Below are 72,089 nucleotides of genomic sequence, written 5' to 3'. Positions count from 1 at the left end.
AAACTGCTCCGAAGGACGCTTCTGAGAACCACGGGGGGCCCACGGCACAGATGGTAGCGCAGAAGACAAGTCCATAGGGGTACTCGTTTCGTCATGCACAACAACTGGAGCCCCATTCCCGATCGGTGTCTGGGAAGCCATCGCCGGGCTCTGCCCTGAGGGCAGATCACTCACGGTCTGATGTGCATTTTGGGAAGGCGATGGGTGGGCTGGGGTAGCCGAAGGACTTGGAGCAGGAACCAGGAGCTGGGATCCAGGCTCAGGTGTCAATTGTGCGGCCGGTAACGCCGTCGTGACGAGCGGCGCCGGCGAAACTACCGCCGCCAGCGCGTCACCGGAGGCACTAGGCCTAGTCCCGGTGTACAATTCAGCTGCAGGGCCGATGGAGTGACATTCGCTGAATGTAAAAAAACCAGACTGCGCATGAGCGTCCGGAGCGTCCGCAGATGTCTTGGGGTCCAATCTCTTGATGTATGGAACGTATTTACGCGGAAGGCGAGATTTTTCACAGGAGCGGTGAGCAGCCACCTTAGCATTGGTAAATGATCGTTGTTTCCCCCCCGCGGATTTGCTTTTTACTGTTCGGCGTCTGCGCCATCTTCCTTTGACGTTTTGATGCGACCGCGCCTGTACGCGATCGATTCCTTGACTTTATTGGCGCGTTCTTTCCTTAGCGCACCAAGGAAGCCGAGTTACAACTTCACATAGATGGGCTCGACCAGAAACCGGATATGATCGCGTTACAAGAGACACACGGCAGACCCAGACTCCCGGGTTACGTGACCTACACGGATCCGACGGAAGGCGGGACGGCGTTACTGGTGCGCACCAACATAGCAGCCACCCAGCACCTCACGGCGCAAAAGGGCTGCGAACACACGCTGGTCGAGGTTCACACAAGGACTATTGGCAGTGCCGGAAACCTGTTTGTGATGAGCGCATACTGCAGGCCGTCACAAAGGCAGTACGACTTTGAAACAACAGTGAGCCAGGCGAAGAGGTTGGCGGGGAACAGGCCGCTCCTGGTCCTAGGCGACTTCAACGCCCCTCACACTACATGGGGTTACAAATACCAATCTAAACGAGGCAAGGCTCTAGCAAAGGCAATGGAGGACCAAGAAATGGCGCTCCTTAATGAACCGGGCGTCGTCACCCGAAAGGGAAACAGCGTCAACAGGGACACCACCCCGGACCTGTCGTGGATGGCGGGCTCCCTAGAAGTGGCCTGGCGGAACGAAGACGTAGACCTGGGCTCCGACCACAGCATCATAAGTGTAACGATCAAGGGACCAAGGTACCGGGCAGCCCTCGGCAAAGCCCGGATCACCGACTGGGACCGAATGCGCAAGCACACGGACGAAGAAAACCAGACCTCCGGAGAAAACGCGGAGGATGGCAGACATCAAACGTACGCAGAATGGGCGCGAGAACAAAAGATCGCGCTCGACAGATTTACTCAAGAAGTGGTGACAACGATGCAGACGCCCTTCGTCGACGCCAAACTAGCACACATGTGGGAGGCGCGGCACTCGCTCACGCGAAGATGGAAGCGTCAACAACGAAACAAGAAGCTCGTCAAACGCATCGCGCTCCTTAACAAACAGATCGCTGAATACGCAACCAAGTTGTGCCGAGAGAACTGGTTGAGTACGTGCGACGGGCTGCAGGGAAAGCTGTCGGCGCGCAAGACCTGGTGCCTGCTCAGACACCTGATCGACCCGTTGAGCAGCAAGACCGCAACCAACCGCAACCTCACCAAAGTGCTGAACGCGTACGATGGCAATGACCAAAGGCTCATTGAAGACCTCAAGGCGATCTACCTCAAGACGGAGAGAGGGCGATTTCCGATACCGGAGGAGTACGGGAGACCGGAAAATCCGGCATTGGATGAACCGTTCACCATCACGGAGTTATTAACAGCCATAGACGAAAGTAATAAGACGAGCGCACCCGGAACGGACGCCATTACATACAAGCTGCTCAATAACATGAGTGATGCGGCGGCACGCGGGCTCCTGGGTCACATCAACAGAACCTGGGAAAGCTCGAAGTTGCCCGCAGAATGGAAAGAGGCCGAGGTACGGTTCATACCTAAACCCGGCAAACCTCTGACCATCGAGAACATGCGCCCCATCTCGCTCACGTCCTGTGTGGCCAAGGTCATGGAACGCATGGTTCTCAGAAGACTTCAAGCACACCTGGACGAGACAAATCAGATGCCGGCGACCATGTATGGATTCCGCCAGCACCTGAGCACCCAGGACGTCCTGATCCAATTACACGAACTAGTGATTAAAAGAGCAACGAGGCACGCGCCCCGGGGTATACTGGCTTTGGACCTCAAAGGGGCCTTCGACAACGTGTCCCACGGCAGCGTGCTCGAGAACCTGCGCAAGACGGGGTGTGGCCGCAAGACCTACGGCTATATTAAAGATTTCCTAACCAATAGAACAGCAACTATCCGGACAGGAAATGAACGGTCAGAGCCTGTGGAGCTCGGAGACAGGAGTACCCCAATGGGGGTCTGTCCTGTCGCCTCTGCTTTTCAACCTAGCACTCCTGCCCCTGCCCGAACTACTCAATCAGATCGAGGGCGTGGACCACGCGTTCTATGCCGACGATATAACGGTGTGGACGAACCGCGCGGGGTCCGATGCCTGGGCGGAGGAAGCCCTGCAGAGAGCGGCAACGACAGTCCACGAGTATGCCAGGACCTGCGGCCTGAGCTGCGCTCCACAGAAATCGGAGCTGCTCATGGTACAGCCCGGCAGACCAAAGCAAGAGCCGCCGCCGAACATAATCATCACCATCGACGGCACAGAGATCAAACCAACGCAGCAGATCCGGATACTGGGCCTGCTGTTGCGCAGCGACGGCAAGGCGCACGCAGCCGTCAACAAAATCAAGACCACATCCGAGCAAGTCCTGAGCATGATCCGGAGAGTCACCAACCGGAACAGAGGAATCAAAGAAGAAGACGCACTGCGCCTGGTGCAGGCATTCGTCGTGTCACGCGTAACGTACTCCGCCCCGTACCTCCAACTTCCGAAGGTGAACCGCGAGACGCTGAACACGACGATAAGGAAGGCAGTCAAACTCGCCATGGGCATCCCAGTCTACTCGTCAACGCAGAAGCTGCTGGAAATGGGTGCCCACAACACGGTGGAAGAGCTGGTGGAAGCACACCTATCCCAGCAGAGAGTAAGGCTGAGCCGGACAGAGCACGGTCGGGCCGTCCTACGCAAGATAGGATGGCAAATTGAACAGCTACCGACAACAGAGCCGCTCCCCACAACGTGGAGAGACATTATTAAAACCAAGCCCCTCCCCCGGAACATGCAGCCGGGGAGGAACAACGAGAGACGCACTGCGCGGGCCAAGGCACTGGCTCGACAGCTGGAAGAGGACCCCGAGGTCCTCTACGCGGACGCCTTGCTTCCCAAGCACGGAACCAGAGCAACGGCGGTCGTCACCACCATTGATAAACTGGTCACAGGCGCGTCGATACGGACGACGAATACAGCCGAAGCAGAAGAAGTGGCCGTGGCCCTCGCACTCGCACCACCGGGAGTGAGGACCGTGGTCACAGACTCCCGGACGGCTTACGCAAGCTACCGCAAGGGGAACATCTCTCCCGCGGCACTAGCGATCCTCACCAAATGCAAATCACCGGGACGGGCCGTTGAGCTCGTGTGGGTCCCGGCTCACTCGCAAGTGGAAGGCAACGCACTCGCCGACCACTATGCCCGAGAACTTTCAATCCGGGCCGAGGACGAGCCAGAGCTACCGCACCCCGTGACAAGCTACAAAGAAATCACGCAAATGTACAGAAGTGGCAGATGTAGGCTTCCCCGTCCGCATCCGCAACTCAACCGAATGCAGCAAACGATCTTGCGACGCACGCAAGCGGGGTCGCTAGCGCATCCCGTGCTCTTGCACAAGATGTTCCCAACAGAGCATGACACTTCATGCCCTTTTTGCAGACGGTCAAAAGGCACTCTAGCACACATCCTTGCAGAGTGCACTAAGCTCAAGAACTACCCACCATCCCTACCCCCCACCCTCCCCAGCCCCAACACCCCGAGCGATGGGAGACCTTGTTGTCCAGCCCCGACCTACCGACCCAGCTCGCGCTGGCGGCTAGGGGCCAGGAACTGCTGGACGCATATGGGACCTGAGAAGAAGGTTCCACCCCATCTGGTGCCAGCGCGCACCAACCGTCAATAAGGGCTCAGCACAAAAGTTGATTCTCTCTCTCTCTCACCTTAGCAGGAAAACTTCGTCGTCGTCGTCCCTCGAAAGATTACTTTGGGTTGGCTGCCGTCGATCGCCCAGGCACTGGCTACTCGCACCTTCCGGAGAGCATGGGTTTATTTGCCTACACTAAAACTTCTTGCGTGGTCGCGTAACGTTTTCGAGCGCTTTTGGCACGTTTACGACCTCGCTCTGCCAAATCTGCTGAGGATCCGTTTTAGCGGCATTTTCAACCTTCTTTTGCATGCCGCCGCGGTTTTCGACCATCCACCGCAAGCTAAGTAAGGGAAAGCGGACCAATCGCAGAAGCCGGCACCACCCTACTCATCCTGTTATCGATTTTCAGTGCACTGACTCGGCGTGCACTTCAGCGTGCTCCTCGCCTCTTGTCAGCCAATTAGAGATCACAAGCTGCGCACTGTATAGGCAATGTTATTAGTTTTTAAAGCAAACAAAAGTGACCTCCTATAATTAAGGAGAGCGTTTGATCGGTCTGTTCAGACAACCCTGCATGCGGGTCACCGCCCGATGCATGCTTGCGTCAGCGGTTACCCAAATTTGACGTCAGGAGATTAGAAAAAAAAACATACTGGAATAGTTTTACGTTATAGGACCATAGCTTGACATCTCTTGCTTTTCGTCGTCGTATCGCCACGCTCTATATTTATGCCAAATTCTTTTACAGCTCGCTAAGTCGCCCAACTTACATCACGCCATCATCTTCACGCATGTCACAGCGCACCAGCCGTCAACTCCAAGTTGCTCGTCCTCGCACACGAACTGTCACATTTCAAGCTTCGTTTTTTCCTCGGGCTGCCAGAAACTGGAACGACGTACCCTTCAATGTCGCTGCCATCACATGTCATTCAGAACTTTTGGAAGCTGTTCAAACTTGTATTTCACCGTAACACCTGCCTTCTCTTTTGTATACATGTTAACCACCCCTTATTTAATATACCCCGCATGCGGTCCTTAATGTAGCAAAATGAAATGAAGTACAAAGATTACACGAACAGGCAGCCCCTAAGTCAAATGAACGTATGCAGTGAGTCTCCTGTTTACTAGGCCAACTACGATTTTTTCTTCGTGGAGTTCGGCTTCAACACATCTTGACAGATGTTTGCACAGCGTTTCTTTGTGGCGGTGAAATGGCTGTTTCGCTGATTTACCCTACAGTTAATCCTTCTTTAAAGCACGTGTCTGGGGAACCTCATCGCGTCATGTCCTTAAGTTAATTTAACTACGTTCACGTTCCAAGATATGTTTCAATAGGCCGTGAGCACATAATTGGCTAGAATTGGCGCGTGAAAAGTTACGTATGCATAGCGTTATCGCGCAATACATCTTCTCCGGAAATATTGGAAGATCCTGTCCATAAAATTATTCATCGCTAGCTTATAGTACATTCCTGCACCAGGTGCGTGTTTTGCCTGCCCTTACCGAGCACACAGTGACCTTACGCATAACACATGTGGCGGCGGCTCATACGGTGTCAAACGGCGCGCTTTCGATCACGATCGAGCCCGATCGGTCACGATTGGCGCCTTTGCGCAAGCTGCAGAAGGGAACCAATCGGGGTCGGGAATTTATATATCCGAATCGAGCTCGATTGCGATCGAAAGAGGTCGTAATACTAGTGTAACACAATCTGACGTCACTGCCGCATATTTGTATGATGTACGACATCATGATTCTGTTTGCAGCTTGCACTGTGCCTTTCCTTTTATTTATATTTTTAAAGTGCAGATTTCTTTGCGAACCTCCGTGCGCCTCTCTTACTGACCATGGCTGCCTGCTGCAGCTGCTGCTCGTGCGTTCTGGCCGAATAGCGCACACACAGCTACGAGACAGCGGCGCCAATTAGGGACGATGGCTCTACTTCGCCCGCAGCAGTGGAAGGCAGAGGGAGGAAACCAGCTTGCGCATTGGGGTCGTTGACCGCTGGTCGAGAGGGCGAAGGGGGTCGCGACGCGGAGAACCGCGATGAGACGGGAGGGCACTGGAGATGGGCTCATGTTGCGCATGCGTTGCGTCGCCTGCAACGCCCTGGATGGATGTTATGAGCGTCCCCTTTGGAACGGGGCGGTGGGCTGGGCCACCAAGCTCTTGCTACTATACTGCCTAATGTCCTACCTAGGTTAAACAATGAAAAAAGAAAAAAAAAGAACACTATGAACTACCGCGCCCAAATTTTCTGATCCCCTATTGCGAACTGTGCTTTTGTATGTCTCCGTCTTTTGTCGTTTCCCTACTTTTCTTCCACCAATCCTCCAATCGCCTCTTACTAATGTCTATTGCAGACATGTTTGCTTTACCACTGCTCCCGCTGAACCGAAGGGCTTCAAGGACGCCAGTGGTGCCTAAATCGACCGCTGGGTAGACGTCTTCACATTCTACTAAAACATGCTCCGTCGTTTCCCCTGTACGATGCCCTGTACGGTCCCTTTACAGATGCCCTGTACGGTCGCATCTGCGCCTCCAAGCGGAGGTCGGGTACCCGATACCAATGGCGCAGAAAGCCAGCTTCTGTCTTTCAACTATTACAACGCTGGTTGCATTCAAAGATGTATTGTATTATTCGATAACATGAATAAAGCCTTCGGTTTCATTCCGCACTGAGATTGAATAAGCACAAACACTTGCTTCAGCACTCCCTATGCATTTACGGAAAGCTTCGCTGTATATATATTTCAACAGGGCCCGTTGGATCTGTTTTTTGTATTTGCGATGATGACGAGAAATAACAAAGACTTAAAAAGCGTGCGTTTCGAATAATAAATAATTCTAAGCACGTTTCCGCTATTCATATACGCCACGTATTTTTCGGTTATATACGATACCCATGTGACATGACGCATTCAGTGGCGTAGCAACAGGGGGGGGGGGGGGGAAGGGGGGTCCGTGGGCCCCGGGTGCACGGGGCCAGTAGGGGGGGGGGGGGTCATATACGTCTGAAGACACCCGAAAATTGTCGATATCCGTGCTTTCCTCGACTACACCCGGGGGGAAGGAGGTGACAGAAGAACTAAGGGCCCCGGGTGCCAGACGACCTAGCTACGCCACTGGACGCATTGACTTTTTTTTTTCTCGTCGTGGATGCCGTTTCAGTGTGCAGGCAGCTCAAATAACCAACGTTGAGACGGTTCTTTTACAGCACACAATGACGTTAAAGCGACAGCCGTCGTTCTCACGCCGAAGCTGTGGCTCTCGAACAGGTACAATAAATGTTTCAGTTTGCCCTGTTACTGTTTCACATATTTTAAAAGGGCCCTGAACCACTTTTTATCGAAGTGGAAAAAGGCATTTGAACTGAAAATAGGCTATTTCAGAAATACTTTGCCGCAAGAAGTACTTCAATGCGTCCAGCAGAAGCGGAGTTACTGACAAACACGGCCTCCTCTGTGCTCCCGTTCCTTCTTACGCGTTGAACCGTCAAAAAAGTGCTTGTATGAAATTATATATATATATAATTATATATATATATATATATATATATATATATATATATATATATATATATATATATATATATATATAATATATATATATATATAATTATATATATATATATATATAATATATATATATATATAATTATATATATATATATATATATATATATATATATATATATATATACATATATATATATATATAAACTCGCCGCATAGAACACGCGTAAACATACCAAGAGTAAAAAGTATCGGCTTCCGTGGCTTCCCAAGTGCAATGCTCAAAAGTTATGAAGGAAAGCGAGACAATTATTTGGGCGAACGCCGAGTCGCAGGCACAACACTTTAAAAATATATGGTTTAAAGATAATGCGAACGCGAAAAAAACAACAACACTGCACCTTGACGCGAAAAGATAGAAAAAAGTTTGCCACATGTTTTACACGCGCTAAATGTACAGTGCACTGTGATGAATTTAACAGAGTCAAGCTTGCAAAAATTATAAAAATCTTGGTGCAACTTTGCCTACAAGTATTGACAGAAGTACAGCGCTTGCCTCGAAAAAACAAAACAAAAAAACGACGTGTTTCGAAGGTGTGAAATCCTTTCTCCCGATGTGTTTTCGCCGCACGACGTCCCGTTTTCCGCTGAGGATTGCAACAACGCTAGTCATTTTTCCCGCGTATAGCTGCATTGAAAAGCACAGCATCCAGGCGTTCTTCCGGCAAACAAAGCTCGCCTAACTTGCAAAACGCATGTGCGCCGTGGCCGCATGACCAACACGTGGCGAATGGCGGCCGGGCAAAAAAAAAAAAAAAGCTAAACCAAGTTTCATGACGTCTTCTTGACGTTAGGGTTCGCGCGCTGCAGCCAATCAGCGCGAGGGAAGCGCACGCGCGGCGACAGCGAGGAGAAATGAGAGGAGTTCAGCGGCGTGGGTGAGGGTGCGGCGGCAAATAAGAGTGTCACTACTTTCCAGAATAAAAGGGGTTTTAGACGCCACGACTTCCGCCTTTGGTGCCTACGACGCGCTAAACATAAGCCAAACGCGGTTGTCTTCAGCGAGCCGCAGTGCGCTTCCAGTGGACTCGTGGCGGCATTCCGCGGCGGTCGCGGTATTTACACCATAGGTCTCCTCGATTTGGCTGCACTTTCTGCACTAGTTCAGGGAGTGCAGCACTCTAGCACTCGATTTGCCAGTGCAGCTAGCGCCACCTGCACTTCGGTACTCGATTTGACGTCGTGCTGCACGAGTTCATGTACACTTCGGCACTAGATTCTCCGCAAGTTCTTTTCTCGTGCACGTAGTGCAAGGCTTTTGATAGCAGACGACACATGCGCCTCCGTGGCCATGCGGGTGTTGGTAGAAGGCATCGACGGCGCCTGTTATTAGTAACGCAGCACGGACGCCAGTTTTCTTCAGGATGTGTACGCAGCATCTTGTTAAGAGCGCTTTCCGGCTTCAGCTGCTGCTAAGTGCACTGAAGGCCGGGATTTTCCCTCAAGTCACAGTCGTTTGTATTAATTTTCACGAGCTTACCGCTACCTCGACGTTAAAAACCACATCGGTCAGTCGTTTGAAACGTTGTGCCATATGATTCAGAAATGTGTGGAAACCGCGCTCGGTCATGCTTTCTGAATAATGATGCCGAAGTTGACCTAATTTCTAGGTACTAATACATAAATTCTTTCCACAGGACCAAAAAGGCCATTGCGCACACGTTTAAGCTCGCGGCACACACCAACAAAAGAAAAGCCACAGCCGCCCAGTCGCAGCAGACGAAGGCCTGTACGTTCTTGCACTTTTGTCCTCGATTTGACCGCTGCACTGAGAGCGCTAGTGCCGCGCTACACTTACACTTGAAGAAATGGCGCTGCACTGGCACGACACTTTTCTGAACTAGTGCAAAAAGTGCAGCCAAATCGAGGAGACCTCATGTAGCCGACCGCAGCTTGATGTCAGCTATCCACCAATAGCAGCCGTCTACGGGAATGACGAAATAGTGCGTCTGATGACGAAATAAAGCGTCCAAAAAGCGAGGATAGGGCCTGCTGTTGAAAAGAGAGCGTTTGAGAGAAAAATGACTTCGCGATCCGCCTGCGAGCTCCACGCATCGCGTACCACAGCAAAACTTCGCTCAGGTGTTCACAGCAGCGTACGCTACCCGCGGACTAGGTTATTTCACAAAGCCGGAGGGTTGGTTCAGGGCCTCTTTAAAGAGTTGCCCGCATATGACTTCCGTTTGAAACTTTGCCCGCATCTAATGCTTTCGAGCAGTTATTGTTGGGAATTTAGAAAAAGCCAGTAATTCGTCAACTAACATGTTACTTCGCCATAACAGTTACCATAGTGTCCTTTTACCTCCATGCCCCCTCCCTACCCCTCAATTTCTCATAGATTTGATATTGGTAGAGCCACAGTTCTCCGAGGGCAGCGAGATAAATTCTGCTTTGTTCGTAAAAACAGATTCACAAAGCCCCTGATCGCTTGTACGCATAATTCTCTGCAAATCTCATGTTTAGTCCCCTGTCTTTGTAGTTAACCTACATACAGCTTATAACGCGCCCTGTATTTTCGCCAAATATATACAAAGTGTCTTGTTTATTTCACTGAGGACATCGCTGAAACCAAGTAGGAACGTTTTATTACGCATGAAAAAAGGGGGCAGAAATTCGACGGCTCACAAATTCTTTGCAAGGCTTCTAACTGGACCAGGAACGTAAACGTTTTTATCGCATATTGCACTTAGCATCAGCCCCCTACCCGTTCCACGAAATATAAACCTGTTGTAACCTACAGCTACGTCAGGACACTGGGAAGCATATGTGATAGCTGCCATATCACATACTCTAACACTTGAATAAAGAAATTTTTATGGCGATAGCAATTGCGTACAAAGTACAAGTGCTTGCTTTACACTGCCGCGCGCCCCGTATCTTGAAAGTGACCTGCAGACGGCTCATACCTTAGTGCGCGCTACGTTCTCGCCGCTTAGTTCGCGTAGACCGCGAGAACGCCACTTCGCTCGCTGCTGCTGCCGCGCTTGCTCACACGAGCGTTTTGACAGAGAGTGTCCGCGCTCATTGAGTGTGATGTGTTCATGTTTGCTCGTGCGCGCTGACACGATATGCTTGTTAATTCAGTTAGTAAGCGAATGTTTCCAAGTTTATACGGCCGATAAAACTACTATCCTTACTTCGTATAGCTGTGCACTAATTTGCTATCGCAATCGATGCTTCGCCTTGCAGGCGAGACTGCGATTATTTTACAAACGCTGTGTTTGATCCGACCGCATTTAACTTTGAGCAGAGTATCCATAGAGTATCAGTAATTCTTGCTAAATTCGGTCTTGGTGGCTTTTCTAGTTGTGCCTGGTCAGCGCGCTCAATTCTTCCCCGCTCGTTAGATGCATTCATAACATTCTATCTAACACCCATCTATTTTGAACTTTACATACACATCACCCAACACCTATCTAACACCCATCTATTTGGAACTTTACATACGCATCACCCATTACCTTGTCCTTAGAGTCACCAAACATAACGAAGCTGTCTCGTTTAGTCAGAGAGGACACCAGGCGAACCTGATATATCAAGCATGAAAAAAAGTGAGGGTCCAATAATTCTTCATAAGACTTCTAAATAGGCCAGAAAGGTTAAATCTACGCGACACATTGCACTTAAAATGCTGCCTATTTCTTCAAAGTATAAAATGTCTGAAACGCAAAGCTCTCTTGGGACACTGGGAAGCCTATAGCTAATAACAACAGCGTGATACCTTCGAGTACTTGCTTACAATTTTTTTTTTAAATCTGTATTTTATCAACACGCATTTACCATCACATATAAACTTTGCGTGTTGTTCCCCCTATGTTCGCAAAATTTGACCCCAGTTGTAGTTATCATTAGGCCAGCGCAGCCGTCTAATTTTTTGCACCGCTCGTAAAACAGACTAATAACTCTATGGACTACTTGCATATACATTCTACAGAAAAATGCGCATTTAACCCACCCATTTGGAACATTGCCTGCACATACACATATACCATGCTCCTAATTTTCCCCTGATGTAAAAAAAGGTGCCTTGTTTAGCTCGCCGAGGACACCAGAAAAACAAACTACGAATTTCCTCAGATGCACGAAAATGCATGGAAAAACGAGTGTTTAGTAATTATCTGCGACACATGCTTTAAAGCAGGAAAGTGAAAGTTTCGCAGCGCATTGAGCTTAAAATTTTCCCCATTTGCACGGAATTTCAAGTCCGTATCTGGTGCTGCTGCTTCAGGAGTCTGGGAAACACGTCGACTAGCGCAGTATGACACCTTAGAATGGTTCTACAAGTAACTTTCTACGTACAAAGGCTGTAGTGAGCCTACACAGAATAAACATTTATCGCTTTTCACCCAGAACATTGCTTCGTACTTCGAATATAAGCAAACAAATAAACGCAGTGTATAACGCATAATAACTGGGAGAAACCGAGTATTCAGCAACTGTTTTCAGAGCATATAAGCTACCTACACAGTTGAAATTTTCGGTACACGTCACCAAAAAGGTGGCCATTTCTTCAAAATATGAAATATCTCCTGTTTTCGCTCCTGCCGGGAACAAGTAGCAGTGTAGCTTTTATTTATAGAAACAGCCTGAAAATGCAATCCACAAAGTCAGAAGTGACCTTAGAAAAAAATCGAGTCAGTGTTCTATTGGTATTGAAATGGCTCTGCACAATCGATCAAGCCCATTCTCACAAACATATTTACGATAAGTCGTTATTACACAATGAAATTTAACAGTTATACCTAAAAGCGGTTTGATTAGAATTCTGATGTTGATAAGATACGGAGACTGCCATGCTATGTAGGCTACCTCTCGACGGAGATTCAATAGTTCCAGCATTTGACAATCTAAGGATTTCATGCCGTAAGGCACACCAGCTGTTGGGCGAGGCTGATTATAATACTTTATCCGGACCTACACTCACCGCCTCCCCCCCTGCCGCCCAGGTTAAATATGGCAAGCTGACTGTGTTTCCAAATACGGATATAGTGGTCCCAAAAAACTGGGCATGGTGCAAATATGTCGCAAGCTGACATTTGTTAGGGCGGGAACTGCCCAGTGCCAGGCCTTCTCCGCAAGGCGAGCGTGTATGACAAATCCCGCGCGTCGTCCGCTACAGCGCATCCCGAAGAGGCACAAGACTCCTTGGTGCCCAAGCAGGGGACACGTAGCATTACGTGGCCACTCTAGTAAGAAGGCAAATTTAGCTTCAGCTGTAGTTTTGTTGGGCTTCGCAACGTGCGGCCGAAAGTGCCCGCTTTCAAAAGTGTGTGTGGGGAGAGGGGGGAGCAAATGGCAAATTTTGTCACCCCCACCCTTTTGACAACAGGGGAGGGGCAAGTGCCCCCCTCCCCCAGTTAAATACGTATGTGCTTGCTTGCATCTTCAATTTAATTGCCTACATTGTTGACCTGTATATTATAATGTACATGGCCATATATATGAGTGAATTATATCTTTTCCCCCCTTACTTTTATAAATTAAATTCATTCTACTTTGTCGCCAACTTGGTATTCGCCCATCAAATGGTTATTTTTCTTCTACTGATTTCAACAGAGCTTCCCTAGTTTTTGGTCTTAGTTCAATAATAAGCCTAACGGGAACCTCGTCTAACCCTATATGGCTATGAGCTTAGAAATATTCTCTCCGAATTTTTTCCAGGTGAAATTTCTCAGCACTCCTTTTCCATTTGGTTGTCGTTCATGCTCTTTTCTTTATTCTCAATATCCACCTCGTCATTGCCTTGAATTAATTCGGCTGTTATTTTTCGGTTGTAATTTAATGCCCGTGTCTTCTTCCAGTTTGTAATCTCCGTTTAGGATATGTTGCTGCATTTTTCAACACTTCCTGCCTAATAAGTTAATGAGGTTCCAAAATATAGGTACGGCCATAGGCGGGAAGTTCTTTTATCCAGATGATGCAGTAAGCTTTTAGCCACAGTAACATTCTGTGTGAAAAGGTAGAGGCAACCCAAAAGAAACCTCAAATGATGTGGGTAACAGCACTCTGGTAATGCCGGGGGAGTAGGCTACAGCACCACCAGGGGGGGGGGGGGGCGGAAACTTCGGAGGAGACTAAGACGCGTTTCTAAGCGTTCGCACGCACCGGCGCGCCATGCATTTCGGAGACCTCGCGCAGGCTTCCCGGCGGCGGTGGTAGATGGCGCCGAGTGATCTTAGGGAAGCACGAAAGAGCAGTCCCGCCTGCAGTACACGCGTTATACACAACTTGTTTCGACGGTGGCAATACGCTGTGTCGCCATAGTGACTCAATGCCAAACGCATTACCGTCGACAGTCACCGTGAGAAGGGTTCTGTCCAGCTTTTACCGAAAGCAGATTATGATTATACGTATTAAATGCATTGTCTTTTATTTATGCCATAAGTGCTAGCGCAGCACTTGCTGTCGGCATGTCCTTTTTTTTGTTTGCTTTTATCATGTAGTTGTTCAATACCGTCGAACTGTACATAGGGGGACCGGGCTTTGTGATGCTGTTCCTACGCAGCTTTAACCCGAATCCCCCTTCCTTCCTTGGTGATGAAATAAAGATTGATTTGATCTAGTACTTCTGTTTCCGATTCTCTTGTACTTTTACTGAATGTCGCACCGTGTTGGTAATAAAGCTCGCGACAACGAGTGTCTGTACATGCTCAAGCTGCATGACATTGCAATCGCTGTACTAAATCGTTTTGAGAGATGTTGAAAAAAAAGCACACAAAGTTATGAGGTAGCTGGTCACTTTCATAGTTTATGTAAATAGGTGCTTGAAAAGGCAGTTTGAACTTATTTTTCCAAAATCTGCTGCATATGTATTTGACTGAACAGCGTGTATACGAGTATGCGATGAAAAGCCTGCGAGAATGAACCTAAAAAAAATATAACCTGTGCTTGCGTGCCAACCGATAACATTTGTGATAACTCTGTTCAGTGGAGTTTAGCTAATACATGCATAATATATTTTGCACTTGTATGTAAATGGAACTGAAAACTTTTTAAAAGCATTAACAAAGAAAAAAAATGATAAGATGGTAAAGTCTTCAGTGCAATTTAAAATGCACGGTTAATCTAGGAACACTTCATTTACTGCCAGCTGCCTATATTTCTAGTGCTACAGGAAGGTTATTGTGAGGAAAGTCGTGCTGTAAGGCAATGCAGGCTTGATTCCACCGATTACGAGTCTGAGAGGCTTGCATAAACGTTATCCATGTAGTCACTGGCATGAATCTCCAATTTTTATGCCTGTCGGTTTAGTTGCCGTGATATCCAAGCGCTGTGTCATTTGGTCGAGACATTTTTTTTAACAGGTGTGCGCTACATTTTAGTCCTTTGTTCGTACAAGAACACAAGCTTTAATGCACGCATAAGTACTAAAATTTAGTAGTCACCGAAATTTGAACGTTGCTTTTGCGTAAAAAGTCACAGTTACGCCCGAAAGAAGCATTGATTGCGATAGCAAATTATTAGACAGCGATACGAAGGAAGGTTAGTAGTTTTAGCGTCCGTATGAACTGCTACAAACATGCGCTTACTAATAAATTAACAAGCACGGTGTCACACGCGCACAGGCAAACATGAACGCATCTCGCTCGATGACCGCAGACCCTCGCTGTGTGAATGCTAGCGTGATGAAGAGCGGCACCAGCGGCGAAAGAAATGGATCAGCGAAACTAGAACAGCGAAAGAAACGGATCACAGCTGTGAGGGGAGTTAAGTCAGCTTCTGTCATATTTGTGAGAAGGGTATTGAATCTTGCAGTTGAAAGCGGGAGTTGGCCAATGTTGAGGAGGATTTTGAGATGAAACTGAAGGGTTATTTACATTATTTACAGTAATAACACAAAGTAATTAACAGTCATGAAGTCATTGACGGCCGGCAGCAAATCGTACGCTGCGGCCCGTGGCAAGAAAAAAAATGAATGAATGAATGCATCTCTCTGTTCCCTGTCTCTCGCTTTTAACCCCTTCGGTGTCTCGGGGTCACGTCATTTTCGGCCAATCGTCGAGCCCCCTCAGGTGTCGTCATTTTCCGCCAATGATAGGCGTCCGTGCAAGTGCCGTCACATTCGGCAGATCGGGTTGCTCCAAGGGCTCCACTGTCGCACGGGTGACTTGCCACCGGCGTTGCCTCCTGTGTGCAAGCGCTCATCTGTAGGAGACCGGTTGTTATTCGAACGACATTCCAGAGCTGCAAAACAGCTTCGCTGGGGACCAAGATCAACCACTTGGAACCGTGGCAGACCAAAGCCGCGCTGGCCAGACCAGACTCCCGTTGCACTTTCGGGAAGAGTCAAGTAGGGGTGGAGACAATAGCTCGACGTGCAGCGCACGAAGGGGGGGCCCCAACTTGTCTGACAGGCCCGGGAACGTGTTTTAGACGCGCTCCTGCGCACCATAATTGCAATGCGACGGCGACTGGTTGTAGTCGGGGAACTCGAGTGATACCAGGAAAAGTGTCCATATCTAACAAGGGTTTGTTTTGTAAATCGTGCTACACGTGCGTATTTCGCACCATGTGCAACGCCAGCGATAATGACCGAGTCAGCTGCTCAACATTTAGAAGACGTACATTTGTCACGACTGTGCCGTTTTGAAGACTTCTAGTGTAGTCTTAGCATTTGGTATGATGAGGATAACACTGGCGTGTGATGAGCGATATTTTATGCCGAAGAAGCTTATTTTATGTTGGCGAGCGCTAATTCATAGGCGATACTCGTTTCGGCTGCTGGCGTCAGAGGCGCAGTTTCACATGGTGCGATTTTTCTTGCGGTTTTACATTTGCGAAATCGCCTTGCAAACGCAAAGCGAATATGCAAGCAAACTAATTTGCAAGCGAAATCAGACCTTGTGAAAAGGGCATAATGAACCTCGAACATTGTACATGATGAAAAACGAATACTCGCGTCATATAAATTCTGATCTCGTGGTTAATAAATCTCCTTTTTCAGCTGCAGATTGCTCCGAATGTGTTCCAAACGAAACAAGCATGACATGCTCTAATTTCGTCAAAGGCGAAAAAAGCACAATCGAAAGTCATCCCGACGTCAACTCGACGTTTCTTTCGGACCTCGGTATTCCGACCAGCACCAGCAACGAGAAGCTGGGGCACCTGGGCATGCACAACACTCAGGAAGAAATTGCCGAAGCCCAGTAGCGCGCCCAGCTTGCTAGGCTTTCGACGACGCCTCCGGGGCGCACGATCCTAGGGAAGCTAGGCTTTGCTCAAGGAAACATAGAAAAAGGCTTTGCGGACCTCCCACGGGACATCCGCGCCAAGATCACGGTCCGCCCTATACCCAGAAACGTACACCCCGAAAACAACAGGGGCAGACGACAAGCGAGAGGACATTTCCTTCTTAACCAAGCCTTGGCGAACCGTGAACGCTCAGCTTTTGTGGACGCGGCGGCACACACGGGAAACAAAGCTTTCGCAGTGGCGGTTGTGGACGGCCGTGGATCCACAAGATATGCAGCCACGGTAATTGCAAGGAAGCCTGAACAGGCCGAACAGGTTGCGATCGCTGTTGCGCTCACCGACGACAATCTTTCCCATATCTACAGCGACTCCATAGCCGCTATCAGCGTTCCAAAAGGGCACGGTCTGCGCACAGGCTCTCAGAATTGTCACAAAGAAAGATATTAAGAACCACGTCATATACTGGTTCCCGGCACACTTAGGACCAAAGATCGGCGACGTACCCAACCTTAACGAGGCGGCACACGAGGCAGCGCGCACGCTTACAGACCGCGCGGCTTCACCCGACCACTCGGAAATCAAGGACGCCCCGCTAGATACAATTACATCACTGTAACCACTACTACCTACAACGTAGAGGGTATAGCACGCCACACCGCACGCTCACTCGAGCTCAAGCGGTTACACTCGGAATGCTACAGACAGACACATACCCCACACAAAGCAGACTACACCATTACATGCCTGAGCTCTATGACAAGCCTTATTGCACCAATTGCAATACATCCCTTAACGTCTATCATTTACTCTGGCCGTGCTCGCAAGCTGACAAACTGCGAACCGGACAAGCGCAAGCTTGAAAAAGCAATCCAGAGCGAAGAACTCTCTCCCCAACTCTGGGCCGTCCAGCAGGTCCACAACGCCGCCACGAAACTCAACCTCCCGGTTCCGTCGTGGGACACGCCCACTCCACGAGAGCCCAAAGCTCTCGTGGCCTGCAGGACCTTGAATAAAGTTGATTTCCTTCCTTCCTTTCCACGTTTACAAAGTGAGGCCAACTGACGAGAATAATTTGAGGAATAAAAAGACCTGATAAATAAGGGCTCGTTTTCCTCACTAGCCGCATGAAGGGACTTGTAGTTGTGCCGATTATGTCGCCAAGTAGGTTCCGGTTCTGTGTTCAGCAGTGAGCCATGACAGACTGCTTACAACTGCTTCAAAACCACAAAAGCTTTCGTTTGCGCCGTGCCAGATGACGAAGATGCCAGACCACTTTCAATCAAGATCGCGCACAACCGGATCAAATTTCTCAATTTCGATCAAGCATGGTCACTGCTACATGGTCGAACAATTCGAATCGAGTTAACCTCAATCGGCATGACGGTACTGACGACAGCCTACGATCGCGATCGTGAAACTCGAACTCGATGTGCGGTTCGCGATGGACTGAACGCATATCGAGCAAAATCGCGATCCAATGTGATGGTGCAGCTGCACCCGGTCCAGATCGAGCTGTATGGCGATCTAAAGGTTCAATCTGACATGGGCATCAAATGATAGGCAGCGGTTTACAATGCACCAGAGCGCAATGAGGCATGCATCGCCAACAGCGAGACGTCAATTAAAAATCGGTAAACCTATTAGAAGCACAACATTATCAGGGTGCCAGTATAGCGAGTTCAGTGTTAGTGTTACAGTAGGCTTTACTTGCGTGCAGGATGGCCTCGTACAGTTGTTTTCTCTGCTGCGCACGGCACTTCACGCGAACGTCAAGGGTGGCTAGTTCTTTCGCGGAGAGAACATGCGAAGTAGCTTACAGCTTGTCTCCGCTGGTTAACGCAGCACCGTGAAAGCCACGAAAGTACTCTCCTATTTCTTTAATATGCCTAAACCCGCAAAAAGTATTGCCGACATCACTGAGGACCACGCTTGCACCTTCATGTAAAACAACAACAACAAAAAAACCATGCGCGCAAAGTTTAAATTTCGCGGTCTTCCCACCTTCCGAGTATTGCGGCGCTAAGCAGCGCGGCACCACCTGTGGTGCCAAATGACCCGTCCAAATTTGAACGCTGAACAAATAACAAATATAATCACAAGAGTCTATAATCACAAGGAAGAACTTGGCAAATGGTCAAGTAAAGAGTGGGAAAATAGTGAGCTTCTAAGTGCAATAACAACATAATTAATGAAGGGAAAATGAGACATCCACCCAATAGTAGCAACTGCTACAACCAAAACCCATATGGGTTCCTTGAAACAAAAGCCTCGCAGTTGCAGAAAAATTTGTCCTGGTCCGGGACTTGAACCAGGGACCTACCGGGGCAGCCGCTCTACCAACTGAGCTAACCAGGCGACTAGGAGATGGCAGGGCGAAGTCAAATTCACCAACAACTAGAAGCAAAGGCAAGAGTTTGGTGCAATAGTTCTGCAGAAACCCGCAAAGTGGAGAGAAATAATTAATAAAGAGAAAATGAGACATCCACTTAATCGTAGCAATTGCTACAATCGAATGTAGACGTCTCATTTTCCCTTTATTAGTTACTTCTCTACACCTTGTGGGTTACCACAGAACTATTATGCCAATACCGACAGAAATACAGAAAGAGAAACATGTTCGTTGGAAAGAAAAAAAAACTGAAAAGCTGGTGGAAGAGGAAGATACGAGAAGCAATCGCCGAATAACAGAAAGCATCCAGAGTGCACAGGCAGGCAAAGAAGGTACAGTTGCCGCAGGATGAAGTAGCCAATAAATTGCAAATATACCGGGAGAAAAAGTCTTTGGTTCAAATACTGGTGCAAGCAAAGATAAAAGGTGAAAGTGAACGTTGGTTGTCAGAAATACGTGAGAAAAGGAAGGCTGCACCTAGAATATTTTGGAACCACATGAAACTATTAGGCAGGAAGTCAACAACAATACAACAACTTATCCTAGACGAAGATGGGAACAAACTGAAAGGGGAAGCTGCATTAAACTGCATTCCGAAAAATAACAGCTGAATCTTTCCAAAGCAATGACGAGGCTGTATTTGAAGAAAAGAAGAGCATAAAAGAGAACCAGATGGAAAAGGAACTGGTGCTGACAAATTTCAACTGGAAGAAAGCTGAAGAGAAAATTTCTAAGCGAACAGTCACAGGGTTAGACGAGGTTCCCATTAGACTGATTAATGAACTAGGACCAAAAAGTAAGGAAGCACTGGTGAAAGCAGCGGAAAAAAACTTAAAAAGATAGACGAAAAGCAGACAGTTGGTGACAAAGTAGAATGAATTGAATTTATAAAGATTAGGGGGGCAAAGATAGAATTCGCTCGTATAGACCGTTGACCATTACATCGGTAATATACCAGTTAGAAATGCAGGCAATCAAAGTAAAGCTGCAAGCATGGGCAGACAATAATGGCATTTTGGGAGAACTTCAGAATGGCTTCAGAATAAGTAGGCGTTTGGATGATAACTTATTTGTTCTTACTCAGTGTATTGAAATATCAAGTGTAGAAAGCAGACCGTTATATGTGGCCTTTTTAGACATTACAGGAGTGTATGACAACGTAGACCGCAACATTTTGTGGGATATTCTGGAAGGGGAAGGCTTAGGTGACGATTATCTACAGCTTTTGAGAGAGATTACCCAGAACATACCGTTTGCCTTGAACGGCAAGGGATGAAGAGCGAGGAGAAAGTTGATATCAACGAAGCACTGAGGCAGGGGTGCCATTTATCCCTACTGCTGTTTATGATGCACATGGTAAGTATGGAGAGGGCGCTAAAAGGAAGCAATATCGAATTTAATGTCTCATAGAAACAGGCGGGTACAGTAGTAGAACAGCAGCTTCCAGGTTTATTTTATGCGGATGACATTGCGTTGCTAGCTAAGAAGCAAAGTGATTTGCAACGTCAGGCTAATATCTGTGGAAAGGAAGGTGAGAATTTAGGTTTGAAATTTGGCTTTAAGAAATCAGGTGTTACGGTATTCAATGAAAACAGTGAACAGACAGTGGCAATACAGGGCCAGCAAATACCTTGGGTAAAAGAATATAAATACCTTGGTATATGGATAAACGAAGGCAATATATATATGGAAACAGGAAAAAACAATAACAGTAAAGGGGAGGAGAAATGCAGCAAAATGAAGCACAGAGCGCTATCAGGATACAATAGGTACGAGGTGCTCCAGTGTGTGTGGAAAGGTGTAATGGTTCCAAAACTCACTTTTGGAAATGCAGTTGTTAGCTTGAAATCAGGGATACAATCAGGACTCGACGGGAACCAAGGGTCAGTGGGATGCCTCGTGTTGGGCGCTCATGGGAAGACTACAAATGAAGCTCTGTAGGGTGATATGGGCTGGAAAAGTTTTTAAGTGAGGGAAACTCACAGTAAAATTGATTATGAAGAATGACTGAGGAATATGAAAGAAAGTAAATGGGCTGGGAGAGTGTTGAGGTATCTGCACAAAAAAACTAACAAAAAAACACACATTGATTCACAGTGGAGGAAAAGAACTAGGAAGCTTATCAGCCAGTACGCGGCCTGTAGGGTGAGCAATACAGCAACAAAGAACGTCAAGTGGAAAGTCGGAGAGGCTGAAATAATATCATGGGTGGCGGCAATGGAAAAGAAACCTGCCATGAGTAACTACTTAAGTGGAAAAAATGAAATCAGGAAAGAAAGAACTGATGGTAACTTAAAGGGATGCTCATTACTTTTTGAAGCGAGATCAGGATGCCTTAGAACAAGCACCTATAAAGCGAGACATAAGAATGAAGAAGAAGCGTGTGCTTGCTGCGGTAAAGCTAGGGAAATGACAGAGCATGTTTAATTAGAATGTGAAGATATCTGCCCAGCAGTCGATTTAGGCACCACTGGCCTCTCCTTCAAGCCTTTGGGTTCAGCGAGAACAGGGGGAAAGTAAACATTTCCGCAATAGAGATTAGGAAGAGGAGATTTGGAGATTGGTGGAAGAAAAGTAAAGAAACGACAAAAGACAGATACGCACAAAAACAACATTCAGAATAGGGGCTCAGAAAGTTTGGTTATGGGAATTCATTGTGGGTTTTTAAAGTTTTTTTTTTCTTTTTGTAACCTAGGTAGGACATTAGGCAGTATAGTAGCAAGAGCTTGGTGGCACAACCCACCGCCCCGTTCCAAATGGGACGCTCATAACATCAATCCACCCATCAAATCCGACCGCTGCTGCTCAGTGGTGCCGCCTGTTCACTGGATGGAGTTTACTAGACAATGCACTCTTAAAAAAGTTGACACCCTTGGGGTTGTATTTTGTCCTCAAACAATAATCGTCATCTGTCTTGCCCGCATTTTCTTTCTTTAACGCTGTGAGCATGGTACTTCCTAGTCACGAATGGCTTGCGCATTATCAGCTTGACACAGCATTCTCGACAGGAAAGTAGAGAGCGCTGACTTTTCAAGAGAAGAAACGCAAGCAAGGCAGATAATGATTAGCGTTGTGGGACAAGATAAACCCCAATGGGTGTAAACTTTTTCTTAGACTGCGGTAGAGTATGTCGAACGGCACTCTCTCGCTGAGGCGGCATATGTAGAAAAATTTTGAGAGGGCGCTGTGAGCGAACTGGATTTAGATAGATGGATGGATGTTATCCCCTTTTGAATGGGGTGGTGGGTTGCGCCACCAAGCTCTTGGTATTATACTGCCTAATGTCCTACCTAGGTTAAAGAGTGTTGCGATTCGCCTGCGACACGTGGTTTTGCCGGCGCGACTGCGGCGGGGCGGCAGACATTTTTGGCCCGATCGTCGTCGCCGCAACGCTCATCGCCAGGTGTTTCCAGGCGCGACTGCGGCGATGCGACCGCATAGGGATCATCCTCGCATTCCAGTCATTGTGCCCGAAACAGGCGATGCCAAAGCAGGGATCATCCTCGCATTCCAGTCATTGTGCCCGAAACAGGCGATGCCAAAGCAGGGATCATCCTCTCATTCCAGTCATTGTGCCCGAAACAGGCGATGCCAAAGCAGGGATCATCCTCTCATTACAGTCATTGTGCCCGACCAGCAGCGCTACAACAGGGTGCTACGAGATCGTGCTCGACATGGTGCTACGGCATCGCTACAACAGGGTGCTACGAGATCGTGCTCGACGTGGTGCTACGGCAGCGCTACGACAGTGTGCGTCACCATTAGCCCATTGTACATTCACGTGCTCGTCTTTTGAGGGGTTCCTTCTTGCCCTCAACTGCGAGAGTATAAAAACAGCTGCCCCCGGACGCCAAAAGGAGGGCTCCGATTTCTTCTGCTGAGTAAAGTGCTCTCCCGTCTCTCTACTTCGGTCAACCTGACCGCCAACTCTTTGCGATGTTAAAATAAACAAGTTGTTTCGTTGTTACCAGTCGACTCATGCTTTGCCGGGACCTTCGGATGCTTCCAGTTGTACCCCAGGCCGCCAGGCCAACGCTACCCTTGGGGCTTGCGACCCAGGTACAACCACGGGCGTCAGCGCCGAGTTCCCAACAGATCGTACCAGCAGTCCGATCCAAAACAAGAGGAAAAAAAAAAGAAAAAGAAAATACACTGAATACCAATAACAAAATTTTCTGAGCCCCTATTGTGAACTTTGTTTTTGTACGTCTCCATTTTTTGTCGTTTCCCTACTTTTCTTCTTCCAATTGCCTCTTACTGATCTCTATTGTGGACATGTTTACTTTCCCCCTGCTCTCGCTGAAACCAAGGGCTTCAAGGAGCATAGGCTATGCAAGGAGTCTAGAGGTACCTAAATCGACCGCTGGGCAGATATCTTTGCATTCTAATAAAACATGCTCCATCGTTTCCCTAGCTTTACCACAGGAAGCACACGCTTCTTCATTCTTATATCTCGTTTTACAGGTGCTTGTTCTAAGGCATCCTAATCTCGCTTCGAAAAGTAATGAGCTTCCCTTTGAGTTATCATAACTGTTTCTTTCCTGATTTTGTTTTTTCCTCTTAAGTAGTTACTCATGGAAGGTTTCTTTTCCACTGCCGCCGCCCACGAGATTATTTCGGCCTCTCAGACTTTCCGCTTGACGTTCTTTGTTGCTCTGTTGCTCACGCTACAGGCTGCATACTTGCTGGTAAGCTTCCTAGTTCTTTTCCTCCACTGTGAATTAATGTTTTTTTTTCGTACAAATACCTCAACACTCTCCCAGCCCATTTACTTTCTTCCGTTCTTCATAATCAATTTTACTGTGAGTTTCCCTCACTTCAAAACTTGTCCAGCCCATATCACCTTGCCCAGCTTCACTTTTAGTATTCCCGTTAGCGCCCAAAGCGAGGTGTCACACTGACCTTTGGTTGCCATCGAGTCCCGATTGTAAACTTGATTTCAAGCGAACAACTGCATTCCCAAAAGTAAGTCGGTGTGCGCACCCCTGCTGTGCGTGCAGGCATCAAGGTATCCTAACTGGATTGGGGCGGAGACGTGCTTCGCGGCATATTCATTGTAATTTCACTGTGGGCCCCGAGACCAATTGTGTGCGCACGCTCTTATAATAGTGCTTTATTGCCATTGCAAATTTATACTGACACCTCTTTGCTATGTATACATGACATGGGTTATACAAAATGATGTCTTCAATTTTGCTGTCATTGTCAAGTGCGTCGTCTGCTAGCGAGAGGGCATTTGTTGTGTGGGCACTGGCGGATGCCCAGTTTTTCTAACGCAAAGTCTCTGCAGTAAGATTATTTATGGTCGGCCGGTACCAACTGTAGATTTAGACAGGTGAACTGCTATTTTTAACATTGTTTTCTAAAGGTAACACGTAATTTTTGCCACAGAAGCTGCCTATCTGCAACATGAAGCTACATAAGAAAATGTTACTGATATCGTGTCATTTGACGCGTGCTTTTTGTTGGTGGAATATTGAACAGGGTCAAGATCAAAGAAAGCAATATTATAGTGAAATAAACTGGGTTCATTAACTGTACGGCTAGAAGGGATGCAGATGACCCCCAATGCACTTCTAGATAAATTTAAGGGTACATAGACATATATATCCACGAGATATATACAAGAGAAAAATTATTAGATATTCTAAATGCACTGATTGAAAAAGTGAGAACTCCCGACCGAAATAAGTGTGTTTCTTTTAAAAGTTGCACCAGTGCCAGGTGAACACATTGACTTTCCGAGAAAAAGGAAATCAAGGCAATTCTTGGACGTTAATATGAACAGTGTTAGGGACAAGATATTGCCTATGCACTCAGACTGAATCGGGGAGACCGGGAAGTTTTTACCAAAGTAATATCCGTGGCCTGTCTGGTGATCCCCTTCAACGTGCCAGCAGGCGAAATGAAGTAGAAACATGTAGCCTAATTGAGTGGTATTTGCTATTTAGATCATATTCGACTTCAGAATTCACTATTAAGAATTACGTAATAGCTGTTTGCATTTGAATGTAACGAATAACAGCACTTTTGAACTCTTGAAGGTGAGCGACCGATGCAAGTGAGTGGCTGTTGCGAAGAGGTGCACCAGCTCCTGAGAGAATTAACGCATGGGTGCTAATCGGTTCTGCTGAACAAGTTCCTAGCTGTCACTCAATATAAATGGCCCGTTTTGGGACAGCCTGTAAATCTGCAAACTTGATTCAGGCCAGGAAAACATTCTTTTTTTACAGTCTCACCGTGTCTGCAAGACTGCAACACCCCTCGAATCGAGCAACAGCCCCAAATGCCACATCTTGAAGACCATGCTTTCGTGTTTTGCAAGCTCCAGAAGCAAATTCAGGAGTTGTAAATATGTTACAGCCGCCTAATGTTCAGTAGGCCTATTCGACTTATCCTGGGCTATCCAGGACTGCCCGAGATTAATAAAAACTTAGAGCGCTAAAAACACAAAAGACATAGAAAAAGAAACGCACACCACACGCAAGTTTTTTAGCGCTCTAAGTTTTTATTAATATGCATTGCCAACTAGCCCACCTATTCATTCGTTTACCGCCCGAGATGTTTCGTATGCAACGCTCGTTGGCTGAAATGAACGTTTCGGGCAGTCCAGGGCTGTCATATGGATGGATAATTGAACAGGCCCAAGCAGCTCCTTCCGAGTAACAGGAATGAACAAATCTTAAAGGAAATACTTTTGCGCCCTTCAGACGACGGAAGCAATAGGTGGTGTCCTGATATCACCCCCAGCGACGGTTACCTCTATACAGAATCTCAAAGATCATGGTTCTCGGCGCCAGAAACAACTGCAACAACCAAAAATGCGTCATGACAGCCATAGACACGAAAATACGGTAAATAGCCTCTTTCTCTACCATTTTGTGCCGTATCGTACAAATATAAACACATTTGATATTTGACTCAACAGAATCTTATTCTCCAATATTCGTATCCAATTAGAAAATTTTGCTATTTGTAAAACCATAGCAAAATTAATGCAAACATGTTGCCATTAACCGTCAATGTTTTGTCAACACCATAAGCTTCAGTATTTTTATAGACTGTGCGGACCACAACATTACAACTAGTAAACATCATCTAAAGATGAAAGCAAGAGCGCACATCCTTTCACAAAAAATAGGGATGTGTAAATATTCAAAATATTTAATATGAATCAAATAGCCTCTGCTATTCAACAAATAGTAGATTTCAGAATTCACTATTTGAATTTGTCAGATATTTTCTTATTAAATGGTGAGATCCTGGGATATGTTTGTCAAAACATAGGATAATGACACTTATCGGAGTCTACAGAGAGAAAGTCTAATGCAAGTGGTAATTGTTCTGAATGATTCTGCTGCAGGAGAGTCATGGTTGATTCAAGAGAGCCACCAGTTCCTGTAGCGAATGCTTGAAGTACCAAACTTCTGCACAATAATTTCCAGTCATCCATTACGGATGCCTTTTCTTCAGGTGGCCTATGAATTTGTTTTCTCAATTTAGGTTATTTACTTTATTTGGACAGTCTTACCATGTTTCATGGCACTGGAAGCCAGGTGGATAAGCAAGGACAGAAGCAGAATGAAAAGGACAACACAAATCATGTTTCATTACTGTCATTGTCACAATGTGCCAGATTTGATCACCTTCCTTTTTTTTTTCTCATTTACAAGCTGCCGAGTTGACCGGAACTCCAGTTGTAAACTGCACTACGTGCATCAACTAATGCAAAGACTGCCTCCTGCAATTGATAATTGCGTGGCATGCAATTATCATCTAATCTGGTCTGGAAGTAAACTTATGTTAGGGAAAAAAAACAGAACACCAACCGAAATGGTGTTAAATATGAGGTTTTGCGTGCCAAAACCACTTTCTGATTATGAGGCACGCCATAGTGGGGGGCTCTGGAAAATTCGACCACCTGGGGTTCTTTAACATGCACCTAAATCTAAGTACCACGCGTGTTTTTGCATTTCGCCCCCATCGAAATGCGGGCACCGTGGCCGGGATTCGATCCCGCGACCTTATGCTCAGCAGCTCAACACCATAGCCACCGAACAACCGCGGCGGGTCCCAAAATGGTGTTGTCAAGGGTGTAACGTTTCGGCTTAAACACTTCTGTCTAAGCTTCCATGTGGAAAGCATTAACGTGGAAGCCAAAACGCCAACTCCTTTGAGAACGCCACTTTGATCAGCATTTTGTTTTTTTGTTCCTAATACGATGCCTCCTCCTCTTCTTTTAACTGAACAGAGTCCACACAACTTTTATATATCACTTAGTTTAAATATAAGGAAATATTCAGATTTAATTTGATATTTAAAGGTAGTTTTTTTAATTATTTGTATTCGGTTCGATTTGGAAATCTCACTATTGAGCACCTGCCCATAGAAGTGAATACCAGCCGCCCGTTTCTAGTTACGGCACAGGCCTTTACTTTTGCGACAGGGTGCACATTATTTTGCGGAAAGTGCACAGCAGAGAAAATATTTTAGAAAAATATATCTACATCTTTATTTATGCTTCTATGTTTGCAAATTCACCATACTAAATGTAGCTGTAGAACAGAAATAAACAAGAAACAGAGAAGTGATTTGCAAGCAACTATCAAAGGGACACTAAAGAGAAAAATGATTTGAGCTGTGTTAGTGAATTACCCTTCCACAATAATAATAATAATAATAATAATAATAATAATAATAATAATAATAATAATAATAATAATAATAATAATAATAATAATAATAATAATAATAATAAACACTCTTACTGTAAGACACTTTGTAAGCCAGAAAATATGTAAAAATGAAAGACTGGTGGCAAAACCACCATGAAGTTCTTGTGCTAGCTTGCTCTGATGTTATTAATTTTAACCCTGTCTGCTTGGGCCTAGATAAATTCCTATCTGTAAAAATTGGATACATTGTAGTTTAAGAGAGCCAAAGACTCAACTTTGCAAGTTTGAAAACCTTTACTGAGCCACAATGGCCCAAACACAAAAAAGTACTTTGAAATCCATGATATCACACTGACTTACAGGTGGTCGGGTTTTGGCATGAAATTAAAAAATGTGAACTTCAACCTTCCTTTCCTCTTCTAATAATCAACTTGTTGCTGCAATGTCAATGAAAGTAGAGTTCTTCAAGGATACTTCATTAATCTAAACTAATTCAGCGCTTCTCTTTAGTGTCCCTTTAAGCAAAAAAGAAAAGACGCTCATAGAACATTACACATTTGCACTAATAAAAACTGTGGCAGCTAAAAACTGAGTGTTTACATATCTAATGTGCAATGTGGAACGCACCATTCTACTATCACTAAAAACTGAAGCAATATGATGTGCCTTGCTCACACCATTCAAATGATTTCTCATTACTAGACACTGCAACTCCAGAAATGTGTTCATTAACTGTTCAAAAAAAAAAAAAAAAGGTTCATATAGCCCTTAGACTGCTCAGTTCAACTATTTCCCCAAAATGGTGCTCGAGCCAATTTCTTAACAAACTAATGAGAGCAAAATGACAGGTGTCCTATACAAATATTTTAAACTATATACAACACATGTAAGCAAACAGTGCTTGACAACAGGCCATCACAATAAGTGACTGCATGCAGCAAAATGTCAAGTGTCTACACTTAGGCTCGAACCATTCAAGTAATTACACACTTGCATCTGGCAAAATACACCAGTACACAACAATGCACCCTAACCCTACATGATTCATCCTTGGCACACATCAATAGAATAACTGTCTACATTGGATGACATGAACCAGATAATGTGTGTAGTACCGTGCCCTCCTCTTTTCTTTGCTGGAATGAAAAGTTAGAATGTCTCGCAATGGTCAGGAGTAATCAGGAAGGAAAGCCGTAGACGCTGTCAGAATCAGACTCCTCTTTTGGTGTCATGTTGAGCCTTGATTTCACAGAGCTTGAGCTGCTTGAGCTGAAAAGGAATGAATAACGAATTTATAAGGTGGAATATTACATCAATGGTGCCACTCAACAGAATATATGTAGCGTTGAGAGAGAAAAATTCTCAGCATGAGAAGAAGTGAACCAAAGATATTGGCACACTTTCAGAGCTGTTTGCTGGTTATTAGTGTTCATAATCTAGAACAATTTTCTATGCATGGCTTTGACCAAATATCATAGTTGAGTGTGGGGGTGACTGACTGGCTAACCAGCACCTCAACTCAAGAAAGTTCAAAGAGTCGCTAAAAGCAAAATACACTTACTGTAGCGGGCAATGGCAATTTGTATACAAGTAATACACATCTGGAAATGTCATACTGCTACAAATATAGTGCAGTGTGTAGAAACTCTATATTTCATTATCATGTGAACTGCACCACAGTCATTGCTCCACGCTGATCCTAGGGCTGTGTGAGCTCATTGTTTTGTCGCTATGAAAGCTATCTGACCTGGTGGTCGGCTTTCCCTACATTATGGGAGTTTTCATATCTTTTAGAAGTTAACGACCCACAACTGGTGCCATAAAAGCTGGGATACAGCAGCCAGGGCCACTGTAAATATTCTGATGATTCATGCTGGTGCAAACCTCTCTCCAAGATGACGACCCCACTCAAAACACAATTACGATGCAGGACCACACTATGAGCAAAGCTGGATGTCCTCCTGGACAAAGTCTGAAGCTTTAGCTCAGGAATCGAGTGCACTGTTTGTTTAGAGAGGATAGAGTACCTTTCAAGCGAATCCAGAAACTTGACAAGCACAGCTTCGCTACTGTTCAAGTAAACAGCCAAGTAGTGAGCCCCAGTGAACTTTCCCCAACCTTTATCTACTTATAGCACAATGTATGCTACATGAATGAAGTTACTGAAGCTTGAGCTTGAGATATTTGACAGGCATCACCGAGACTGGCATTTGGGAGCCAATTTGAATCTGCTCTCTACGTGAACTAGAAACTAAGGCATACTGAAAAGTTATATTACTTGAGTCTTGTAAGTGGACACCTTTTGTTTGCAGTATTTGGAGTGATGGAAAGTGACGAGTGCAACAAGGACACAATGGAGATTCTACGCAAATTGATTTTTGTACACGGACATTTCAAAGCCCTCACTGACTTGAAATCTGTTTTGTCATCATCCAAAACTACATATTCGGTATGTCACATGAGCATGAGATAATCCCTTTGCAGCCACTAGCATTTCTGTGGTGCCTGACCTGTTCCCCCTTCACTACGAGAGCCCTTCAGCACCTCTTTTACCACCATAGAAATGTTCTCCCTCAACGAACACTGTGACAGTGCCAGTTATAAAGGCAAAGCTAACACCCCTTACTAGGTTTAAGGGGTCCCTGAATCACCAACAGCTTGAAAGCTTAAAATGAATTACATAGTGGCTGATGTGTACTAGTGCATAATAAACATATAGCCACAAGAATTATTTGAAATGAAGCAGTAGTAGCCAATTTACAGGCGTTAGATGAACGACTACGCAGCTGTCTCTGTTTCCCACTCGCCTTAGCTACCTTCCCCAACTCTATGTAGTGCCGCAAAAGCTACGCCAGAAGAAAAGCTCCTTCACTATCCGCCCCTAATCGCCCTCAATGCGAAGCCGACTGCATGGAAGCTTCATAAAAGGTTTAGTGGCACACAATGGGCAAGCACCCCTCTATTCTTTATATACACAGTCACCTCTCATCATATTGGAACTGTCGTCCCTTGTCAACCGATCAATAGACAGCATTTACACCTGCTGACGTCACCTGGAGACACCCTGCTGACATCACTATGTGGGGAAAGGCGCCGGAAAGACCAAGAGAGGAGCACAGGATTGTTTTTTTGAATTTGTGGTGTCCTCATGGCACATAGTGCTGTCATGGTGTTCTTACGGCACACAGTACTGTCATGCTCGCAAAAGATGATTGCCACCACATTCTGTACACAGTGCGCGCGTTTATTTGCAATGTACAAAAAATGTCACAGGTGGTCCAGGGGCCCTTTAAATTACTTTGCACTAGTATATTTCACGATGGTATGAAGGTTGGCACCACATTTATACAAATGACTCAGTAACATCCACTTCTACAATAGGCGTCTGGAATAAATACCCTAAAAGAACAATTTTATCGGGGCTCACAGGGTAACTGAAGTGCTGGAGCTACCATGTGCTGGAGTGGCACATGGTTACTCATCGCAAGTGGTGTTCATGGCTTTCTCTAAAAGGGATAGGTCAGCCTTCGTGAGAGCCGTTGTGTGTAACTTTCAACGTGCTCTCTGATGCAGCAACGGTACAGATCTATTCGAAATGTCAACCAAGAAAGTGATTTTTACACGCAGAGTGACCTTACAAGGAGTCATCATACATGTCTACACTGTATTTGACTAAATGTTGCCCATACAAACTACTTCTTTCAATAAATGTGATTGATATGATTTCCACTGTGTGGTTTATGCAATCTATCAAATTTTGTGCATCTGCAAGTGCTTTGTGACAACAAGAGCGGTCCTCAAGTCTTTAAGACTATGTGGCAGCTCCACCACATTCTTAGACCTTGGAGCAGTGCTGGTGTGCTTCACATGCAACGAAAGTGCGATTAGTCTTCCACCAGTGCATTCGCCTTAACCAGACTTCAGTCTCCTCTTATCATGTGTACTTGTCACGTGTGCGCTGTGTGCACGTGTACCATGTAGGAGTGTGTCATTTATTGCATCACCCTAATCACCATGCTAGGCACATAGCCAGGCGAACATCTCCAGTACCAATAAGGAATGTCTCCGTCATTTCTTTGTGGACAAAACTAAGCCAAGTGATTCTTTAATAAAGATTACATTGCTGCTCAATCTCTATGAGAGCAGGCAAGTTGAGCACAGTAACTGATAGCAAACAATCCTGGACACTTTCTTTGAAGTCAGCTTTAGAAGATGTCGACATAGTGCTTCCGCTCCCATTCTGACGTCACGACTAGCAAGCACAAGTGAAAAGCAGAAATCATTTGTTTGATGGCACGGATTGGCAGCGTGAAGCAATTAGCATAAAATCTACACAACTTTCAGCCACACCATTTGGTGCACACGACCAAAGTGCCCAGGATAAGGCATGATAGAATTTTCATAAAGACGAGCAAACCTCAAGAAATTGTCAAGTTATTTATAGGTTCTTCATCTTGCTCAGTTTCCCATGGAGGAGCTTCCTAACATTTGTGAATGCCAGTATAATAAGAGGGGCTCCTGTTGGAGTTGTTGACAAGAGTACTAACTCTTCTTTCAACTTCCTTGATATTCGGGTAAGACGACAAGCAATTTTGAAGAAATACATATAGGCCACTTGTTTCATTCTTTATGCCATCTGCAGCTGAAGCCACATACTCCACATATTCCACATTTCCTTCTTTGCAAAATCTAGAATAATGCCAGTCATAGCTTCTTGCCTTACGTTTACATTTTTTTCTTGCAATGCTTTCCTCATACATTTTCAAGCAGTCACTTCTGCCTACCTGTTCATCACAAATAAACATGAATTCTATGCACTTTCCTGTATCATAGAGTAAGATTGCTCAGCAGCAGCAATTGTATCCCAATAATTATAGGATGAGGTACTAAGTATATTAGCCATTAGAACTCTTAACTATACACTGGCAGCAAGCCTATCAACATACCAGTAGAAGCATGCATTGCATTAAAGGAAGAGTAGGGCACTGTCTCAATTTTCCCTAAGTGCGCTGCATAAAGTATTTCAAAGAGATCGGCTGCTGATTATACTTTTTGGTGTGATGGCTGCAAACATTCCATAAATACAAATTTTGAAGGTTATTTCCGTCCAGTTGTCTGTCCTACTACAATTTAGACAAAAGATTCAAAGAAAGCCAAGGCTGGATATGAAATTTTGCAGCTGAATAGAAATTTTCCACTCACCAGCACCTTAGCACGCCAAAGTGGTCTCGCATTATGATTAAAACTAAGTAGACTTGCACTATCTGCAGAGGCAGTATGGAGCAACACTTATCCTAGGAAAAATTTGACTATTCCACTCCCCCAATACTTCCCTTCTTGCCTCTCACCCTTACATCAGGGGTCTCACACTATCAAACGTTGGGCTCCATAGGTAGTAGATAGCGCCTCATGAGCAGTGGTACTTTGACGTGTATTGGGGAGGGTGGAGTTGCATGGCGTTCACGTAGTTCAAGAACAAAGGCAAGGACAGCTGTCTGGGCTGCACAGAAGGGCTTTTCAGGCTGCGTGTGTCCCTTGGCAGCACGTCTGATACCTCTGGTATACACTAATGCCTGACCATCACCAGCCTTCGGGCATGTTCGCTCCATATAAGAACCAGACTGTGCATACTGTATGCATGAAGTTTTCTGGCTACTGCAGGAGTAGACTGCAATGATGTTTAAATTGATAGCAATTTTTTCCTTGAATGCTTGATTACATTGGTGCACGTTTTTATTAGCACCCATAAAAAATATGCAAGATCAGTCAGTGGCTAAATTGGAAAATTAATTGATAAGTCTTCCAAGTCATGAACAACTGTATCCATAGTATAAAGGAATTGAAAAGTGGTTAGCAACAAATCCATTATAAAGTGGCAGAACTTCATTTATACAAATATTTACAGGACATACAAATTTTTTTTTTTTACAATTCTAGGGTTATACATGCCAAAACTGCAATATGATTATGAGGCATGCTGTAGTAGGGGACTCCCGATTAATTTTTACCATATGGGGTACTTTATCGTGCACCCAATGCACAGTACACTGGCGTCTTTTTTTCATTTTGCTTTTATCTAGATGTGACCGCTGTGGTCAGTATTTTACCCTGTGTCCTCGGGCTTACTTAGCAGCTCAACACCAAAGCCACTATGCCACCACAGCGGGTATATATTGGAAATTATTATGCTTTCATATATATTAAGAATGACTTAATATTGGGTGGCAATCATTCACACAATCACTACAATGGCTGCAAGTAATGAAAAGGTATAGTATCGTCATGTGTAGCCTGTTTCAATTTCACGACATACCCAATCTGCGCTTATAAGTCCAAACAGGATGCTTAAAGGGCCCGAAACACTTTTCTGGCTAATCATAAGATGGCCTCACAATTAAAGTACATCATCCCATGAATCTCATGCAGTGAAAGTTTTTCGGATCCTTCGACTATAAGTGGAGTTATCACGCTGATACCCGGCTTTCTCTTTTCATTGCCGCTAGCGCGCTGGAAGCTACACAGCAGAGAAGCCAAGAGGGCAAAGACCTGGCTAAAGGTTGAGTGTCGTGGCAGTGAAAGGACTCGTCGCAGCACTCCGTGGAGGTCATGGTAGACTACGCTACGCAGCACACCGCTGGCATCCCAGAGGCCACACATAGCAGATGTAGCTACCGTAAAAACCGGAATACAGGCCGAACTTTTTTTCAAAAAGACTATTGCGAAAAGTCGACCCTCGTCTTATATACCGGACATTGGCGGAAAAACTACGGAAGTCTTGCAACAATGGGCGGATGAAGTAAAGAAGTGCCTTCGCCATCAGCAGCAGCGCATTGTGGCGACATTGTGGCACCGCCAATTTGCGTTTACATTGTCACAAAGTTATATTGGTCAAAAGTTGCTTTTTCACATTTTGTTTCAAAATGAGCGGAAGCCGACGACAAGTCCCCGTCGCGTTCAAGAAAAAGGCAATTGAGTGCCCGGAAGCCTACGCAACCTGGCGGCACAACGCGAATTTGGAGTATCTGAAAAGAGCATTCGGTACTGGCGGACCGCGAAACTGGAAGACAAGGTTGCGGAGTTGTCCGGGAGCTGCGTGTAAGATCGCTGCCTGTGACAGCCGACAATACACTGGGCAGCGAGAAGCACTCGTCATACGACTAGTTCGGACCACTCTAATCAAACGCGTTGCTCTGATTCGGAGTAGCGCTTGCGCACTTCGTGCCCTTCTGCGTACTGTACACCCAGCCAATTTTTAACATTATCGTGCGACCATTGACCCGCGTGTTTGTCAGCACCTTATCATCACAGCACGGAGCAGCGAAATAGCGTAAGTAAGCGCACGCATACACATGTGCGTATCTTGTTTGTTTTGCAGCTCAGCGCCGTTAATAAGGTGCTGTCAAGCACGCGGGTCGGTGGTCACGCAATACTGTTAAAAATTGGCCGGGTGCACATACGATCAGCATTTAAATAAATACTGTCACTATTGTGCATGAGTCGCATTTGTTTCAAGGTAAGGGTGTCTTTCAGTACTTTTGCCATTGAAAAAGGTCCGACCTATAGTCCGGTTTTTACGGTACATGCAGTGCAATGACGAAATTATTTTTAATTAATTAACTTGTAGGGTTTTATGTGCCAAAACCCCAATCTGATTATGAGGCATGCCATACTGGGGGACTCCAGAAATTTGGACCACCTGGGGTTCTTTAATGTGCACCTAAACCTAAGTACACAGGTGTTTCTGCATTTTGCCCCCATCGAAATGCGGCCGTCGTGGCTGGGATTCAATCCCACGACCTCGTGCTTAGCAGCCCATCATAGCCACTAAGCAACCGTGGCTTGTACATTCATAAGAGCAGACATTTGAATGAGTTGGTACAGATATATGGTGGAAATAAACAGTGCAACTTACACGCAGACCACAGGGCTGCATAAAACTACACAGTACATAATAACATACTAGGACTGTGTGTACTCCTGTCCTACGATCTGTGTAAAAGTTGTGCTGTTTCTTTCCATCATGTAACCCAAAATTAGCAATTATGTATTACTGAGATTGTTCTCATTATCATGAAATCAGCCCATAGCATTGGTGGGCCAACTGCTTTCAATGACGACATTGTGGATGCAAGAGGAAGCGACTGTTCACTGCTTTTGACACGTGATCGTAAATTCCCTGCTACATGCAATGCAATAATATTTAGCTTACATGTTCACAGGAGCCTTGTTAACAAATCATCAACAAGTTTTTACTATGTTGAGAAAAAGTGTTTGAGGGCCCCTATAAGTGAGAGAAATCCTGGTTGTGATGTCATGTGTGGTCATGCAGCAAAAAACATGTCAATGTGTCACCATCTCAGACTGGGAAACAATGTTCTCCGCATGGTGCTTCACATGAAGGTCAACACTACGAGAAACTTGTGCGGCCGAATCCATTCAATACCAACTGCTTCACAGACTGCCATAAGATGCGAGATAGTTCACCTGTCAAGTTCCAGTTTGTTCAGTGTGAAAATGTGAATATCAAAACATTGTTTTGTGCTAGATGCTTGTTTCAGTTTTTTTTAAATGAGCCTACAAATCTTAGCTGGGGTAGCAAATCATGTGGGAGTAATTAATTTTGCATGTTCTTACCTTGGAAACAAGTATTTCCAACTGCAATTCAAATGTTTTTCTTCAGGCAAAAAAAGTTAAGGCTGGTGATCACTTCCATGGCATTAGATGGGTTTTTACAATTCAAAGTCGCGCCATTTAAGCTTTGCTAGGCACCAACAACATTTCAACAAGTTATGGACCTTGTGTTGGCAGGACTGATATGACAGATTTTCCTTATCAACCTAGCCGATGTTTTTGCTGCTATCATTGATGAGCCCCTTCAGAGGCTGCAATTGATGGCATAATTGTCTGCATGCAGAAACACAACCAAGCAATCAAGTCATCAGGGCTCGCCCTAAAACCGGAAAAGTGCCACTTCACCTATAAATAACCGCTGATTCTTGGATATAATTAGCCATGATGGTGTTGCACAGCAGCCATCGCAAGTTTCCCACCACCCATTGATAAAAAGGTCTTTCACAGATTTCTGGCATTCTAACTAATTACAGATGTGTAGTGAGGGATTCCTCGTGCAATGCAGAGCCCCTCACGCACTCCACGTGGAAGTAGCCCAAAGAAGAGTTCAAGAAACTTTCAAGGCCACTTGCAGTTAGTGATGAGGATGATGACACGAAGACCCACCCAGATGCTAACAGCGAAGAATTGGGTGCTGTTCTAGTTCAGAAGAACTGGCTCAACCGAGTCACTGCATGCACAAGCTAGTCTCATAAAAAGCAGAAGCAAACTATAATACTACCAAAAACAAATTCAGCGATGATTAAGATAGTCACTAATGCGAAATTTGAGCGCAGTTCTAACGTGTTTTCATTTCGTGATATATTGGCTGGCGTCTCATGTCTCACAATCAGTCTCATGTGGCACGCTGAAAACAGAACAAAATGTGGCGCCACCACCTCGCTAATCTGGAGACTGCGAGAGCCAGCCTGTGGGGCCAGTGCGTGAGTGACGCGTGGGCGCGATTCAGAGAAGCCGCCACCGACAAACCTCCCAGACGACGGGCGCTACTCTGGCGCCATCTCATAGCCACCATTGTTGCACTATGCTTTTCTCACACTTTCACCATACCCTGCTCTGCTTTCCACCTAATAGCTCCACTGCACCCTCCTCTCCACTTTCCTCCTCGAGCCTCTTCTCTCCCGCCGTTTTTTTCATCCCCCGCTGCACACTGTGTTCACTCTCATCTTTTGCTGTACTCGTTCCCTCGGTTACGCGTGGAATGCCGACACTTGCCGCAGGATCGGGTGCCTAAGAGCTGCGCGCTCTAAAGATCATGCAGATCTCGCACACTGTGGGAATCAATGTAAGTGAAGCTTTTATAAACCGGCAAAATGAAATGATGCATCCTTGATCCACAGTGGACTTTTGTGACTAATGCGCTCCAAAACTGTCAGGCAATGTGGCAGAGGAATGCGAAGAAGCACCACCTTCAACTACAGCACCTAGACCTTCTAATGCCACAAAGCTCTAGCGTGAAAGCACATGCACCTAATCAGAACTGCCACCCACATTTGCTTTTGCACGCTTGTGTTGTCACATGCGTGCTCTTGCACGCACATGCTGCGAGATGTGGCATATGTGTCAATTGTCTCAAACAGCAGCTTGGTGTTAGCACGAGAGCAGCATGAGAGAAGTATGAGGGCGGTTCTGGCCTAATGGTTTGAGCATCAGGCTGTGGTGCTGGGACACAGGTTTGACACCACCATCAGACACATTATTATTTATTTTCTGTGTGTGAGCTATCCAGCAAAACTACAGTGCCACAGCTTTTGGGTCACCATTGACTGCGCCTGTATGTTATGATTGCCTGTACAATTAGACCGAACGAAAGAAAAATAATTTCTGATTCGACGTTTTTTTGCCATTAGCGAAAAAGGCGTCGTTTGACCAAATGTTATAGGTAAAACGTTTTTGGGCTACGCCCACTTTGTCTGCAACGCGATGTCACAAAACCATGAAAGTTCATCACGTCAAAGTGACATGTACACGTTAAAGACGCATTAATATGCCGAACAATACTTAAAAGTTTTTCTGAATATCCGGAGACTGCCTCGTTCCAAAAGGAGTTGAAAATGGCTGCAGCCGGTCGCTGTGGCACTGGCTAGTCGGGGCTGCCAGGGAGGGAGCATGGATTTATTTGCGTATAAGATTTTGCATGGCAGTAAAACATTATCGAGACCTTTCAGCATGTATACGACATCGCTCTGCCAACTCTATTTTGCTGAGGATCCGTTTTACCGGCATTTTTAACCTTCCGTTGCACGCTGTCGCGATTTTCGGCCTGCCAATGCAAGCTAAGTAAGATGAAGCTTACCAATCGCAGCCCCTGGCACCATCCTCCTCATCCGGCTATCTAGTTTCATTGCACTGGCTCAGCCCCATTGAAACTCTCTCCTCTCTCACAGACAGGCACTCATCATGAAAAAAAAAGTTACGCTGATCCCATGCACTGTGGTAATTCCTTTAAAAAATCTTAACTCCTTGTGGAGGTGGATGCTACTTGGCCCTAATTTTCAGGTCCAATTTTGATGTTCAGTGCCTAGACCACAGTGCGCAGATGACAGTGCTACACTAGGACCTACATAGAGTGGAGAAACGTCGTTGAAAAAAAGCCTTCAGCCTTAAGTAAAACAATGTGGTAAAGAGAGAGCACTAGCCCCTTGCAGTGGCATTACCTGGGAAAATCTATAACTTTCTTTGACCTCTTCTTCTTCACCGTGCTTTTCGGTGGTGCCATGCATGGAGCAGCCTGCATTGGGAAAATAAACCATGAATGCTGAAACCAGGAAAGATACATTCTAAACTAACTGTACTAAAAAATGCCCTACATGGGACCACATAATGGTTAATACAGCACTATCAGCCGACAGTGATGCTCCCAAAACAGGAAAATCCATTCCTTTTAACTGGTTATCATTACATCTACACTCCATCTCGCAAGTCGTTTGCAGCACAGCCGAAGGTGCAAGGCGTATACAGGCAATATCAATGCCCAGCGGAACATACGAGGTGTGACACAAAAGAAACGAGACTAAGTGTGTAGCTTGAAGAAAGAGTGGAGTTGGCAACAACTGTTTTGCTGACGTAATCCCACACACCTCCTCTATTTATGCCTCCACTTTCGACGGAACCGATCACGCCAGTTGGAAGTGCTGCGTCATTGAGTGAACATGTGCAACTGCATTCTGCCAGAAAAATGTCTGATATAAAAACCGAACAGCGAATCAACATCAAGTTTCTTGTGAAACTTAAGAAATCAGCCACGGGAACATTTCAAATAATAACCGAGGCTTATGGAGATGTAACCTTGTCTCGTGCACGTGTGTTTGAATGGCATACGCAATTTTCAGGGGGAAGGGACAGTGTGGAAGATGATGAACGTGCTGGGTGCCCGAAGTCAGCGATTACAGACCAAGAAATTGCCAAAGTTCATGATGTGATCAGTGGTAACCGAAGATTAAGTGTTCGTGCAGTGGCGGAGTTGGTTCACTTGGATAGGGAAGCTGTTTGACGCATTTTAATGGATGAATCACACATGACGAAGATTTGCGCGAAGGTTGTTCCAAAAGTTCTGTCCGTTGACTAAAAACAGTGCCGTAACGACGTGTGTGGGGACATGTTAGAACGAATTGCAAACGAGCCAAATTTGTTGGAATCTGTTGTAACATGTGATGAGACATGTATTTTTACCTATGACCCAGAAAGTAAGCGCCAGTCAATGAAGTGGAAGTCTCCAGGATCCCCAAGACCCAAAAAAGCACGCATGTCAAAATCAAAATTCAAGGCAATGTTAATAGTCTTCTTCGACATTAATGGAATTGTAATGATTGAATGGGTTCCCAGTGGTGAGACTGTTAATCAACACTACTACATTGAAGTACTAAAAGGACTTCGTGAAAAAATTTGGAAAAAAATGTCACAGTTGTGGAGTGATGGATGGCTGTTGCACCAGGACAATGCACCCGCTCACACGGCCCTATCTGTCAAGCAGTTTCTGACCAGCAAAAACATTACTGTGATGGGACATCCTCCTTATTCACCCGATTTGGCTCCATGCGACTTTGTTTTACTTCCTAAAGTTAAATCTTGCTTAAAGGTAACCCATTTTATCTCGGTTGAAGAGGTTCAGGCAAAAACGGAGAATCTCCTGAAGGGCCTTCCAAAAACCTCGTTCCCGAACTGTTACCAGCAATGGCAGCACCGAATGCTGAAGGGGACTACTTTGTAGGTGATAATGTCACAGAGAACTGATTCAGTAAGTACAATAAGTTATTGGACCAGTCTCGTTTCTTTTGTGTCACACCTCGTAGTTCCGGGCATAACTGTCCAACTAATGGCAGGATCAGAGTTTTGCATTTGCTTGGTACATGATGCGTTAGAGCAATATCTGACATGTTAGGACCTTTGCACATACACGTCATATACCACAAATTCTGCGGCTGCTGAGCAGACGACGTGGCGCAGATGAACAGATCTCGAGTGACATTCGGCCTACCTATTGGCTAAGAAGTCTTGCAGCTTCGAAACTGCTGCAAACGAGTTGCAAGATGGAGTATAGACACTTTAGAACACAAGTACTTGTGCACAGCACTTTGTTTGCTCTATATCTTGACAAGGTACAATGCCAAAAGTTTTTAAAAGGCTGTTTATCAGGTTGGGCATTGAAAACATACAAGCATGGCGCATAGATCAAGCAGTGTTGATCTTGCCTGCAAACATCACCACCGGTGCATGCTGTACAAACCAAAATCCAAACAAAGACCTTTGTGCCCCTATTCTCAGAGGACCTACTATCCCTGCCAGCAGAGACATCACAGCTGTCACCTCTGTGTCACATGCAAAATAAGCCTGCAAGGCACAAAAAGTCAGTAGCAACATCAACACATTGAGGATTCCTGTGAAATGCACAGAGTGTGCAAAACATGCCTCTGGAAATGTGATGCACAAGAAAAGTGGGGAGAGAAAAAAAAAGGAGGTGGGGGTAAAAGTCATGTGAGCCTCTGGGTCTGATATGAAAGAAGGCAGGGGAAGGATGTCGCTTGCCAGCATTCATTCAAGCAGTGGGAGAAGGCCTTTGCTGCAGGGAAGGCAACTCGCCCCTACTTGCACTATCACCTCGCAACATTTCTTCGGCTTTGAACTTTGCTATTAATAAACCCTGTGGGGTGCTTCTTACAGGCAGCTGCAAGAACTACCGCCCATGGCACGCAAGACGGCACAAGTGCTGGTGCACATGCATGAAATTCCCAGCTGTCAGAGCTGCCCTGAAATAACTGTAGGAAGATTGAACTTGGGCTGTTTGTGGTCTTAGTGTCTTTCGTGATGGCCACAGCCGAGTTTCGAAATGAATGTCTCTGCACCCCTTTTAAAAGGTTATTGTAGTAGAATGCCCCCTGGGAGGCACCTTACAACTTCCAGAGCCCAGTAAAAATTTTCAACCAAGACTGGTAAGGGGCCCTATAGGACTGCACAGACTTGTGTCTATCGGTGTGAAACAATAGACTGTTCTCAAGAATGACAATTGTTAGAAAACAAAATATGCAGACAGCTAGGCGCTTCTTATGAGTTGTGAATGCGAAAGCATTAATGCCCAATTGAGTGCCACTGAGCAGTGCTTCGAGATTTGCGCCGCATGTATGTACAATAGCGGTACATGCTGCCCGAGCCAGCAAGAAGCAGCAGCCTGTGGTGCTAATGCCACATGCCACAGATGACCTGCACCATGAGAGACAGAGGAAGCAGCAGTGGCCACAAAGGCCAGCAGGTGCAAGCAGCAGCTAAGCCCAGTGGGGTTGAGAGAGAGAGATAAAGACCATGCACCGGCTTCCGAGAGCAAGGGTGACATGGCATTGCGGCGATGTCCTCTCCCCTCACTGAACACCTGGTGTGCTACTGCGACAGTAGGTGTTCCTCTTTGCTCGCTCTGCTCCGTCGAAGTATACCCATGACTTGGCATCGCAGCCAATGGGACTTTAGGTGCCGTTTGCTGCTACAGACTATAGACACCGGCTTTTTTGCTCAATGGGCCATTTTATGCTTTCGCATCAAAAAACAAGGCCGTGGTTTTAAGGTTTGGGCAACTAAATAAGGTTATACAATGTTCAGCAAGCCAAAGAAGGTCTGAAATCTGTGCTTCCTTCTGCAGCAGTTGAACCCTGAAGATCAGGCTGTTGAACCCTGAAGATCAGGCTGGATAACATCTAGATGGTTCATCTATACTCAACTGATTAACCAGCCTTACCTGACCTGGACCTGGCAAATCAACACAGCAGTAAAGAGCTCAGGAATAATTGTGACCACCTGTGGTTCCTTAACATACACCCAAAGCACAGCACACTATCATTTCTGCATTCCACCTCCATTGAAATGCTACTGTTGCTGATAGGGAATGAACTTTCTGCATAATATTCTAAGAAAAAAATTATTCTGGGGTTTGACGTGCCAAGCATAATATCCTGTGTGAAATTATGGAGCGTGCCCATGTGACCATCTGCCCTGTTGTAAGGCCATATACAAATAGTTTAGGTTAGCATTTCGAGTTCATTTTACACCCTATTTTTGTGTCATATGATATGATACTGTGATCACATCACTATATAAGCTGCTTACTTTTTGCTTAGAGTTAATGCAAACGATGATAATGCTGGAGTGCCACATTGTTTATGTGGTATCATTTAAGTTGTTTAGACCGATGCAGATTGCTCATTGTTGAACAGTTATACAGTGCAGATTGCATGCTCACTTTGGAATCACATTTTATATTGGAAGTAGCACATTAGTAACAAAGAAAAAGCGGGAGCAAGTGAAAGACAGGGAGAAAAGCTCAGACACACACAGACAGAAAGAAGCTAACTGCTGTTGTACAGTCTTTAATGCTTTGCAGTGAGAAAATTTTATTCACTTAGCCACTGTGTAACTACATGCAACAAATAGAATATGTCATACCCTTTGGACACTGAAACAAGCACCACTTATGTGGACAAATGCATTATGAACAATTTAGTATTTACATAGTGCTCCTACATGCTGTATTTAGTACAGCTGTATTTAGTAAGGGCATTGCCTTACTTGAAGCATTCTCCGAGGCAGAGACATGGATTTGTGCCGCAGGCCACTTAGTAGGACACTGTTTCTTTGCTGGTTGCTTGTTATATTTTGATTGCTATAAACCATGCATTCTTTGCTTTGAGTACTTCCGAGATTTCTTGAAAGAGCGCAGGTTAGGGCGCGTTGGTATTCCATAACTGAGGTTTTTTAGCGCACGAAAAGGGACGAAAGACAGTGGCAAGACGCATGCCACATGTAGCGCTGTGTCCACGTCTTGCCACTGTCTTTCGCCCCTTTTCGTGCACTAAAAAACCTCAGTTACCGAGATTTCTGTTCTCTTCACAACAAAAATTTGTGGATGGGGACTTCAATTTTGTATTTTTGCCTATTGATATCTTAAGAAATGCTCAATCAACATATGATGTGACAAGTGGTGCTTATGTCCTCATTTTTCAAAGCATGAAATTAAGGATTTGACAGAATCCCATCTGGTCAGGAAGAGGCATGGTGGAAAAAGAGAACCTCAATGACGAACAAATTCTTTTAGTGAAAAATTAAACGAAATTTCAGCTATCACATGAGAGCCTTGTTCTCAATGAGAACAATACGAATGAGCAGATGGGTATGCAGGCTTGAATAGGTCAAGCAAGCATCGGACGCACACGTGGACGCACATGGCTGTAGCAGCATGCCACGTGTTAAGATGAAACTACTGACAACAGAAGCCTCAGGAAACCAGAATAACATGCTTTCTATACCATTTGATGAATGCTCTCACAAAGTATAACTCACACAATGGATGTTTATGTGTCGCCCGAAAAAAGGAACATATTGTACAGATTCATTCTATGCACTGAAATGACCCATCCTCAGATTCATTGAACACGAGTTTTTTTTTCACAGAATATTTGCAGCAAAAATAAATATATATTTTTTTCGCACTGCACCAAAGTGCACTTGCTACCCTTCTATGGTCGTGTTGTGCTCTTATGTCCTACACACAAAGCACCGCGTCCCATGGCAATGATAAACATGAACATATTTCGAAAGAGGCTGAGAGAATGGCATCACATAATCACAAAAAGTGTGCTATTTACTGTGACTGGAGAAATGCCTAACAGAGTTTTGGTAACCATCTTAAGCACCACAAGGTGGCGGGCAAATTAGTGATCTTAACTCCTTAAGGAATCTTCATGACCTCCGCTTGCCATGAGTGATCATCACTTTTTGACCCCTCACAATGTGGATAATGGTAGACATTCGATCATTATCATTGCTTTTATTGAATTATATTTCCCACAATATTTGCAGACATATTTCTGTGTTTTAACCACCTTATTAAGGCACATGAAGTAAAAAAGATGAGTCACTATAGCAGCTTTCTAAAAATAAAGAAAAATAGCTTTAATCAAAGTTTAATATCCACGTGAACAACATAGAGGTGGACGAACACAACAGCTGGAATTTTGCATCTGCTGTTTTTACTGTTCTCTCCATGCAACCAATGTTCTATTAGAAATGGGCAACATGTGCTTTTTCATTATTGAATGCAGATGTGCAGATATCTTAAATTTCGCATATGAATTGAATAGTCTTATTTTTCATTCATGTTCAATTTGAGAAATCATTATTCACAATTGTTGAACACTTATTTCTATTTGAATGCAAAGGATAACAACACTTATGGTTTACACGGAGAAAGACCTATGCAAAGTGGCAATTGTTCCAAATGTTTCTCCTGCATGAATGCCATTATTGTGTGCAAGCACCAGTTCCTGAGTAAACACATGGAACCGGTAACATCAGCACAGCAATTTCGTCATTCAATAAGGATGCCTCATCTCTAGGCACTATACGAATTTGCTGTCTACATTTAGGCAACACAATTTATTATTGCACAATCTCTCCATGTATGCATCCATGAAAACAGAGTGCAATGTAGCAGTACAACACATAGCTTCTTTAACAGAAACACAACACCCTATGTGCATCTGGTAATGTGCTGCTCCTTTGTTTCTTTACTGTAATTGTTATGGTGCACCAGATATGATCATCTTTCCTGTTTACAAGCTTCTCAGTTTTGAAGTTGATATTCATAGATACTGAATCCATGAATATCAGCTGACCCACCCTTTATGCAAGAAAAACACTCTCAAAGTTCCTTTTACGCTAAAAAGACTGATGCTTACACCATCAGCAACACTGTCAGCAGAACCCCAGGGCTTCAGCTTCTGGACTCCAAATGGATTTGTGAGAGCTGCTGCAGTGCGCTTCACTCTACTGTTGAACGACCCCATCCGCATGAAGCCCAAGTCTTTTTCAAGGCTCCGAGAAGCTGCGAAAAACCAGCAAAAAGCACTGTCACTCTCACAACAGAAAACAATTTACAATAAAACACGGAAGCAATCCAGCTCATGACATTTGCTTCTAAGTAAAGCAGATTCAACAGTCACAAACAAACAAGAAAAGGAATACCATTCCCAAGCTTCCACAGCAAATAAAACAAGCAATTCACACAAAAAGCAAGATATCAAGAGAACTCATCCCTGTAACATCACAAACAAACAGATCAAAAGGAACCAAACAGAACTATGGTTGTTTTCATGAAGGGCACATAAACATTTTCCATGTATGCATTAACTTTGATAGTACCAGCATAGTGGCTCAGTGGCGATCTTGTGCTGCTGAGCATGAGGTCGCAAGATCAAATCCTGGCTGCGGTGGCTGCAGTCCAATGCAGATGAAATGGGCAAATGCCTGCAGTTAACCCAAAGCCCTCGACTACAACTCCCTCATAGCCCAGAATGCAGGCTCCACCTTTAAACCCCATTAAATAATTCTTCAATTTGAATAACTGTTTCAACGTAGCAAACTTAAGATGCCATAAGATGTTATGTGCCACACTTTATTTAAGAAAAAAATTTTACAAGGAAATGTGAAAGGAACATTTACTGTAAGCCAAGTCTACGGAAGACTCCCAGCAAAGCACACCTACAGTCAGCATAGAGAGATTGTGGGATACAGGTACCGCAAAAGCCGAACTGCAGCACAGTTTTAGCCTGCAGCCAGTAGAACAGTACGGCTCTATGTTGGTCGCATACACTAGTACGGGTAGCAAATCTGAAATCGAGGCCCAGGTTCAATAAATATTCAGATTTTTCTCAGACCCTGTGCCTCAAACTTTTGATGCCCACTGTAACATTTCATGTATTGCGGAACATTTTAAAATATCATTTTATTGTGCAACCTCCCAGATTATTGGATAATCCTTGCAGCTTTCCGTATTTTGGAGTAGAGGTACCAAAATAGACAAGCACAACTGTATTATCAATGGCTGCAGTACTCTTTACAAAGCATAGAAACTGACGGCATCTCATGGCTCATACACAAAAGTGAGAGTTTCACAATGATGAGAGTTTCAAATCGGAGTCCTAAGAAATGTGATGCAGCTACGATGGCAAGTAATTTGATGTCCGCTCCTTTTTTGTTAAGTTATGAATGTTGATCACCTGATCAGACATCTGAAGTGCATTTAAGGCAGTGGAACAATGCTACACTGCCACGAAATATTAGCACAGTATTAACAGAAGATTTTAACAGCAACTGCCTGAATTGCAGAAAACCTTAAAAGTTAGAAAAAAAAGTGGTGTGTAGCTGAAAATGGTTATACTCAATTTTTGCTGTAATGTGCCAGCAAATTCTGTAGGAATCAGGCAGGTTAAAAAATACCGATTCCGAATATAGAGCCCACACTGTTTATTTTGATGCAAGCTGCACACCACCGTCCAGAACAGTTTTTTAAACCAATACATGAATCAGCAGGAGATAATAACCTTGAATTTTATTTACATAATGATGCTTATGTGGTGGAAAAGAAAAAACACAGTGCAAGTATTTAAAGGATAGATAGTTTCCGAAGAATGTAGTATGATGCAATACACATTAGTGAGGTAACAACTTTTTATGTAAGTAACTCACTACATGACCAGTTGAAAAATAAAAGGTGAGGAAAGTGAGTGTAGTTTGTGTTACAAGGTTTTCACCACCCTAAAAAGCAACGCACACAGTTTGATCCAACGGAAATGCTTAAACAAATACATTACAGTGTTCCCAGAATACTGCATGAAAGCAAAAATATCTGTTGACCACAGAATACTACAGCCAAAACCCCCAAGGGTTTAGTGGGTGTCATGGGTGCAATACAGAGGAATATGGGGTACAGATGCTGCCACCATCAAAAGCATGCAAAAAAAAAAAAAAGAGGGAGACTTTTGCGTGAACACAAACACTTGGTAGAAAAAAAGAAGTGCCACAAAAACATCCAGCAACAACAAAGTTTGGCCAGGTGCACTGTAATGTAGGAGGCAGAAGTTGTTAAAAAAATAGACAAAGCACCAAAAGCAAGAGACACATTCCACAGTGCTAAGCCAAAGGCAATCCTTACCTCAAGATGATGAAGCCTGAATGCCAATGTGGCAGCCTCCCATAAAATCTGTCACAGAATGGGCCTGGGTAAGGTTTGTCCCCATAATGAAAGTATACACGTGCTCATAATGACAGGCACCCTGTCACAGAATGCACGGCACTCAAATCCACACTGACAATATCATAAAAATAGAATGCATGCCTTTATTTTTCAAAACTTGACAAGAACACATTTCTAAGACACAACCACAAACAGAGATCAGGGAGTTAAAAAAAAATTACATATATGAGAACAGAAAAACAGATTTGATTGCCAGGTGCTGCAGCTCAGTCATTACACCAAGAAAAGGTTCATCAAAGAAATGTGCTTTCCCATTATCAAGACAAACCTCTCATTGCAGCCCTTGTCAAAAGTATGGTGACTACTCTGCGCATGGTCACACCATTTGCCAAGCTGTGTGGGCCTGCTGCTCCCTTAAGAGCTCCCAGCACTCTACACTACAAAATTCTAAGTATAAGGCCTCAACAGCAGTAATAAAAACATAGCAGCCAAATTGGCATGCCCAAAGAAAGCTCTGCTAGTCTCACATACGAGATGGCCACTACACTTTTGACAAAGACTGTACATGTGTTCAGCTCTGACCGAGATCATCAATAACAATTTTATCTCGACAAACTGTCTTAAACACAACGCTGCATAAATAGCAAATTAGGACGACTGAACGCAAACAAAACCAGTAACCCTTTCAGCGTCACTGACGTATCAGCACATTTCCACATTCCTGTCCCGTCATGTTCCTTTTGACATTCCCTTTGTCAGATAGGAATGCGAGGACCACCCCAAGAGAGAATTTGGCATTATCTGTGTCATTTTCCATTTCTGCACAACCAAAAATAAACTGTTGCGTTTGTTTTACAATGCTTGAGAAAAAAACCTGATGTTGGGGGTGCATCACCTACAAAACAACCTGACACTGAAAGGCTCAAAAATATTTTAGCAACATTTTTCCAATCACATACTAAAACTAATCTGAAACCAGGCAAGACGATAAAACTTTATGCAGAAACACTGAAGTATCGTTTGCTTTCATAATATCTACAGAAAGGTACCACTTTTAGCACCTTTCCTAGCAATAAGACTTCAGTAACACATTTTAGAGCTTCATATAGAGCCCTCTGGGCGTGTATGATGTAGTGCAACTTCAAAATGTTACTTCAGAAAATTCTGGCTGTAACTAAGGATTTCAACATATTCTGCATGGACCACATGTATACAGAAATGAAGCTCTTTTTCAATCGCACCATAGAATATACCCTCCCACCCTTTTTCTTTGTATGCACAAGACCATGTATTTTTGTGTGATGGAAAGAAAAGGCAGCTCTCAGACCTCATTTGATAACAAGACCAACTAAACAACAGGGAAGGAGAAAGCTACAAATAAGGCAGCATAAGTATCCGTAGGTATAATGGTGCGGTCCAGTTGGTGGACATCCCGCTTAGAGAACAAATAGAATTCAGTCAGCAAAGAACGGCAGAAAAAGAGACAAGACAGGCTGGCACATTTTTCCTCTTGTTTTAGCATTTGTTTACCAAGCTTTTGGAAGAAAGTGGCTGCTCCCGAGTACATATATTACATTCTTGAGCACATTTCTGGGCTCTTGAAAAATATCACGAGTGATTACATTATCGTGGATCCATTTAAGCATTTACAAATACATAACATTGTGCAACATCATGCTTGTAAGTGCTTTGTTCATATAGAAACATGAAAACACACTGCCAGGGTGTTCTGCTTGAGGCCAGCAGTTTGCATGGTCAAGGTATGAAACATGCCAACAACGAAAAGTGCATGTCAGGCATTACAACCTGGTTGCCATTGGACTGTCTAAATTGGAATCAAAGGGCAGAGCACTGACTTTTCCTGAGAACACCAAGGGTGCTTTCATATCCTTACTCTCACTATAGGTGCTCAGCTGTCCATGACACCCTCCATATTCTACTATAAGACTAGCAGTTTCTAAGTCTAAAAAAATTCACAATAAAGAAAGGACATAAGGCAGAAATATTAAATGTAATGCAATGCCCCATAAATGCCGAAATACTATACCTGTAAAAATCTAGCATATATATATATACAGTGTAACATGAGTTATACATACACCCTTTGGAGGGCAACACAAAAGCAGTGTAGTCCTCCACAGAAGATGCATGGAATTCCTAAACAGTCTTTATATGTGTTATCTGTTGAACTGTGAGTAAGCTATACTTATGCAGACACAGCAGATGCTGTCTGTAAGAAACAAAAGAGAATTATGAAAGTTGGTTCATCCTGTTCACTGGTTTAGTTAAACAGAAATGCCCTATTTACAATATAACACACCATAAAAGCCAGATAACACAGTTTTTACTGTTGGTAACCACAAACTCAGAGTAGAGAAAGTATGTTAAAATCCTACATTATTTTGCAGTTCAAGTGTGTCCGGAGCCAAGAAGTCATCTTCCCTTCCCTTCCTCCCTCTTTTCTTATAACATAAACATAATAGTTCATACCCACTAGCATGCATTAAACTTGTGTTTATACAACTTTTCTACTGCCACATTTAGACCTTCCTTACAAGACTTAGGAAAGCTAAGCAAATGTAACCCGAAGTTAAGAAAATGCAACAGGGTGTGTGTGAATAAGAGTACTTGAATCATATGTCTAACTGCTTTTAAGTACAATATTTAATGCTTCAAGCTAGCCTGCCTTCACACACATTATTTAATTTTATTTCAAAACACCAGGTAGACAAATTGAGACAATGAGCCTGGCCACATCTAGAGTGACTCATTGCAAAGAGACACCTCTCAGAACACTTAAACAACAGCAATTCAATAGTCTATGCTACATCAAATGATCTTCTACTACTGTTCATTTACAATTCTTAACATTTTGGTAATATGGTCACATGAAGTGAGTTTATTGCAACAATTTACTGCGAATTAGCACATACCATGTGGACAGAAACTGCACCTTACAGGCCAATCTGAATGCTATATGCAGCTTGCCAAACAAAGGTTTCCTTCATTAAAAGGAAAAGAAAAAAAGTCAAGACACAATTGATGATGTAAGATACTCGGAACATTGTTGCCATTCAAGCAAACTAGCAACACAGGTGTGGAGCTGAATAACTCGAGTCTTACAGCACAACAAGACTTAAAACAGTAGAGTGCTTTTGGTAGCAGTAGCCTGTACTGTAACATCATGCTGGAATGGAATGTGAATGCAAGAAAAGTAGGTGCCTTTCTTTCTGCACTTTTGGACATGAGTACGACACTGGCATCATTAATTCACAATGCTTAACTTAGCAGCTAGAGTGCATTTAGTGCACAACTACTTCACAATCTCATATTAGACAGGCAGAAATTCGTGGGAAAATGAGTGGGAATATCAACAATAGTAAAACAAGGAAAGCCTCAGGCTGGACCCAATGTTTTGACAAGAAAGGCCCTGTGTCTTTGTCCAAGCAACAGCTGCCTTATTTGGCAAAGTTTATACACTCTCTCACATCCGATGGGGGAGGAGAATAAGGAATAAGGAGCTACATAGGAACACAAGACGGGCAGTGGGGGATAGGAGGGCTAGTGAAGGGTTGTGTTGCACCCCCACCCCACCCCTCCACTATTTGGAACATTTGAACTTTCCTCACCCTACTCCATGCATTCCTTTATTCTCTTCCTCAGCTGGGTGTGGAGGTGAATGAAGACAAATCTCCTTGTTGTAACCCTGGCTCTAGCTTGAGACACACTTAATTGACAACTATTGACTACAATTCCAAATTGAAATTTCAAATAGCTGAGTGAATGAGGTAGTCCACCTTGTTTCTTGTCATTTCAAGTTTCATTCCAGCGCAATGGTTCGTGATCAACACAGCATTTACGTTAGTAATGCGGCATTCGTGTACAGTGTAAGAACCTCGAGTACATACACTAGAGTAAAATATGTGGGCAGCAAGCACATGACCAAACACCCATAATCTGTGCTCGCAGCAAAGTATTTCATACACTAGCAACAATGTGGACAGCAAGCAAAAATTAGTCGAATGAATAACCAAACTATGGAAAAAGAGAAAACATTCTCAGGTCATCATAAGCTGCGAGTTACACAAGAATATTAACCAGGGTGACATTGACCCTTTAAGTCCCAATCCTGTGCTGTAGTTCACATACATGCTCGTACTGAACTTGTCAAAGACAAGCCCTGGTCATACAGGCTACAGCTGCTCACAATTTAGAAGTGTATTGAAGAGAAGCCTCTTTTTCAAAATAATTTCCTTTTGTTGATATTCTGAGTGAATATGAGAGCTCAGTGGCACATGTAGTATATTCTTTGAACAGGGATATAATGCGCTAAAATTGGCGAATTCCATTTGAAGAAAGAACTTAGGAGTTAAAAGGTAAATGGAAGCCAGCTTTATACAGCCTACACAGCTACCCATTTCCTGCAGCATCAAAAAAAGAAAGAAAGAAAAGGTTCCTTGCAAGATTTGTCAAACCACACAAAGATGACAGAAACTACCAAGATGGTTGCATTGTCGTGCCTGTATGACCTAGAACACTGACTGCTTGAACTATAACTAAAATTCCATAAAATAACATATTTCACCTAAGCTTAATATGCGCATGACAAATAGTGTTAGAACAATATAAACATATCAGGTCCATGTTATAAAGCTTGTAAGAGTGTAAATATTTTCAGTCATAAAAAAAGCACTCGTAATGACTAAACCATTTACTTAGTTGCTGACATACTAATTCATATGCAACTTGTGTAAGTGTCCATATGTCAAACAAGACAACAGAGTAAAGAAAAAGGACTTATGAGATACATGCAGATGAATTTCTTTACCAATGAAATGTAAGCACAAAACGTGATATATATATATATATATATATATAGCATTGACGCCTCCAGGTAGCATTTATGGGTTTATTGACAAATTGCCTTCACCCAAAAAGTTCACGTACACGTGTACACGTGACACTTGCGGCAGAAACGATGTTCCACATCCGCGGCCAAGGCTTATGAGTGGTGGCGCTGGCCGACATTCCCAAGGTTAGTTCTAGTAGATAAAACAAATATTCCAGAAAGTGGATGGGAAAATGGCGCCATGGTAGCTCAATTGGCAAGAGCATCGCATGCGTAATCCATAGACGTGCGTTCATATACCACCTGCGGCCAGTGATTTTTTTCAACGACTTTCATTTCCATTAATTTATCATTTCTTTAATTCAATTAAAAATTCAAGTAATTTTCCCCTATGCTGTCCTTGGTGACTTTGTTGGCTTCTTATGATATGGCTAAAAAACTGGGGCTCCTCAGTTTCCCTTCTTTTCGTTCAAACACACACACATACCATCACTAGATTAGTGAATTATATGAAGAGCTCCATATGCTTTTAGCAACTAAAAAAAATACACTATGCTATAGTATTATGGCCTAGCATGCAGCAAGTACCATATGAAACACATCCTATAACTTCTGCTCAAATGAAAGCAAACTTTATAATGCTACAGCAATGTGCTTAACTGAGCTACAGCAATGCACTTGCATTCATTGACTATGTGTGATGCACTTCTGTTGCAGTGCTAAGGCAGCAGAATAGAAGGACAAAAGATGTTAGGATGTAAAGCTGATGCCATGAGTGCTTAGTGTAAATTATTACATTCAATGAAACTGTAAACGGTGCACTTCTGTTGGAGTGTTAAGGCAGCAGTATAGGATAGAAGACTCAAAAATGTAAAACTGATGCCACTACTGCTTAGACTAAATTGTAAAGCTGTGCCGGTACAAGGTAAGGATTCCTTTTGCACAATTACACTTCTGTCTTATCTTTCACCACTCAAGACCAGTAGATTCTTGTGGTAAGGGCTTGGACCACTGACGAAGCGCAAAAAGGAAAAGAACTGGAATAGAATGGCCATATTATGCCTTCCTGGTGCATGTTGCTGCCTCTTGAAAGTAGAAAAAAATATAGCACAAAGCTGGAAAGCACGCAAGGAAGTAGCCAAGTGCTTGTATATTTCTTTGTGTGCTTGTTCATTGTGCACTGTTTATTTTTTTTAATTCAGCATTTATTGATGCATATCACACCAGAAATATCCAGCATAATCCAAGCTACAAAAATTCTGTTCGACAGAGCTATGGCACCAATTGTAATGCAATGGGTGGTCAGTTACACAATATGCATCACTGAAACTGTAATTGCAAAGCCTTGATAGTGAAGTGCTGTGATAACACTAATAAAAAGACAACATATATACCTGCACTTTGAAATAATGTTGAATCCATGAATGGCAGCCTACTGTCTCATGTTCCCTTGACATTGTTCGCTAAGTACAAGGGCTTGTAATGCATGAAGGTTCACAGGGCTATGTAACCTTCTGTGGATCAAAAAGTATTCAGCCCTGCATAGAAAATCTATCAACATTTTTATGTAAGGCTAGCAGTTTAGTTTTGTTACGTAGCCTAGTTTAGAGTATATAGTTTTATCACTGAAGAAATATGCAAACTGAATATTAAGAAGCCTCCCCCTCTCACTCTAATCTACAACTGTATGGCAAGTAACAATGGTGTTGATGTTTTCTATTTGTACTGATGGAATTCACCATTAAATATGTATATAAGAAACAAGAGCATTGCCATCCGAGGAGCAGATGCCATTCAAAATGGGTGTGCACTGAGCGCTCTCTAAACTTTTGCTTTCGGGTGTACTTTAGTAGCCATAAAAATGTTAATAAATGGACTCAGCAGCTTAGCACAGTCACAAAATGTCTTAGGTATAAAAAGGCACTTACACACGAGCCTCTTGCAGCAAGTATTTCTAGAAAGCATCCTCAAAGTATCTACAGAGTGATATCGAAGCAATGTGACATCATTTTTCTGTGCAATTGCAATATGATGGACCAGAAACATAAGAAGAGTCAGAATAACTGTAAAATTACTTAAAGGTTCACATCACATTCAAGAAATAATTAAAATGTGACTCCATACTACAATTCAATTCAGATTCAGCTTGGTTTAGAATATACAAATTTGCACACTCCTTTTACCTACTATTACAGTGAATTTATCTATCCAATTTAGTGTTTTGCACAGTCCGTTTAACATGCTCCTCTCTCTACTAACAGAGTTGCAATATTTGATGATGAATAATGACACTAGTTGCAATGTGTCTAAAGAAATATAGCACAGAAACCTCAGGTGAACAAAATGAAAACAAGGTAATAAATTTGTCAGCTGTAAAATAAAACTTCAAAGATTTATACACCAACAACAGTCATAAACTCCCTCGTAACAGAGAAACATACAATATAGACTCTATAAGCACAAAACCTTATTTAGACATTGAAAGGACAACGCAATCAAAAGCTAATGTAGCTCTTGTAGGTAGATACATACAGTATAGGCTAAAAAAATCACATGTGCTGGTCACAATCAGCATTGAGTAAATAAACTCTTCGTCTATTCTGACAAGGATTTTTTACACAAATGTTCAATGACTTAAGAGGCATCATACAAACATTAAAGAGAGACAGAAAGAAAGAATCCAGCTTGCAAAAATTAGATTACATATACAATGCTCTAGCAGCTCTCTCCCAAACTGAGTGCAAGTTTTCAAAATGGGCTTTTTGTCCCCAAAATCTGACACTTTCTACATCAGAATATTGTGAAGCAATCCTTACTCATTGATACAGTAGTTTCTGCAGACATAATAGCTGCCGCAATACAGCTTCTGATGCAGCAAGTGATAGCAGGTTAGTTCTCAAGCACATGTTTATAGTCATGTAGGACCTGGTTCTCAATTGTTTTCTTTTTGGCATTGCCAAAACTTGTCCCTCTAGAATATTTTGTCCTTAGCAGCAGCTCATGCAAGCTTGGATTTAACACTATTCTCTGTAAACATTAGCTTCAACAAAGTTCTTGTGCATACCTAATTAAGAGCCAAGTATGATATCTATTATATACAAGTAAAGTGCTCGACAAGCCACAATAAGGAAGTAAAATACAGACTGCAAATATAACAGAACAGTTGACTCGGTACTCTAACATCTGTGAGACATTTCCAGCTATACAGCAGAAACAATGAATAATGTCATGTATACTGAATGCATGTTAGTAATTATTGTGTAGTAAACTTTACTGCCAGGGCCATGGATGTAAACCAGCATTAAAAAAAAAAAACACTTGATTCTATTCTCCCTACTGCCACTAAATGAAGACAAATATGTTTTCAGAAAGTTTTCAGAGGCATGTATAGATGAAAAAGACTGCTGTGAGCAGCAACTAAAATACTATTAGCTTAATGCACAGCACTGCTTTCCCGGAAGTAAACAATAATTTCCAATGAAAAACAAACCACGGCTTTTTTGCAAAATGTTGACTACATCTCGCACCTCCCACACATAGCCAAAGGGTTAAATGAAAACGATGACCAAATATGAAAATGTAAATCTACATATAGTGAAATAACTGTTCTCCTACATACATTTAACTGCAATAAAGCTGTCAACAGTCTTAGGCGTATCACAATTTTCCTTACAACTTGCCAAGCGCGATGAAAAAGCATGCCATATTGCAATGTGTGGATGGGATAAGTAGATGCATGTAAAATTCATTGAGTGATGAAACTAACAAGCATGCAAAATACATCTATGTGTTGTGATCACATTCATGTTCAGGTTTGCCAACATGGCACACATGGGTGTAATGTGCGCATCAAGAATGTGCACAATGTGAAACTTGGCAGATGCAAATTAACTTCTGCAAAACTGTTTTTATGTCATTTACAAAGTGCTCTTTCCCATCTTTTCTCACTTACTTGTTTAATGGTTCTCGACTGAGAAATGTATCAAAGTATAAAAACCGTAGTCTTCTTTTCTCGAAGAAGTTGTCTTGGTCCCATTGCATTGAACAAATGTGCAACCGCGCACTTAGGAAGCTAGGCTATCTGCAATGTGCTCCTCATTCGGCCCCTCTTAACACAAGGCTCCTCACCTAGAACACACTCGTGCGTCCTTAATTGTATGGAATCCATACAAAAAATCTGACATCAACAAAATTGAGACTGCCCTGCAGAAGACTGTGCACTTCATTCCTTGTCACGGCAGGTATTTTCGACCTAGTTCTGATCTTTGCAATCTTCAGCTTGCCACTCCCCGTCACCATGTTGCCTCTTCAAAGTTTTCTCATGCTATGATTAACTCTCTATGGTTTCCTATACTAAGCAGCTACATAACACCCACTAGATCTTTATCCACTAGACACTATCACAAGCTGAATATATCTCCTTTTCATCATCCCACAGACGTGTTTAAATAGCTTTTTGTTCGCACGATAGAATACTGGAATGCTTAACTTGGTCATGCTCATCTTTATTGCCTGCTGAATTCCTTTTATAGATATTGTTAACAATTACTTATGCATTGTATCTTGTTTTCATCTTTGTATCTTGTGTTCCCCATTAATGCAATAAATAGCCCTTTGCAGTTTTGGCACATAAAACCCCAGAATTCAATTCAAACATTGCATCAACAAGCCTTAACTTTAATTTTTAAGTGCTATGGATAACCTCAGCCTGGTTGCAAACATTATGAAAAAATATGTGGACAATTTTATTTAAAAAATTTCGGCCTATTTGATTATGTATCTCAATGCAATAATAAAGTGACTGTAGCTTCAAGCAAATGACATTTGTGACTGACTCGCCGAATATCCCCCTCAGGCATTGTGTATACTATTACCCATGCCAAGACAGTTCATCAAATGCAAAATCATTGTTGAAAACAGTGGTACTTAGAATGTCTCACAAACATCTTGAAGCACTTCTGATTGGACCTGTACTGCAAGTTTGAATAATATGTGCATGGTGTTTTTGCTTTAGTAAAATGAGTTGGAAGTGTTCGCTGTCGGTATCAGTATGTCATCATGTGGCAGGTTCACTTCTTTCACTGTTTTTGACAATGCTTTACATCTAACATATATGTTGCCAGATGGGTGCTTTCCAAGTATGCGAGACATGAAATAGTTTGTTTTCCTATCTGACATTTATGTAGAGAGTTCTCACATAAAGTCCACATTGTGCAAACTTGATAAAACTCACTGAAGAATTCAAAATTATTAATCCGTTCCACATCAGCACACTTTCACGATTCTTAAGATGCAAAAAAATCTGGTAAAACTAAATTTTCAATGTACAATTTAAGTGGCACCAGAAGGAAACATCAGTCCTATTCTTATTGCAGATCTGTTGACTGCAGTTAATTGAGGCACTGTGCTATTAATTTTGGGCACTTGTAGTGTCAATTTCCGCTGAACTTCTCCCAGTACAGTTTTCAAATGTTTACAACATTTAACATACTGTATGCAACAATTGAAAAATGAAAAGGCTTCTTAGGTAAATTAGGCACTTAAGCGGCTTTAATGCTTCAGATGAACAAACACTCGCTTAACCTAGCAAAGTCAGAGATGGAAGTAACTTGCAGACAGGTGGGAGAGAGGCACATTTCAACACAATCACTTGCGCACAAGTCATGCAAGAGCTACTGCAATCCTCGTATTACCTATTGCCACATGCTACCTACCATAGTCAAGGTAAAACAGGTCTCGAGCAGAAACATTAAAAGAAAAGAAACCAAGACATTTCGGCTCCCATACGAGGGGGGGGGGGGTACAAATCTGATTTTGAAAAGCAGACTGTGAGCAAGGCCCTCATATGGGAGCAGAAACATCATGGTTTCTTTTCTTCTAATCTTTTTGGTCAGCGCCCGTTTTACCCTTGAGTATGAGCAATCCCAACCAGATGAGTTTTCGTCGAACTCCTGATTTCATACTACCTAACCTTCTACACCACGCATGTGACATCATACATCAAAAGAAAGCATGCCTCAATGCAATAAGCCTCTTTACCTTTGAGAAACCACCAACATATACATGATGTCACCACCAAAGAGACACATATTCAGCCAGCTTGAGTGGCCTCAGAGTATGTAGAGCCAGATGCATAACAAACCTCACAGATGTATATTTTTTTTTTTGTCAATAGAATGTTCAGGTTGACACAAAGCATCAAGAAGGCACTTTACAAGAAAGAAGACTCTGTGAGAGTAGTATCATAGTCATGGGGTACAACAACAGTTGGTCCAGGTCACTGGTAGCAGGGGGCTGCCTACTGGAAGATGGACTTGATTCGGGGTCTAGCAGATGCTCTGAGTCCGACGTGAGGCCTGGTAGCTCGGCGGAAGGTTTGGCTAAGGAAGGACTGGCTGCGCGAGATCCCTTTAGCTGGGGCTGCTATGGCCTGAAGGCCCAGATCATGGGACAGTGCTAGCTCAGGTGGCAGAGGTGGGTGCTTACGTTGTGGGACGCTCTTGGAGCCAGACATCACAGTAGCTCTGGCCGGCTGTGGCACTCCACCTTTCAGGTATTGGCATGGTTTGCGTCCACTGTTGTCACGGACATTGGAATCTGCACCTGCATTGTCCAATATGCATAACAGCCCATTGGAGTATCAGAAAAAACATCAGAAGTGAGTGACTGGCTCATATTAGTATGTCACTAGGAGTGTGGGACGTAAGAACAGGCCTTTTTCAACCTGTACTTTTCGAGAAACATGACTGTATATGTACACAGAGCCCACAAAACTTAGCATAGGAAATCTGGATTTAAACTTTCGGAAACAAATAAACCAAATAAGAAATAGTAAAAGAAATACTGAGGCTGTGAGCCTCGCATTTTGGATACATGATGTAGGCTGCTGTTGTTGCATCACCTTGGAGACAAGTAGATGAACAGGTACCCAGTGGAACAGCTGAGCGCATGGCCCCCATTTCGTGCCATCACCAACGGTGGCTGCGGCGAGTGCTTTGCACAGGTGCAGTAAGTGCCATGAATGGTGCTCGGCTCGCATTGTCTGCTGCTGAGTGCAGCCGTTGCTTGAGCTGTCATAAAGCAAGTGGTCATGCATTTGTTTCTAGAGTTGGCCAGCAGCTCCCTCGTCAATTAACCCGATAGCGAGTGGCCAGGGCACCGCAAGAGAATAACACTACACAAAAGGGTGAGTCTTGCTCATCTTGACTGTTCCAACTCACCAGTCAGTGATGACCAAGCTGTCCTACGTTCTTATAATTACCTCACACTATCGTTTTCTATTATTGAAGTATGGTGGCTAGATACAGGTTTAATTATTTCTATATGTGCGTGTGTTGTGTCCAAATGCCTATGCCAAAGGTACACACTGATGTGGAATCCAAAGTTTAGCATCATGAAAAAGGTTTGTAAATGTATGGGTTCAAAACATCTTAAAGATGGTGCTTGTGTCTCTGCTTCATTTTCAACATAGCACATTGACTTTGTTTCTGTAACCATAACTCAACACTATGATGCGTCTTTCATTGACCGGAAGTTGAACTAGGGTTCAGCTATGGTCATTGCCACATGCAGTTCCTGCTGCACCACAGCAGGCTTCGCTCGGCAAGGAGGTGGATGTAAACCTTTTGACCAGCAAGCATTTCTTTATGAAGCAAGAATGGTGAATTGCTAAGGTAGAACAACATTCGATCTTGTCGAAGTTAAGCAATGTGATTTAACACACACAATGATTTCAGAAATGCTTTGTCGGCCATGCGAGCCACTGGCGAGCAACTGCTGTCCAGCAGAACAAAAGGGGAGGATATTTCATTGTTTGAAGCATTTCGCCGCAAGGAAACCCTAAACACACGCACAGCTTACTACATGGCGATTTGACAGCAGCTGCCACTGCTGTTCAGAGGGCGTACTTCTATTTTGTCAAGGGTGCAGACACATGAGAGCTGCACTGCCTTTGCCCAACGCTCGTGCGCAAGTGCGAGTTGAGAGAGAAACATGTGGAGACCATGCCTAGGCACTATGGAGGAGAACATGCTTTGCTCCACTCATCCCTAGCCTATGGCAAATGTGCACTATGCGAGAACCGATGCTTAAATTCCCTCCTAACGAGATCACAACAGCTGAGATAGAGACAGTAATGGTGAAGCACACAATAAATTTGTAGTAACAATGTCATTATATATAGGTCTCTGACCGCTAAAGCAGTATCTACCTAAGCCCCCACATCACTACCTTTCGCAGCAGCCCTCCAAGTCAGGCCTGGTGGTGAAGCGTAAGTAAACAACAACTACACAATACAACAAACTCGCAGTACCAACGTGCCATTATTCATTGGTTTGTGGCTGCTAAAGTGGCAACTACCTAAGCCCACACCCCTGCAGTTTGTGCCAGGTTGCTTTGGTCCCCTTGCTTAAGACTAAGGTGGGCTAGTTGGTTAATCATGATGTAATATGGCAGCGCACTTTGAGGTCCCCTTGGCAGGAGCTCTCCGTGTCAGGCCTGGTGGTGAAGTGTGGGTAAACTACCCAAGAAGCCATAGAGGGAAGCGATGTAATGCCATGCGGATTATAAAGGGGGGAGGGGGAATGAAAAAACAAAACAAACATTGAACATGCAATTCAAACTATGGATCTCCCAATCATGAGCGCAGTGCTGTGACCACTACACTGAAAGATGAGTGGAGAGAGCTTATTCCAGAGTCTATTTTATCTGCAGGCATGTAGTGCAACTCAACTAGTCCATCCTCCTGTTTAGTACCTAGGTGCAGTCCCTAGATATCTCTCTCGCAACTCACAGATGTGCATAAGGGTCAGGAAAACACTGCTTATCTCTGGCTTGTATGTGCCCTTGACAAAATCGATAGGAGCACTTAGAACAGCAGCTGAAGACTCAAGCTGAGCACCGTTGGCACTCGCTGCACCTGCACGAAAATGTCACCACAGCTGCGACTCAGCACCTTTGACAGTGGGCAGCTCTGTACTTACCTACTCACTCACGAGACCTAAGAATTTCAAACTATGACCGATTCCAAACATAAACAGAGCAAGCTGCCATATTTCGTCCCCTGTACTATGCATGCAACCCTGCTTATAAAGCACAGTTAACATAATGTTGACCATAAAGCACAACAAAGCCAGTGCTCGTCCTGCCTGGTCTTCCTTCTTGTGCCCTCGTTTTTTGCACTTTAAATGAAGTAGGAATTCTTACAAACTCGCTCAAATGTCAGTACTCGTAGGATTAATTTCAGATACACGGGGCCCTTATGTGTTCTAAACTTCTATTCTCTAATCCCGCTGCTTTGTCCTTCACTACCGCTCATCCTGGCTGGTCTTCCTTTTTTGTACTCATTTTTTGCACTCTAAGTCTGTGGTGATTTAGGAATTCGCCGGCGCCACTGCGCGGGCGCATTCACCTGCTCTGCCATGCCTACGCCTCACCCCCTTCTCACTCCGAACTAGTTGCCAGCGGTGGTGCTCCACTCGCGATGGTTCACGGTGAAGATGGGGACGCTGACGTCACGAGGTAGCCGCTGGCAGCTACTCTCATGGCGAGAGCGTGGGCTTCTGCCTATGGGCTGCACTGGGTACGTACATGCTTCCTCTTGTCCACCGACACCTTTGTGACTAGGACTTGAGCTCACGTACGGGGCGTTCGTTCGTGCGGGGAGCACATACTTTGTGTTGATCCTTTCTGGATGCTAAGCTGAAGAACCAGTGCCTAGTGCTTGCGCGAGGTATTACCACGCCGAGCTGCCCTTATTGTAGGCGCAAGCCGAAAGAGATTGCCCGAGCTCGCGCGAGTTGGCCCATTGGTTATCGTGAGAGCAAGTAGCATAGCCAACGGGACTTTTCCTAGCGGCGTGTCCCAGCTTGAGCCTGTGCTCACGCAGCAACGTGCTATAGACACCCCTGTCTGTATTTTTCGCCCTTCGTGCGAGACTCCTTTGGTTCTCCGCCACCCCGAGACCGGGCGTTTGTGCAGTATTGGGTGCCGCCGAAGACAAACGGTTTGCATTAACTCAGGGCAATACTGTGCTCTTGTGCGATTGCTTAGTAGCCCCTTGCGGCCTGAGCTCGTGCACAGCAGTGCACTAGAGGCTGATGGCTGACGCAGCCCTGTGGCTCGCTAAGCTTGAACCTTCGGTGGTCGGTACTCCTGTGAGATCCAAAGACCCCACAAGTCAAGTATGAATTTTCGGTTATGAACTTGTTGATACTAGATTCTGGCAAGTTCACTGGAATGGAAGGGGAGCGGTAAGAAGCGCATTAAAAAATAAGGTGTGGCATATGGTCATGTTTGTGTTATGAATTAATGCACTGGATTACGAAAAAGAAGCAGAAGGAAATCGCACGCTGAGAAGACCGATAAACATGCAGTGAGACGCAACATGAGAAATAATATTCAAATGTCCAAGAATTTAGAAGACAAAGAAAGATTGAATCTTCGCGACGGCACATCACAGTCGCCGTAGGCGTCGAAGTCTCTATAACGAAATTATTTTTGAACAGTTCTGATAGTGTCCACGCAACAATGGTTGCTAGTGCGCTGTAAAATGTTCATATGCTGCGGCCGAAAGCTCGAGGCACGGTGCGAAAACGCTCTCGCAGTGAAAACGAAACACTGTGCGCGGACATGCATGCAGACACGCAGTCGGTCGCTGCGGACCTGTGCGATCGCTGCAGTGAGGCTTCATTCTGTTATGCTCCATTTGGTTATACAGACAGCCCAGTATAAGAACATATTTAACATAGTTTACTCTCAGCGTTTGCCTACCTTTCACGCAAGAAGCCAGTTCTAGAGACTCCATCGCAGCGACCTCGCGTAGTGGCATTCACTGTGCTTATTCGGTAAAGGGATAGCGTCTGTAAACGATTCTGTGCTTTCAGTTTGCCCAAGATTATTATATCGACAGTCAAAAACTTCCCTCATTTTGAGAGTACCTACATAAATGTCCAGGAGGGCTGCCGCGTGGTGGTGTTATTGAGCACCGTAAGCGAAACCTATGAGGAGTGCGCTGCGTGATTCCTCATACTACGCAAGGGAGGCGCTTCCAACAGATGGCGACTCCGCAACTCCTCGCCCCCAATACTGCACAGAGTATATATTAGCAGCCAGGCAGCTACTATTATATATCATCCTCTAAGGCAAGCTTAAACAAAAGTCAAAGACTGCTTGCACATATATGTTACCTGTCAGCTTTTCTCACTGCTAGCTATAATTTCGTGTACAGTAGACTCTCGTTAATTCAAACTCGAAGGGACCCCAGGATTTTGTTTGAATTATCAGGAAGTTTGAATTATCGGAAGTTCTCGCATATATGACTGAGCAAGATTACAGCGCACATTACAATTAATTATCCACTTAAATCATATTTTAAACATTTCACTCTTTAATTACACAGTAAAAACAGAGCATAGGTGAAGGATCCAGAACAAGTTTAATGGAAATCTATGGCTGACTAGACCGTTTGAAGAAATCATGAATTGTTGATTGTTTTTTCTTTACATGTGCATTAAGAACAAAGTTCTCTATTCCATTAAGAGCAGCCAGTTGTTGTTGAGAATTTTCTTCTACAGTCAGAAATTTGCGGACCTCGGCAAGGTAGTGGAAGGCCTGTGCTGCTGTCACAGAGGATTGCTCTTCTGATTCCTCTTCACTTTCGCTGCTGTACTGTGCTGGCAGCACCTCAGCCACCAAGTCGTCCAGGGTGTCTTCCCTGCACACGCAGAGGTTATCATCGGCAGCCGCAAATTCACTGAGGTCAGCAGCTATGTTGTGTGCTTGGAGTGCAGAAAGCACTAGCCTTGCTTCATCGCTCTCCATTTGGAGGCAGTCTTCACCTTCATTTCGAGCGCAGTCAGGCAAGGTATCACTGGTGTGGCCTGGTATGCGGAAGGCATGCTGGAAGCAGTTCCGTATCGTTGCCGATGTTACTGCACTCCATGCGTCAGCTAGCATTCCCACAGACGACAGCAGTGTTACGCTGTACGACATGGAATTATCCATGCATATTAGCATCCTCTTAAGGAGTAGCTTTCTGTAGTTTATCTTCAGACATTTGATTACCCCCTGATCCAGAGGCTGGAGGACAGCTGTTGTGTTTGGAGGGAGGAATTCAAGACGAATTGCCTCCAGCCCCTCCACGTCACCGTGAGCGGGACAATTATCCACTATCATCAGCACTTTTCTTTTATCGCGCTTAAACCGCACGTCAAGTTTCCGCAGCCAATCCTCAAACAAAGATTGTGTCATCCGTGCACGTGTATTTGCTGCATAAGAAACGGGAAGAGTTTGACGCCTTTAAAGCATCTCGGACGCTTCGATTTGCCAACGAAAAGTTCGGGCTTGTGACTACCATCCATATTGGCACAAACCATGACTGTGAGCCGCTCCTTGCTCAGCTTTCCGCCGGTGCAACGTTCCCCCTTGCGACACAATGTTTGCTGAGGAAGGCACTTGAAGAACAGTCCCATTTCGTCAGCATTATAAATGTCAGCCGGGGAGTATTCAAGCAGTAGGCTCTGAAGACGCGTCTGCTGCCAGTCGGTAGTAACCGCCTCATCGACCACTGCCGCTTCTCCACTTACTGTTTTGAAAGTGAGGCCATGTCGCTCCTTGAATCGAGACACCCATCCATCACTACACTTGAAGTCTTCAATTCCAAAGCACAAAGACAGTTGTTCGGCTTTCTCTCGCAGGATTGGTCCACTTACTGGTAGACTGCAGCTCCGAGCGCGCTTCAGCCAAAGAAAAACTGCCTTCTCAAGCTCCGGATGCGCCGCCTCCCTAAGCCTTTTTCTGTTGGGAGCGAAATGGCCTGCGTTGTTTCGCAGCTTGTCTTTCACTTTCACAATCGTTGTCAGCGTACTTTTTGTGATTCCATACTTCAATGCCACAGAAGTCTTCTTCGCTCCAGCCTCAACTTCTTCTATGGCTGCCAATTTTTCTTTCACAGAAAGGGTTCGGTACTTCCCCCGCGGAGACATGATGCTACCAATGCGGGCGACCGACCAGGGAAAGAAAAGCGCGAGCGGTCACGTGATTCGGAATCGGCCGATGCTACTCGCGTCACTTTCGCACCTTTTTTTTTTTTCCTTTTCTCGTGCTCTTTGTTTTTACGTCAGGTTTTACGACAGTTTTGAGCGTTTTGACAAACGCAGGTGGACAGTCGTCATTTCCACAAGTTTTGAGGGTTATGTGTTTTAATTTCGAACTTCCTGCTTTGAACTGGCTAGCAAGCATGCTAGCAAGCCACGGAAAGTTGAGCAACAATGTGCCCTTCGGGAGGCTTTTGTTTCGAACGTTTGTTTGTTAGGCTCTTGTTCGCTTTCTTTTATTTCTTTAGGCCATAGTGCGCTTATTTTAACATTTTCCGCTGTTGTGGTGATATAACAAGTCAGATTTTTCACGAGTGGTGACAACGATAGCCGATAATTTTCCGGTATGGACAAGCAAAAAGTACGAATTAACCGAATTGCGGTGTTTGAATTAAGCGGCCTTAAAATACATTGAAAACATGGTGAACCAACCAAAAATTTGATTTTTGTTTGAATTAACCGAAAGTACGAATTATCAGAGTTTGAATTATCGCGAGTCTACTGTAGTACAAAAAACCGAGACTTTCTAAAACAATAACAAGAACTGCTATAATGACATTTCATTTCACTACTTGCAAATCTGTAATGCCATACCCCAAAGAACTTCAAAATAATGCATAATATCTTACCATAGGCACGCAGTAACTCAGCTATGTGGTGCTGGTTGAACATGTATGCAAGATGGAGTGGTGTGTAGCCCTGGAGACAGAGCAGGAAAAAGGCGTATGTATTAAGCATATGGCAGTCACATATGAGATAATTAAGGTTTGCTTCAATATATGTCAAGTGTCATACTTTTCATTATAGCTCAGTGGCTATGGTGTTCTGTACGAGTCACAAATTCAATTTTTGGGAATGGCAGCTGCATTACAATGGGGTGGAAAGCAATAGCACTCATGTATACAGAGTTTTGGGTGCACATTGAAAAACCCCAAGCGGTCAAAATTAATCCAGAGTTCTCCACTACATCTCTAATAGCGCTCTAGTTGCTTTGACTTGTTAAACACTGACACTCAATTGTTACTGCAATACCTGCAGAGCTCACTAGGCCACTGGTACAGGCAAATTGCATAAGCGAAAAGGATATGCAGTAAAGAAAAGCAAATTACTGGTTTAGGATTTTAAACCACATGCTCTTTTTATTAGAGAGGGAAGGAATGTTGATTGGCTGGGATGTTTGAGTAAAACCAATACCTTCTTTGAATGGCCACACAACCAGCATGCGAGAATAGACGCTCAGACACTATAGGTTTGCTGGAATCAACATGAACTTTATCTCTATGTCAACATACATTCTCCAAACCGGCGTGCATACTGTGCCACATCTGTAGCGGACTTGGAGTGGCATAACAATCAATGACTGTGTTGCTATATATAGTATGCCTTGAATTGCAAGGGCATTTGAAGCCTCCGGCTTTGGGTGGCATGGTGGCATGTGCAGAAGAGATGGGGAGCGCTCGGCTCCGCATCACAAGGGACTTGAAAAAAAAAAAAAGTTGCTTTACCACAACCGCACAGTCACTGCTCGTGCACCACAATTCTGATACAATTTCACAATTTTCGTGTGCACTCCTGTCAAATTCTAAAAAGCGATTATTCAAACAAGTCTAATTGGCTGAGTCGATTAAATTCAAAGTGGACATCGATGAAGATTAATCGCATTGTGGGATATATTTAATCAATCATCCATTGGTATTACCAGCCCTAGCTCACTCCTGATGTGACCATGATGTCGCATCCTTTCTAGGTCACCCACGCAAGCCAATTTTCACACTCACTATATTAGCGTATAAGGAGGTAAAAAAAAGAAATAGCCCAGTTGCTACTTTTGACAATTTGCTTCTTTTGCCATGTGCCACACATTATCGAACAACACAACTTGTCAATGTAAAGCAATGTACCTGCAAAAGCAAATATGCAGATGAAATACTTAATGAGCTTATGGAGTGAGAGTCATATGAACTTACCCCCTGGTGAAGTTGCAGCACAGGACAGGGATGCAATACAAACAAGAGAAATGTGTAAGTAAAGAAAACAAAACACATGGTTATAAATTTTGAGCATGACCACAGGCAAATTATTAAGAGAAAGACACTACGAGTTCTCTGCCTGAAAATAGTCACCATCAGGTGCTACACAAACAAACAAGGTAAAAGAAATCCTAAAAGTCCTCCATCATTTTGTTGCTTATAGGATTGGAGGCTTTAAGGACATGAACAGTAAGCATGAAATCTTCACTTAACGTGGGCAAATTTTTATGGAACAACAGTGCTGTGGAAAGGCAACTTTCCTACCACCGTGGCATACAGCCTGAAGATGAGCAGTGCATACTAGTCATGATACAAATAAGTGTGGAAGTGCTGCTGTAAATTTCAGGATATGCAGTCACCATTGGACTTAACATGAACAATGAAGACATGAAGACTTTAACAAGGATGTAAGGAGCAAACATCCAAACGCTTTGAATGGTAGCACCATTCAAAGCGCCCAGCATCCTCTGCACAAGAAGCAAAAAGGCACTTAAGGCTTGCTTCGGTTAAGTATGATCATGACTGCACATTTGCCACAAAAGGGCATTTTTCGTTGCTTTGGTGTTCCACAATATTCAGAAGTAGGGCATACCTTACTTTCATTAGAAAGGTAAGAGGGAGAGCAAAGAAAAATATTGAGGAGGCTGCAGCTTGCACCCAACTACAAACTTTTTTGTCTATTCAAATACATTAAAAACATTTTTTATACAGACCCTCAACAATTAAGGAAAAAACGTAGCAGTGTCACCAGAAAGGTGAAGCACTGACAGCAATAGCAAAGTATTAGACAATTACATAAAGTTCGTAATTTATTGGCTGTATAAGTTGCAATAAGTTTATTCCCTTATCAACTAAACAAGGGTGGTGTCACACGCCCAAAGACTAACATGAACAGATGTCACTAGATGACCACGAGTACTAGCTGCTGCGATTGGGAGTGTTGGTAGCAGAGAGCACACATGCATGTCCCAAAGACAAAGTTTCATGCTGCCGCATCTTTCACCATTTCAACTGAAAAACTCAGATCTCATGACTTACAAGACTAGGCGTGCAGGATATTAGGGTGCCTCAATACCTCCACACCCGCCACTCCATTCAGGGTGGGCACATTCTCTGAAGGAGTTGTCGCAGCAGCGACCGGTTTTTGTAGGCACTGTCCGCAGTGGTGTAGCAAAGGGGGGGGTGGGGTCATACACGGCTGAAGACACCCGAAATTTGTCGATATCCTCGCCTTCCTCGACTACATCCAGGGGGGGGGGGGGGGTGACAGAAGAGCTATTTGCCCCGGGTGCCAGATGACCTAGCTGCGCCACTGACTGTCCGCCATTGCACAGCCCACTTCCCGTGGAACCAGCACATGTTAACTTTGCACAGCTGTCCGGCCATGGTCTTCGGCACAGAATGCCTGGGTGCTGGGTGCAGTTGGCACGAACGACTCTAGAAACGGCTGCAGAATGTTGCACTTTCCAAAAGAGCCGAAAATAAGATTTCTGTGGATTGCAAAAGTCAAGCTTCATCAAAGCGGTTAATTTGTGCAAACAGTGCAAGACTACACTCTTGGAGTCCAGAGGCAGCGAGCATGCATATCTAACAGCGCTGTAGAAATAAGTTTGTGATAATAAGCCTTCAGCTCATTTTCCCTTTCAGGCTAGGAGTGCCTGAAATATATACAAGTGCAATAAATAGAACACTTCAGAAGTTTACTCTGTGTGTTCATGACACCTGTTCTCTTAAACTACATGTGTGTACCAAGCTAGCATGAAAATAGCTGCTCTAGCATATTTGCCAACAATGACATAAATACCAGAATCACCATTCAATAAGTTACTTGTTTTTTTATTGTTTCAACAATTCAAATTCATATTCCAATGCTTCTGCTTCATGAGACCACTTTGCTTGGGGAAGGTGCAACATCTAGAGCTCACCTATGCTAAAGGGAACGAGCAAACACTCCACCAGTAAAGACCAGTCAAAAGAGCAACAAATGGAGCAAGTTCGTTCATTTTGATTTTGAAAATGCGCTGCCTTAAAAGCACTACCCAAATCAAAGATCAGTCAACTACGGCATCTAGGGTGATATCGCATCACAACATAGGTTGAGCAAAACTACACCATTAAAAATGTTGTTTCCCCGATTTATTATTACGCCTTGCCACCTCAACCGATTCTGTCAGCAGGAAATGCACCTGCAGACGAGAATCCAGTGGCATATTCGTGTTTGCAGCGTGCAACCCGAGAGACGGGCTATGCAATAACGGATTCTGTAGCAGTCGACACTGTTGTCCCCACCTTGAGCATTGCAGGTGGACATTGAGGCACCCTAGCGCATTTGAAGCCACCAGCCTTCTTGGCTTACCCTCACATAATTGTCCTTTGCCCTGGTAACCACAACAGACGGTCACCAACATAGAGCGCATGAGTCATGTATGTGCTCGACCACCCGGACAGCCACGGCCAGATTAAAGGAGGAAACGCCCGCTTTCCTCCTCTAGCCCGGCCATGGAGTAACAAGGGCTCGATTCTGTGACGCGCAACGTTGGGCCTATTGGGTGTGTGGGAAGCCGACATGCATCAGGCCACCAGCCTTCTCGGCTCGCCCTCACGCCTGCAGCAGACCATGTGACCACTAACACACAGCGTGCAAGCTGTTCATCGGTGAAGCCAACTCATGAGATTTATATCTAGATCTAGGGTGTTCAGCACCAACTTAAGGATTTGCCATTTTTGTGACAATTTCGATATATTTTTAGAAACATGCCGAGAGCCGATCCTATCGACCGATTCATACACCTAGGACCATGTTTTGTAATAACACATTTCAATTCCTACTATTTTTTCGTCATTATAGCTGGGATCAGCCACTTGGTATGATGGGTATGATAAAAATCAAAACTGGATTGTTACAAAAATCAACCTCTGCAATTTTCAAGATGTTAAACTGGCTACACAAGGAACCAAAAATAGCAGGTGACTGGGTCCCATTTTCCTTCTTTACTTTATCCAATGCATCATGATATTAATGGTAATCTACATATATATATATATATATCTTTTGCACCGCTGGAAGGGAGAATCAAGCCTATGGAATCATTACTGCTTTCCAGAAACAAAACGAAGAAGTGTGTCAGTGGGCTGGAATACACATCGTAGCCTCTTGGAAAAACAGACATTTTCGTGAATGCCAACAAAAGCGTTTTGTTAAGCTAAAATCAATGCAAAAAATTTGGAGTACTCTTAAGCTTTGCCTTTAAGAGTGGAAAGTGATAGCATTAAAAAATCACTGACTGCTTCTCACAGTTGCCAGCAACTGGAGCGTATGTAACCTTGGTATTTACCAAGAACCGCTGGCTGCGAATGATATGCACAAAGGCGAGCTTTGTGGTAGAAACGCGGCCTCTTGCGTGGGTCGCGATGCGATGGAGGCGAGCACCAGCTGGAGGTATCGCAAAGAACTGGGCACGCCGTTCTGTGGCCCTCGAGACACCTGCGCGCCGGTGCACGCAAATGGCAGACGCCGCGACTGGTTTGTGAATGGTAGAAACACCGGAAAAGGGGTTCCTTTGAGTTTCTACGTAACCGAATTATGTTTTCTCGTATAGTCAAATTACAATCTGAGAGCTATCATGCCTGCAGGTTATGCGTAATTCACAGTTTACGGTTTTTCCATGTATTTTAGCTTGAGAAATTCAATTAGTTCAGTAAATTCCTTGTGTCACAGGGAGGGCCAGCGTATAGGTGATTTGAAAATCTTTTTGCCAAAACAATGTACAACGCCAACACCAGATTTTCTGTGACATGGACTTCTTAACGCTATTGTGTTGAAAGTACTAGGCTATTGAGATCCACTCTGCAGCAGATAATTGATTGCTCTGAAAGAAAATTCAAGAAAATGGTGAGGGTGGTTTACAGCACTATGGATTCTCTGCACCAGGAGTCATGGTAAATGCT

General features: G+C 44.1%; 1 protein-coding gene across 1 annotated transcript; it reads right to left on the bottom strand.

Annotated features, from left to right (window-relative positions):
• Window positions 1-27,834: 27,834 nt before the first annotated feature.
• LOC142560643 (uncharacterized) lies at window positions 27,835-66,873 on the bottom strand. Its single transcript, XM_075672872.1, has 5 exons — window positions 66,741-66,873; window positions 59,504-59,620; window positions 45,872-46,017; window positions 39,311-39,384; window positions 27,835-29,291 (listed from the first exon to the last, which is right to left on the bottom strand). The coding sequence occupies exons 1-5, from the start codon at window positions 66,847-66,849 to the stop codon at window positions 29,201-29,203; spliced, it is 537 nt and encodes a 178-aa protein (XP_075528987.1). The 5' UTR covers window positions 66,850-66,873; the 3' UTR covers window positions 27,835-29,200.
• Window positions 66,874-72,089: the final 5,216 nt, after the last annotated feature.

Source organism: Dermacentor variabilis, chromosome 1 (genome assembly GCF_050947875.1).
Source record: "Dermacentor variabilis isolate Ectoservices chromosome 1, ASM5094787v1, whole genome shotgun sequence".
NCBI lineage: Eukaryota > Metazoa > Arthropoda > Arachnida > Ixodida > Ixodidae > Dermacentor > Dermacentor variabilis.
The sequence above is the reverse complement of the archived record's forward strand: the minus strand, read 5'-3'. Positions and strand labels throughout refer to the sequence as shown.

Excerpts from the sequence above, each read along its gene's own strand:
- LOC142560643 (XM_075672872.1), bottom strand. The coding sequence starts at position 66,849 with ATGCTTAATACATACGCCTTTTTCCTGCTCTGTCTCCAGGGCTACACA. Across the intron at positions 46,018-59,503 it reads CTCCAAGAGCGTCCCACAAC|CTTCTCGGAGCCTTGAAAAA; the intron begins GTAAGCACCCAC and ends GGTTTTTCGCAG. Across the intron at positions 29,292-39,310 it reads AAAGTTATAGATTTTCCCAG|CTCAAGCAGCTCAAGCTCTG; the intron begins GTAATGCCACTG and ends ATTCCTTTTCAG.